Source organism: Lethenteron reissneri, chromosome 26, assembly GCF_015708825.2.
Source record: "Lethenteron reissneri isolate LAM-NWPU_2019-01 chromosome 26, ASM1570882v1, whole genome shotgun sequence".
NCBI classification, from domain to species: domain Eukaryota; kingdom Metazoa; phylum Chordata; class Hyperoartia; order Petromyzontiformes; family Petromyzontidae; genus Lethenteron; species Lethenteron reissneri.
The window spans coordinates 19,989,650-20,061,738 of NC_083804.1; the positions used below are offsets into that span (position 1 = coordinate 19,989,650).

The window sequence follows — 72,089 nt, forward strand, 5'->3', positions numbered from 1 at the left end:
CTCAAAGATCTTCTCCATCCTGGTAGCACCATGGTCCCTCACCTTAGCGATCCCCTTGCCTCACTGAAACTTTCCACCTCTTTTAATACTTACTTCAACAACAAGCTAATTGCCGTCGCAAACTCGTGCACGTCTACTGACACATTGCACCATTGTACCCCGCTCATGGTACCTAAAATTGTAAGCACTAACCCAGACACTCTTCTAACTATGCTAAAGCCTGTGTCTACAAAAGACGTTTTCGCTTTAATTGAATCACTTCCTTTGAAGTCATCTCCACTCGACATGCTCCCAGGTTCCTTGTTCAAGCAATGTGCTCCGGAACTCGCCATCATGATCAGGAACATCGCAAATGCCTCCTTCTCTTCGGGGTGTTTTCCATCCAACCTCAAATCTGGCCTGGTTTCTCCCTTGTTAAAGAAACCAAATCTAGATCTGGATGACCCATCTAGTTATCGTCCCATCACTAACCTCTCGAACCTCTCTAAACTCCTTGAACGACTAGCCCTCGCCCAGCTACAACCACACGTCACCTCCTCCGCAAACTACTGCAACTTCCAGTCAGCTTACCGTCAAAACTATTCCACAGAAACAGCACTCACTAGGGTGCTCGATGACATTTTAACGATCGTTGATTCCGGCTCAACTGTTGCACTTGTAAGTCTGGACATTTCGTCAGCCTTCGACACCATCAACCATTCGCTCCTTACTTCCCTCCTGAAATCCGACTTCGGTATATGCGGCTCAGCACTCAAGTGGATAGCTTCGTACCTTTCTGACCGGCAATCCTCAGTCAGGGTGGGCATGTCCACATCGCCTGAAACAAGAGCATTATGCGGGGTTCCCCAGGGCTCTGTTCTAGGTCCCCTGCTCTTCACAGCCTACACTTCCCCGATCGGCCGACTCATTGCAAGCTTCGGTGTTAAGCATCACTCATACGCGGATGACACGATTCTATTCACCGCCATCGATTCTAGCAATGCATCTGGATTCGAGAGGCTCTCGGAATGTACCACCGCCGTGCAACAATGGTTCACTGCACACAACCTAGCCCTTAATCCGAAAAAGTCAGTGGCCATCATGTTAGGTACCAAGCAACGTCTCAATTCAGCAGCACTCCCCACACACATAGACATCTTCGGTCATAGCATCAAGTTCACCAACCACTTCAGCTACCTCGGTGTCATCCTAGATTCAACTTTATCCTTCGACCGTCAAACCAACCATATCATCAGCTCATGTAACTTTCACCTGAAGGCTCTTAGACACATACGTCCTCTCATCTCTACTGAAATTGCCAACACTTTGGCATGTTGCATAGTTGGGTCTCGCCTTGACTATTGTAACTCCGTCCTTGTCCGGACCTCCGCTGGCAACCGAAGGAAGCTTCAAAGACTACAAAATAACCTAGCACGCGTCGTCATTGCCCACACTCATCCCCGCCTCGACTCACTAGCTCGTCTCCGCGCTCTCAACTGGCTCTTCATTGCCAGTAGGGTCACATACAAGACCGCCTGCCTCTGCCACAATGCCTTCATATCCGCCTGCCCGCCGTATCTTTCTTCATTACTGACAACTTGCAGCTCAACACACGGCAGATGCCTGCGCAGCGCGACTCACGACCTCCTCTCAATACCAAGATCCAGGATGGTCATGTCTACGCGCCGCTTCTCGGTGGCAGCCCCAACAGTCTGGAACGATATCCCTCTGCACATTCGCAGCATCACCTCAATCGCCTCCTTCAAGAGACACTTAAAAACTCACCTCTACAATCATGCTTTTGAGCGACTCTGAGCTTGGCTCCGCGCCTCTGAGTTGCGGCCACTACGTCTGCAAATTTGCGCGCGTTACAAATTGTATTATTATTATTATTAAATATATTATCGCGTCGCCTCAACCTATTGCGAAATTTTGTAAAGAAATAAGTATAACCCGTAAAAACAAAGTTTTTCACGCTAAATCCTTTAAATGCGTGGCGGCTAGAGTCCTCTCGTCCTCTGGCTTGAGATGGCTGCCACCTATGGGTCAGATGATTGTCTGCAGTATTAAACAATTGGTAATTAAATATTTATTTATTTTCCCTAAACAGTGTAAAATTTTGGATTTTTTTTTCACGAACATTAATTGTCTCGCACAACGAGTCTGTGTGCAAAATGTCAGCTCGATTGGATCACGGGAAGTGGGTTAAAAAACGACCGAAAGGTTTGCACGGTCGTAAGCAAGCAAGCAAGCAAGCACGCAAGCACGCAAGCAAGCAAGCAAGTGAACTTAATATAAAGGATTTAATAAAAAAGTAATGTACATGGCATGAATAAGGTTTTCTAAACAACAGACATTTTGTCAAGTCTGTAATCAACGTTATCGTTGTCCTAAAACATTGCGTTTATCACCGATGAATGCAATTAATAGAGCCAGATTATGCCATCTTTGAGATTTTTGGCATTATTTAGCAGTGCTTGATGTTCAGACGGCAAGACTGCAACAATGTGAAGCCAAATTCATTCACATCGGAGCTCAGGTTTTGATGAACGACTTTCAAATATAGAGCTCGAGATAAATTGCATGTTCCTTGGATCTAAAAACTCGAATTCCCGATATCATGAGATCTCAGAAGTCAAACAGGGTCAAGCCTGGATCATGCTTTGGGTGGTGACCAACGTGCAAAATAGATTGTTATAGGCGAGGTCCTTATCCACCAGTTGATTGAAGAAGTTATAACTCGTCATCTGGTGCTTCCCCGAGTTTATGGTGTGCATGTGCCTTGTGATTATCTTTCATGCTACGTATGTAACTATGTTACTCGTTTTGGAAAAAACATTTATTTTTCCTATACTATGAAACTGTATAAATGTGAAGCTGGATACTGATTTTCTAAGAATCATGATTACAATTACCTTATTGATATCCCTTGACCCTCTGAGTAAACGGCTGAAATCAAATGGAAATGTACATGTCAGGCTGTCCATATTTAGAACGTGTAATGAATGATAAATATTTGCTGGATTCAATTTCAAAGCCATTAAATCGTGAATTAAATTCGGTAGTGATCCCCGGACTGTCACATGGAAAAAGAAATGTAAAAATAGAGAAACCAAAAAAACAAGCCTTGATTCCACTTACGGCGTGGAGGGGGGGATTAACACCACCGACGTGCTATAAAGACTTTATGAATCAAAGTCATTCAAGAAGCGAAAGAGTGGTAGCGTCGTTGGGTTGGGGGGGGGGGGTTAGGTTGAAGCCTGTGCTTTATCCATGTGTGCGTGCATAAAGCATGTCTACGTGTGTATCTAAGGATGTAAATGTTTGTATAAGGTCTTTGTTAACAGCACTTTCGCCCATCAGTATGCCAAGTGTACACGGGTGAGCATTGTCTTTGTGTGTTAACTTAAATGCTCGCGTTTTCCCAAGATTATGTCGCCTCCTCAGTTTTGTTGTAATTTCCCAATTCTAACATGCTTTCTCTTTCATTTTCATTTCCTCACCCAGTTCAGAAAAAAATCACACAAAGGAAACAAAACATTAACTGGACCAAAACAGGAAGGGAAACAAACTCCACAGAGAACTTACCGGCAACCATTATCCGAAAGGGACTTTCAAAACTTAGTCAATCACAAATGGAGGCCAGATACAAACTCTAAATAGTGCCTAATAAGTGCAATTTATTATTAAGAATTTAAAAAAACTCATCCATAATACAGGGTTTTTTTGGGGTTAGAGCGCGTAAATATATAAAGGTGTCGTTAAACACATCACCACTCGACACAGCCAATTAGTAAGGTTTGTCACATAAACAGAACGTGCCAATTCATAACTAGTACAGCACACCGGTGTGTGGGAGAGAAAAGCCACAACATTTACAATCTTGAGTACGACGTTTCGCCAGTAATTACAACTAGCTTCATCAGGCGACAGTTAGATTTGTGGAAAAATCACCCTGTTTTTTACATGGAAGATGTTGAAACAAAAGTAATAGCTTCAAGCACACTAAACCCTCTGCTTGGTGTTGATATGTCGACGACACATCGGTGGTTTGGCCACACGGCAAAGATACACTTAACGAATTTCTAAATCATCTCAACTCGCAAAACCTGTCTATCCAGTTCACCATGGAAGTAGAAGCTGACAGAACTCTCCCATTTCTGGATATTCTGCTCGGGCACAGTCGAAATGGTAAAATAACACAGTGTTTACCGAAATAAAAAAACACACTGACGCCAATCTGAATGTAGAGTCACACCATTACCCCGCACAGAAATCCTCTCTCATCAAGACACTCATACATCGGGCTAGGAAAATGTCAGATGGTAATAGACTGAGAATTGAAATGAAGTATGTTAAAGAAGCGCTGCTATTGAATGGTTACAATGATGCGCAAATCAACTGGCAACTGAATGCCAAAACCAAATCAAATAACACGAGCCTTGAAACTGAACAAGTAATTAAACTATTAAAATACCGTACATTGTGGTAGTAATTGATACACTAGCCAAATGTTTGTATAAACAAGACATCCGAGTCAGATTTGGCACGGTACATAAAATACAGAAATTATTATCTGGTACAAAAGATGTATTACCGAAGCAATCAACAGAAAGTGTGTACCGGATTAATTGCACTTGTGGCAAATGCTATATTGGGAAAATAGGACGAATGATCAGCACGAGACTAAAAGAACACCAAATAAATATTAAATACAGTACTCCCAAATACAACTGTCGGCAGTTGCAGAACATGTGTGCCAACAAGGACACTCAATTGATTTTGATAATATTAAAGTTCTGTGCAAAACTAGTTACTACTGGTCAAGACTAATTAGAGAATCTATTGAAATTGAGAGATTTTTTTTTACCGTTCGGATAGCTACAGACTTAGTGCAGCTTGGAAGTGAATAATCAAATAATACATTGTTTAAATGTATGCCTATACAGGTCACCATACTTCAATGGGGATTACCGTTGAACAGACAATAACAGTTACATCATTAGACCTCCTTTGCCAGTACCAAAATATAATAATAGGGTTTTCCCGGTTTTTTCTGGCAATACGACTGAAACCTTTTAACAAGGATTCATGTCTGCATTAACCACAATACTTGTAGTCAAAATGCAAACAAAAACACACTCTGATAATATATGAGCTTCATCTCGATTGGTCTCTATTGGATGCAAGAATAGAGGACGCCAAAAGGCGCTAGACCAGAGGACGCCTTTTGGTAATCGAGACGAGGCTCAAAAGAAAGCCGTCTCTGGTGTGGACCAATCAGTTTCAAGGACAATGCAGATATTATCAGAGTGTGTTTTTTGTTTGCATTTTGACGACAAGTATTGTGGTTAATGCAGACATGAATCCTTGTAAAAAGGTTTAAGTTTTATTGCCAGAAAAAAGGGGAAAACCCCTATTATTATTAGACAATAACAGGTACTGATATTTTAGTACACACAATCGACAGGATGTACTAAAACAATGGGCATACATAATGCACATGCATAATGTACATTGATTACCATATAACTAACCCAACCGGAAATGGATACCCATTGTCATTTATATGCATTCACTAACCCCCCCCCCCCCGACTTCGCTCAAGAAGAGCTCACATCATCTACTCCTCTATTTAAGGAACGAAACAGGAGGATTACTCCACACATTTGGCTGTCGCCTGATGAAGCTAGTTGTAATTATTGGCAAAACGTCGTACTCAGATTGTAAATGTTGCTGTGGCTTTGCTCTTCAACACACCGGTGTGTTGTACTAGTAACGAATTGGCATGTTCTGTTTACGTGACAATCCTTACTAATTGGCTGTGTCAGGAGTTGGTGGGTTTAACAACACTATTTGTGGCATGCACTGTAGTTTCCAAGTTATGCAATCCAGTTCTGGTTATAAACTGCTTGAATTGAATCGATGATGTGTGACTTATTTAGGCTTAAAACTCATTCACTGCATCTTCGTCTGTGTCCTGCATGTGTAGAGGTGGCTCACCTCTAAAAGGATAAACTCAGACTGGAAGGATATTTTGACAATCAGACAATCATGTGCAATCACAGACAGAGCACGCACATGCACCGTAAATGTTCCATACATGTGTAATGACAGGGTGACGTCTGCTGGCTGGAAAGGGAATCATGGGTACGGGCATGGTTAAGTACCAACCAATCAGAGAGGGAGGTGTATCTGCGGCAAAGGTAACAGGTGGGGCTAGCCGAGATACTCCGGGAACCTGCTTGAAGGTTCCACGAGAGGGCGTGGCCAGAGGCAGGGCCTAGTCACGCCTGGGGGGATATAAGGGGGAGTAGACCCAGGGCTTGGGCTCGTGTGTGGGGTCCTGGCTGCGTCGCTGCTCACCGACATCTCTCTTCGTCATCCACATGGATCTGCTGCGTGGTTTCCATCGCCGTCATCGTCACGCCGCCAGCCAGCGGCGTAGCCGAGTGAGGGCGATGGGACCACGCCGAGTGATCGGCTGTGTGTGTATCCAGTAGAGGTGTTATTACCTAGAGTTATACTCAGTTTGAGGAAGAATACGTTCTTGGCCTGTGTTGTGTCCAGTGTGAGTAATAAAGAAGTACCCTCTACACGACGTGTTGTGGTAGTCGCTCATTACATTGGAGTCAGAAGTGGTTGAAATCATAACTTAGAGCTAGACAGCGAAGAAGGAAGTATTTCTACGCATCAGAAGAAACGAAACCCACCTGTGGCGTCTTCCAAAGACGATGAAAACATGACCCAAGACTTTTTACCAGCCCCAGGAACCGTTGTCCTGGTTATTGAAGCCGTGGCGAGTGAGTTGGCTGCGCCAGAGACGGTGGAACCGGTAGCAGCTACTCCACACCTGCAGCCTGAAGACGGCTGGCAGATGGTGTCAGTGCAGCTGGACCTGTTGTGGGCGGGTTTCGTGCAGTTGGTGACACTCGTGACAGAGACTACGATAGCCGGTCGCGCTGCACTGACATCGCCGGGAAGGAGCGACGTTCTGGCAGGAACGTCCGCAAGCACGACGGCCGATGTTACACGTAGCGGCGAGGATGCGCAGCCGGAGGCCGCCATTACGGGCGGCACGGTAGAGGCACGGACGGAGTCTGCCATTTTATGAAACAAGCGTGATACGCAAGACGCGGCGCTCGCCGCTAGAAAAGAGAAAAGAGGAACCAAACATGCTCGCAGATTACCTCAGGTTAAAGAGTTCGTCGTGGCAGGAGGCGATTGGAGTGCCTTCACTTGGCGATTTGAAGCGGCTTTCCGATCAGTACATTGGACAGAAGATGAGGCGCTGATGGCTCTGCCGACCGTTTTGGACGACGACGTTCTTGCTGTTTTCAGGGCTATTCCCGCTGCTATGAAGGCTCCACTTCAATGTGCTTATCCTGAGATAGCGGACGTGTATGAGCCGCCTTCCGACATGTGCAGGAAGTTTCTTCAGTGTAGGCTAGGGGAGGCTGAGACGCCTTTCACCTACCGCAGCGCGCAATTGGCGTTGGCCGGAGCAGCTTACCCCAGTGTGGATCCGAAAGCCCTTGACTCGCTCGTCATGGAAAGGATGTTGGGACCGACACAAGAGATGGGAATTGTCTTACCTGTGTGTGAAGAAGACGAACAGACGTCCCGATGGGCCGCCAGGTGTCTTCAGGCCCACAAGAACTTGCATCGATGGGCTCAAATGGCGACGTGGACAGGGGACCCCAGCCGAGATGGGGAGCCAAAGGGGTGGTCACCACGGAACGTCGTGGTGCAGCCGGCTGAGGATGCAACTTCGGAGGAGGATATCGCTGCTACGCTCCCGGTGTGGAGTCAGAAGAGGGGATGCCGTGCAGCATCAGAGGAGCTGGAGACTGCACGAGCAAGAAGATCGGACGCTGCAGAGTCCCTCGCTTACCTGTGTTGAGTAGTTCCGACGGACGTACTCGGAGACGGAGGTAAGTTAGGGGCTTCCGCCAGGGTTTATTAACACATATCACTATCCCAGGTTCCCTCTTACCCCTTCTACTATCCCCGTTCCTCCAGTGACCCCGCTTACGTCACGGGGTCTCCCTTAAATACCCTAGGAGGGGTGACGTCACGTGCACTGCCCAGCGCGTGCGACCCCACGTCCCGTGATGTCACCGCACCGGACAGCGCACACGACGTTACCACTCTCCTCTACTCCTCTACACCTGCTTACGGGGCACTTTACGCAAGGATGTCAGAACCATCCTTGGACTGCGACCACGACTCCGGCGCACACAGCTCCACCGACGGTTACATCTCAACCCCAACAGGCGAGTCGAGACACACCAGACACCCAGCCCATATTGCAATCTCAGACATCTAAGGGTTCGAGGGTCATCTCCACCCAGCATGACATTGACACCAGGCAGCAGAATTTTGTTAAGTATGGGTGGCCTTGTTCGTGGACGCAGTGGAGGAAATTGGTGCATTGAGGGATCGAGGCAGCTGCGGGTTCCTCAGTGGTATCTGACTCTATTCAGGGAATTGGGGTTCTTGTCTTGGTAGACACGGGAGCCTCGGCCACCATTATTTCCTATGTCATTTTTCAATTGTCTCCGATGTCTGAATGAAGAATGTGACCTGTTGTAAATGCTTGTGTCGTGGCGAACGGTGGGAGCATGGGTATCATTGGGCAAGTGGAGGCCCGCATCTAAATTGTCGAAGTTGCTGTGGTCAGGCCTGAGTTAATCTCGAGGACGCTGGTGGTGACCTGCCTTTTGGGTACTAATTTTCTAAGAAAAATGCCTGTTAAGATCTTGGTTGATCAGTTGGCATATGAGTACGGCAGCGTGCGTCATGGTCCAAGCCCTTGCTAGGGACTCGGAGATTCCACCGGGTTCGCAGATGCTTGTAGCGTTACGCTATCGCAAGCGGTTGGGTAAGGTTGATCCCAAGTCGGGCGTTCTTCTGACTCCGTCTAATACAACGACCCATGGATTGGCACTAGTAGGCGCAAAGATGGTCCTACGCCTCGACAAGAACCGTTCTTACAGGTGCTTAATGTGGGTCCGGGAATGGTTTCAGTCCAGGCAGGTACAGTATTGGCTCATGCGACGACCGCATTTTGTGAGAATAATGCCGATGCGATCGGTGGTGTGGTTGGTGCAGTGGAACAGACTGGATTTGTGGATGGGATGTGAGCAGAAGCGCTATGTCAGGAGAATTCGGAGTTTTCTTCAGTGCAGCGAGGGGAATTGCGATTGCTGTTGTGTGAATTTAGCAAAAGTGAATTTGATATTGGCCGTACATCCTTATTGCAACATCGTATCGACACGGGGGAGGCCGGCCCGATTCGTCAACTTGTATCAATTGAGTCCACTAGAAAAGGAACATGTGCTACATGCGGTCGACGAGATGTTGGCCGCCGATATTATTTCTCCATCTACCAGCCCTATTGGAGCGCCCATCATGCTTGTTAAGAAAAAGGACGGAAGTCTTAGGTTTTGCGTTTACTTCCGTAAGTTGAATAGGGTTTCCGTAGCCGATGCATACCCGCTCCCACGCATGGACGACTCTCTGGATGCTTTGTCCAGTGCATGTTTTTTTTTCTACGCTCGACTTGTCATTGGGGTTTTGGCAGCTTTCCCTTGATAAGTCGTCGAAGCCTAAAACTGCGTTCCGCAAACACCCCAAGGACTTTTACAATTTAATTGTCTTCCGATGGGCTTGAAGTCGGCTCTGGCCACCTTTCAATGGCTTTTGGAACTCGTTTTGACTGGCCTGCAGTGGGAATCATGTCTCATTTATTTGGATGATATAATTGTGTTCAGCCGCACTTTTGACGAACATCTCCAGTGGCTGCGATCTGTTTTTGTTCGAATGCGATCAGCCAATTTGAAACTGAAACCAGTGAAATGTCATTTGCTGCAGAATTATATACGCTATGTGGGTCACATTGTTAGCGTGAATGGCATCGCCACGGATCCCGAGAAAACGGCTTGTCCGTGGGAGATGTGCGCAGCTTCGTCGGGTTTGCGTCATACTACCGCAGGTTCGTGCCGCAAATTGCCACCGTTGCTAAGCCCTTGCACGCCTTGACCGCTAAAAACCAGAGATTCCAGTGGGGAGTGGAAGAAGAGGCTGTATTTTTAGCTCTCCGTGAGCAGTTGTCCGATGCATCCACACTCGAGTACCCTGATTTCTCCCTGCCATTTATTCTTGACACAGCCGCTAGCGATACGGTCATAGGCGCCGTCCTGTCCCAAGTTAAGAACGGGCTGGAAAAAGTAGTCGCGTATCGTAGCCGCGTCCTGTCCCCCGCAGAACGGCGTTATTGTGTTACTCGCAGAGAGCTGTTGGCCATGGTTTATTCCATTCAACAGTACGGATAACGCGGCCCTTCGGTACTCCTCGAAGGTTGATCAACCTTCTGGTCAACTTTCGCGTTGGCTTGGAATTTTGCAGGAATACTCATTCCGTGTGATATATCGAAAAGGGGCTTGGCATTGCAACACTGACGTGTTGTCCCTGTTGCCTGAAACGTTATTTGTGCATGTTCGTCTGGTGCAGGCCATTGTAAACCTCTAACGGCGAGTTCAGCTACTGTCATGGCGGCGTTCGAGGACGCTGAGGCCGCCAAGGTGTTTGCACCTGCGGATAGCGTTTTGCTTCTTCCGCACTCTGAATGGGTTCGAGAGCAATTGGATGAATTCGCGTTTAACGGGAGTAATTTTCCCAAAAGGAATTATGGTAAAGGTGGGGGTGCCGTTTGAGCCTGTCATTTAATTATAATTTTATTTGAAAGTACACTTTTATATGTTTCTTTTTAAATTCGGTGTGACAGTAAGTTATTTAAATTGAAAGTACGTGAGAAATATGGCGAGAAAAAAAGATATGCGCGCAAATATGCTAGAGCAAATTTTGAGGAAGAGGAAGGTACGCCGTGTATCATAGCACACGTGCAGTACAGTAAACGCTCTCCATTCACGAGGGTTACGTTCTTGAAAACACTCGCGAAAGCAAAATTGACGAATGCAGAAACAGTTTAACATGTAGGCTTTTGTGACCAATATCATCCATAATAGATCGTGTAAAATTCTCGCCATATTTCTCGTAAATTTATGCGATCTAACCCAAAAATATTTATCATATATCGCGTAAATGTACGCGATCTAACCCAAAAACTTCTATGAATGCAGAAACCTTGTTACAATGAGAAAAATGGAGTTACGTTCCTGGTACGAGTAAACATAGGGGAAAAAAGGTAAATGTTTACCAACATTGACTACAATAAATACATTATAAAGAACAATGTGTTTTTAAAATTACTTTTGATGGTGATTTGGCGATAATGTAGCTGGTGGTGATGGTAAGGAATTCAGGAGGTTAACTCGAGAAATGCTGGTGTTTGATAACATCGCAAAGTCGTTATCATATTTGTACTCTGGGGAGCACGGTCCACAACACTTTCCCTGATTTGCGTTTGAGTTCTTTTTAACAGCCCTCACAGTCGACTCGTTTATACCAAAATGTATAAATGAGTCGACTGTAAGTATGTGTAGTGCACTGATTTCGGAGACGATATTTGAAGAGGCACCTTTTATGAACACACACAATCTCGACTGCACAGACTCTGTACTCGCTAGCCTATGACACTACACTAGCTGTCTAGCATCAGCAGCGCTGACTGAGACAGTTACCAGGCTATCTAGCAGCGCAATGTCGAGCGAAGAAGGCAGTGACGATGGCGACCAGACGACAGCAACGACGAGACAATCTAATTCCCAAACCGACAGCCTCGAGCTCCCGCTCTCGGCCCCTTTTATCCTACCAGAGTGACCTGGCTCCACCCTGGCCACGCCTCCCTTTTCGAACCGACTAGCAGGTTCCAGGGGCTTTCAGATGGGGCCCTCCATGACCCTTGCCCCAGTTCTTCTGCACTGCCGACACATCTGTTGTATATGCTCACTGGCATGTGTACTGTTTGTACACTCCAGTTGCCGCTGCTGGTCACCAGCCGGCGCTATTACACTACATATGTGTAAAGTAAAAATGCACAATAGCGAGTTCACAGCGGGATTACTATCAGGTGGAGGAATACTTGGAGGTTGCAAATAGGGAATTAGTATACATTTAGTAACTCGTGAACATGTGAAAACTCGCTTATTCATAACTCGACCATAGGGAGGGTTTAGTATATTAGCTCGCAGCATCACCGAACATCACTGCCAACACCCACGCCACACAGAAAAGTAGCCCCGTCATGCGCTAGACTCACGTTATAGTGGGCGCAGTGTGCATTAAAAGAAAAGCGTTCAATAAAAGAAAAAACATGTTAAAGATTTACTGTATTCTAGATTTGAAGTTTTCGTGACTGCAAGGATTCATATGGTGGGGACAACTTAGCGAAAGCACACCACTTAAGTGTGTCACACAACTTAAAAAAAGCACCTGAAGAAGGATGCTTGTGTTGCACCCGAAACGTCGTGATTTAATTTATATACATTTTTTGCCTACGTGACTTTACCAAAAAAAACAAAGAGATTTACTGTATGCACAGACACAAGGCACTCGGGACATAGGACATGTGGTGATTGATGAGGAAGTGGTGAACTCTCCGCGACGATCAATATTCTTAGCAACACCACTTTCTATTCTCAGAAACAATGCGCGTCACTTATCCAGAAGGAAATAACAATGCTGGTGCCATTCCAGTGGGTCTCTCGACGAGGGTAATTAATGGGGTCATTGGTGGCTTTTCATCTGACTAGGGTAGTTATATTCTCTTTGTTTTTTCATAACCGGTAACCCGATGAAAATAAACAATGCGATAAAAAACGGATTTCTACACATATAGGCATGTCCAGTAACAAATCTGTATTTTTTACTGTTTTAACTGAGAAACGAAGGGAGCTGCCATGGCAGAAGAGTGCACTTGGCTTGCAATCCAAAGATTGCCGGTGAGATTTAATCTCCAGGCGTGGCACAGCAGCTGAATAAATGGCCAAGTTTTGTAACCCCCCCTCTGCCTCCCAGCAATATAAATGGGTACAAAAGAGGTCATGTGTAGTAGAATTAAGTGCGGGTATGCTCGCCTCTTTGGAGACGTGGAAGATTAGACCAAATACGCTCAAAGGCTCCCTTTGCACTTGTTGCACATTCACCTTTTAACTGAGGGCAATCGGTGCAATCAAAACGTTTACTGCTTTCATAGATTCTGAATGGGGAAAAGATTCTGAAAATGTTTAGCGGTTTTCGTTTACCAACCCTATTCTAGACGACCCATTACACCTCAAAACCGCCCAGCGATACCTCTAGATAACCCCGCCGCTACCTCTAGTCTACTATCCAGCACTACCTGTCGTCTATCTAGCCCTACCACGAGATCTCCCAGCACTACCTCTAAACTACTCACCACTACCTCTAGGCCACAAAGCGCTACCTGTAGACAAAATGTTCAACAACATATAGCCATGCCTATGTAGCCATTGACAGTCTCCAGGTATGTCTTGTCTGTGGACTCACGTTAGCTTAATCACATGACCGGGTTAAATGTCATGTGATTGGCAAATACAAAAGGGTGGCAAGTTTTCGTTATGAAGTTAAATGAAACAGCAGAAGATTTTGGAATGAAAATTAACATTTCTGGTAGACGATGTTCCAAATAAAATCATAACCAGAATTGGAATGGCCAAGGAAGCCTTCAGAAAGATAAAGGTGGTTCTAATAAATATCATGAGCAAATACAAGATCTAGGTTCTATTCAACACAGTACATAAAATTCGTGATCTGATCCCATCTGTGAAGGATGTGATCCCTGACATGCAATACCCCCGTATCTACAAACTAAGCTGTGTCTGCGGCAATAGTTACATTAGGGAAACTAAGCGACATGTCTCGGACCGTGTTTGGGAACATGAGACAGATCTTAAACACGGTAGGACCAATACCGTGGCTGATCATTGTTTAATGCTGTGGGCACACACGAAATTGATTTTTCCTAGACGAAGGTACTCTGCAAACCCACTGGCTATCAGCAAAGATTCGTTCATGAAGCCATCCAGATATATAAACACAGACACAATTTCAACTGAGAAGATGGGTACAAACTGAGCAATCATTGGAAGGACGTTATTAACCAGTTTAAGTCATAACTGGCTGTGATGTTTCCATCCTACCTGCCGATATTAGCAATTATTTTCGACTATCTGAGTTACATTCCCAGGTTAAATGTCTTTACATTAACAGGCTAAATGTCTCACTAACACAGCCACCGTTGCTCGTTTTCCTCGATGTGGTTTTGTGTTGTTCGTTTTTATTACACAATACAATGGCCACCTCCACTGCTTCGACGTGATGGAGGTCGCCCAGCTCTCCGATCTTACATTGACATGCAAATTTAAGCCCCGCCCACTTCGCTTTTGACCCTTGGGCTACACCCATCTCAAACCTTTATAACATCCTGCTTCAGCAGGTCTCCCGCTATATTTTTTCCTGCCTCAGCAGCTCTCCTGCTATATTTTTCACCTTATGACGATTGCTTGTGTTGCGATCGAAACGTCGTGATATTTTTATCTTGTTGTTATTATTATTTTTCTATGTACGTGGCTTTACCGAAAGACCCAACGAATATCTAACAAAACTCTTTGATTGAAAATGTAAGAAAATAATAATGAAAAAAACTGCATCAGGAGTGTGGCAATGTGTGCCTGAAAGACGTGGACCAATACAAAAGACAGAGATTGGAAGGTTTTAAATGTTAATTTGGAGAATTCTGAAAATAAGCTGGGCATTAAAAACAAATATGCATTGGGTCAGATAGAATAAAAACGTGAACTCATTCAATCAATGAGAAAGAGCAAGACAATTAGGATTTGGCAGGTAATAGATGGAACAGCTTGATAAAGTAAGTGATTGAGGGAATATTCTTGAGAAAAAAACCAAGAGGAAGGAAAAGCACGACGCTTGATAAAGTTGAACAAGGAATGACATATGGAACAGATCCGCGAAATATACTTCAACATGGAGGTGATCATTGTACTTATAACCTGTCTACGAACAGAATATTTAATTATGGTGATGATGAGAATAAGAGTTGCGAAAACAAGACTTCAGCCCAGCTCCGATAAGGATGAGCGTGCAAGCATAGGGGTCATGAGCACAACGGGATGGGAAAGGAACCCAGAACCCGGGCCAAAACCCCGATTCCAGCTCCACAGTCACCACTCCTCTCAGCAGCAGAAATAAGTGAAAACAGATATTGTGCCAACAAGGCGAAACGAATTGCCATCGTCCGGTCATTGTCTACACATCCTTCTTGTAACACATAATCACAGGGACTTCCTTGAGGCGGATGCATTATATAAATATAGAAATATCTCATAAATTTGAAGCATATGTATCGGGCAGTCCTCGTGTTATGAACGGGTTCCGTTCCTGAGACCCATTGGTCAGTCTAGACATCTGTGAAATACTGGACATCTCTGAAACATAGCTTAATATCTCATCGGATTTCTCCAGGATGAATAAAGATTCTTATTCTAAAGTCAAACGGTTGCTAAGTCGGAACACAAAACTGTATGGTATTTAAATTAACATGCGGTCAGCGTTATAAGATCTGTTACACTTCAACAAAAACGGGAACCATTGTTAAACTCATAAATAAGAGTAAATATTGTACATTCGCATGTAATACTGGAATAAGAATGCATACAATGAAGAAAATTGTGTTCAATAACTATTTATTTTACTAGGGAAGGAACACTGAGCTATATAGCTCTGATTCAGAAGTGACCTGGCCACAAATGACTTCTTTACGAAGTGGCTTATAATGTGGACATTTACAGCAGCCAAATACTCTAAACGCATGTCTCGAATAAATATTGTATCGTATATAAACATGAATGAAAGTAACATTAATAGAAAATAATCCTGCTGCTGGCTTGCTTGTTGGAAGGGGCATAATGAGTCCCCACAATTGCACAAACACACAAGTACGTGTACTCATGCACAATAACAACAACCGCCATTCGCCACTAAGTGGCGGTGATGTCACCACGACGCTTGTGCCAGGCCATGTGCACCTTGAGGCCACGTGAAGTGTCGAACGCCCGCTGGCAGGTCACGGGGCAAACCCAGGTGCCACGGGTCGACTGACTGAGATGACCAAGATGACTGGCTGATGCACCACCTGTGCCCCCTACTGTGCTAACTTGCTGTGCTTTAGCCACCCGGCGCTCCGCTCGTTGTTGTGAGCGTCGCTCCTCCGCCCTCCGTTGTTGTTGGAGGGCGACTGCCTCAAACTGCCTAGTAGCGTCCTTCACGAGCCTCCCCCACAGAGGCTGATCTTGACATCGCTGGTACCAGTCATCGGCCAGTCGACTCAGCTCCACGTCCTCCTGTACCACATCACTCCATCTCTTCTCTAGCCTGTGCCGCGCCCGTTTATCCCTCTCGATCCCGCCGAATAAAAGCTATTTAGGCATGCGGTGGCTGGGCATGCGGGCTACATGACCCAGCCAACGCAGCCTTGCCTGCCGGAGGAGCTCACCGATGGGACTTTGCCCAGATCTTTCAAGGATGTGTGAGCTCCTCACACAATCCAGCCTGGTTAAACCCAGGATGGATCGTAGCTAATGTGACATACCGACAGCAGCATTGAAGCCGTGAGAGACAACTGTGGACTGGTAGTATGTCACTGTTGCCAAATATATTTGTAAAATAAAATCTATTGTATTGTATGACCTTCATCCAGCAGTGCACAGACAATGAATGGGCCGGTGGTGGTAATAGCCCCCACCCTCCCATCCTCTGGGGGCATGAACTGGCCACCTTGGCTTGTTATTTGCTGTTTTTGTTTACGTTGTTTTTGTTCATTTTGTGGAAGAGTGTATAGGAAAGGAGTACAGGTATTATGAAGAGGCAATTTCTGTGCATTTTATCACTCAGGTTTTTCATTTCCACAAAACAAAACAGTAAACATTTTCTACCATTAACTCTCCCTTTGGGAGTTGGGTAAGTTTTTCCATTCTAGGATGGTTAGAAGGGTTTCTTTGGTAGGGGTGAACCTAATATTTTTTTGAATCAACTTTCTTTATCCACCTCTTCAACAGTTTAAAGATCTGGCAAAAATCTTAAGGGAAGGGCGGTGTTCACTCACGCACTGTGGGCCCAAAGCAGAAGTTACCCCCCTCCCCCCCGCACCTTGGATTAGCACAGTTGGCTACGTACGGTGCAAAATAAGTTCAACATAACCCCACTACTGAAATGCACTCTTCATATTTATAAACTCCTCGTGAGATAAAGAGCATCGAGAATACAGAACAATTAAACGGTACGGAAAAAAGCTAGGGCAGCAGGGACATTTATGGAAAAGATACATAAAAGATGTAGACGTATTTGGTTTAGATATGTCAAAACGTATGAAGGCGAACATATGACCATCATTGCACTGCCACGTGGAAGAAGCAAGAAGTGAAGGTGGACTTTCGGCATCAAGGAAGACATATAAGAGCAATACACGTAGGCCTACAGGAAGCAATTGCCATGACCAAGAGATGTCACGTGATGAATGATGGAAGAGTGACAAAAGAAGAGTTGCGTAGACAATTATGGGACACCATTTTTTTATTTACTTCATTGCTGTACTTTTTCGTTTTGCTTTCATATTTTTTGTGATCTAGATTGCTCTTGCAAATGAGACTGTCCTGGTCTCTTGAGTTCTCACCTTGCTAAACAAATGCAATTGACAGAGATGTAGTAAGATCAGAAGAGAGATGCAAGTTAGAAGAATGTAGCGAGAAAACAAACAACAGAGAAACTGAGACGAGAGTGATGTAGATTAAACATATTTAGGAAGATGAAAGAAATGTGTACGCAAGACATGGCGATATCATACAATAAGAGTGATGCAGACTGCTGTCGGCTAAGATGCTGTAAAATCATAAAAGAGCAAGGTCGACACAACAAAGATATATAATGCGATTAGAGAGGAGCTAATGAGATTAGAGATAAGAGAAATGTTTGATAGAATGTACAGGATTTATAAAACATGATATAACATAAATACAGATGCTCATCTGAGATATAAAATGAGAGATTAGTTTCGATGAAATGTATTGAAATGCAATTGTAATGATAATAGAGTCTACATGCGGTGTGAGTGGACTAGTGGCCACGGGAGGTAATGACAGGGGAGTCAGTTGTGAGTGCGAAGGGACTGATGGCTACGGGGATGTTCGAGAAGGGAGCGTAGTCAGGTGACAGAAGAGGACAGTGCCATCTCAAGAGACGTGTGTCAAGTCATCATTACACAATATATAGGTTATATATACATTCAGAATTCTAAAATAATTCATACGATATCTAAGATAGGAGAGAGATTACTCCTATAATCGCCAAGAAATGTGTGTAACGCGTGTGACGTCACTCCACATGCTGCACCCCTCCCCCCCGTCATTAATAATAAAATAATCACGAGCGTGTGCATTTTTACACTCACGCGGAAGAAGGTCGAGTGGAAAGATATTTTTTTTCGCAGTCGCTTCAAATATGACGTTTCTTTACAGAAAGTGACAGTAAAAAAGTTAATATACGCAGCACAGTGCTACATCCGTACGTGACTTCACTGCAAAGAGCCCCCCCCCCCCCACTGCCATTACTATCATAAACAGGACATTTTTTAAACGCAAATTCGCTTTCAATTTGACGTTTATTTATTGAAAGTTAATCAAATAAATAATTCTGCGCAGCAACAAAATGTATTTCGTGTCTTTATTTATTTCTTCAGCACTTGAAACAAAAGGTAAGTCTAATTTTGTGCTTCTCAATTATGATAAAACTAGCTTTACTACCCGGCTTCGCCCGGGACTTGGATTCACCACACCCGGCCGCCTTTGTCTCCCCAGTGGCGATGTTCACACCACAACAGTTACTCGTTTGAGGCTGAGTCGACCTAGGGGAGGCCCAGGACCGTCACTGGTGGTGGCCGTGAGCGGGAATCGAACTCGGGTGGCCGGGTTCGTAGCGCAGCGAGCTACCCGCTACACTACAATGCGTTACACTTCCACATGTGCGGGTCACTCGCCGTGCAAAAAATATATGCATTATTGAACTCCCCCCCCCCCCCCCCAAAAAGGTGTATTTTTATAATTTTTGCATGGTGTACAGTCTGGAAAGTACCCACATGGCAAATTTGCAGTTTGTTGCATGTCGGGAAGTACGCTAAACATTTTGAACAGACACGTAATCACACTTTTGCCTTTTATATATATGGAGATATATATACATTTCAACGTGATTTTCCAGACATTGTATTCAATTCAAATTGATTACAACCCTAGCGAGCTAAAGCAGAAGAAAATAAAGTATCAGAGCAGTGATTTTGAACTAATTGAAGGTGAGTTAAATGCAGTGCTACAGTGACATGTAGCGAGGTGTTTAATGACATAGTTTTGTGCAAGAATCACTCCCATTAATACAGTACAAGAGATTCACACACAATATCGTATACCGAGGTTTCATTTTTTAAGTTAAGAAATTTTTATTTAAGTGCAACAATTCCTAAAAAAAAAATTTAAATCACAAGAAAACGTAAATATACATCTTTAATATTACAGCTTCCGTCCTAGGATGGCCAAAAGGCTAATTGAAGGTCATTTAAATACAGTGCTACAGTGACATGAAGTGAGGTGTTTTTGACATAGTTTGTGCAAGAATCACGGCCATTAATACAGTACTACAGTGAATTTCAGTGAAGTGTTTGATGACATCGTTTTGTGCAAGATGCACTTCCATTAATACAGTGCTACAGTGAAATGCAGTGTAGTGTTTGATTACATTATTTCGTGCAAGATTCACTGCCATTAAATTTACACCAGATACAATTATACTCCGCTCAATTATTTCGTAAATATTACAGCTTCCATCCTAGGACGGGCAAAAGGCTAGTATAGTAATAATAGACAGAAACAACAGCTGATAGAAGAGACACGTTCAATAGAAAAATATGCATGCACAAGTGATATGAGATAGAGATATTCAGTAGCGATTGATTTGAATGTAGATTTTATTATTCGCACAAAAAAGATAATTGAAAGACAAACCGTGTCAATAAAAAAGTAAAAAGGTGGGCAGGTGAGGTTGGAAACCAAAGAGGGCTTATATGAAAAAAAAACACCAAAAAATAACAATCTATATACAAAACAGATTGTTTAATCAATTAAGCAAAGCATACTAATTACAATTAAACATGTTAAACTTACTTTTTGGTTCCTTCGGTAAAGTCACGAAGATTTTTTTTTACTATTAGAATACGACGTTTCGATTGCAACACAAGCAATCATCATCAGATACGAATGAATGAGAAAACAAACCTAGTAAATTTATAAATATAATGCAATACAACACAGAGAGTCGGCTAACATAACAGTCAACATTCATTCATTCGTACCTGATGATGATTGCTTGTGTTGCAATCGAAACGTCGTATTATATTATTTAATTTATTTGCTTTCTACGTGACTTTACCGAAAGAACCAAAAAGTAATTCTTGCAGTCACGAAAGCTCCAAATCATGTTCAACTTAGTGTTCGACAAAAAAATATGTTTGTTTGTGTGTGCACATATGTGCTGAAATGTGTGTATAAAAGTTAGGCTCATTAGGCTGACACGTAGTCTGTGCTTGAAGTTATTGAGGGATGGTGATATGTTGGCAATGTAAAGATAGGAATGCCAGAGTATGGAACCTCTGTATCTGATAGAGAATTGATTATGTGTGGTGCGGCAGTGGGGAGGGTGACGGTTATTGGAGTGTCATGTGTTGTATTAACCTAGAAGAGTACTTTGAGGGGTTTTGGTATGATGCCTCAGAGGTACGTGTGTTTATAGATAAAGGTGCATATTTGGCGTATATTAATTTTGTATATTGCCATGACATTGAGTTTCTTGTACATGGGCCGATCAGGTGAGTACAGCGATAGAGATGTATAAAACAGGAGAGGAGTGTATTTATTAAAGAGAGGCAGGTGAGCGAGGCAGGGGAGAGGTCTAAGAAAACGATTTGAAGCCACAGGACCGAGAGATATTTCGTTGAAACATAAGTAATTTTGAAAATATATAGAAAAAAATCACATGGATGATGTACTCACCTGATCTGGTGTTTGAAGCCTTGCAGACTATGACAATTCTCAATAAATCTAAATGTGGGAGGGATTTTTGAGGAAAAGTTGTTAAACCACTTTTAAACAAAGGATGTTGGTATGCTGGAACAAAAAAAATGTGTTTGGTACGTTCGATTTTGGATGTTTTACGACCGAAATAAGCAAAACACTAAATGGGCCCCATGAAAAACATTAAAGGCACGTAACTTCTTAATGGTGGGAGATAAAGTCATGATCTTCGTGTCTCATACCATGTTTATAATACCTAAAAACACACTGAACACATCAGAATAGGGCTATCTTCAATTTATATGAGTGGAAACTGATTGCTGGCTTTCTACTGTGCTCATCCTATTCATGGTGCTAATGATGGCCTGTGACAATATTTGAGCATCCAATTCAATTATAAACAGCTCATATGCATGTTCAAATGTGATTTATTTTTCAGCCAGTGGAATTTCTGGAAATTATCAAGTTTTGTGAAGAATTGGGTCAGGTTTCCCAAAACTCCCCCCAGGAAAACCAGATGCAAAACAAGACGTGGATCACACTTCCTTTGGGAATGGATTGGGGGATATTTAAATGAAGATGATAAGGTGTCTCACGCAGTCCCGTTCAGACGTCGTGTGTCCTCGTGACTCTACTCAACTCATCAGCGTGAGTGTCTCCCTTTGTTTTCCCGTGTCCTCAGTCTCCTCGTGTCCCATTCACACAGGGGCCATGCATCTTTTTGTCAAAATTTTCTTGATGCTGTCTCCACATGCCTTCCCGTATTTATCTATGTCCCTTTAATATTGCCCGTGGTTTACATGCATCGTTGTGTCTCTCCTGTCTCCCCGTGTATTATAGGTCTCCTATCACTGTGTCTCCTCGTGCGTCTGCCACCCCCTGCGTCTTTTTGTCTCTTCACACATGTATCCTTGTTGTCTTTCCTCTCTCCCTGTATCACTATAGTTTCTGCTTATCTCCTTGTGTCTCTTAGTGTATCTCTGTATCTCCCCGTGTCTTGTTCACAGAGGGACCATGCATCTCCTCGCTAGGATCGCCTTGCTCCTCTCTCTCATGTTCACCATGACCAGCGTCGTCGCTAACGTGGCCAAAAACAACAGCAGCGTCGCACAGCCCAAGAGGAAACGTGCGTACATACACGACACCGGGGAGGCCCTCCCCTAGATCGATTCAGTCTGAAAAATATCAACGCCTTGCTTGGCCACTGTGGATCTCTGTGTGCTGGTATTAATGCTTATTTATATACATGTATATAAATATATACTCTGAACCAGTGGTGGGATTTGGAATCATGTCTGCATTAACCACAATACTTGTGGTCAGAATGCAAAAAAACATACTCTGATAATATATGCATTGTCGTTGAAGCTTTGTTGCCAGAAAAAAGGGGAAAAAATCTATTCTCATATTTTGGTAGTGATATTTTTTTAGGTTTGATGGTGATGTATTGTTAGTGTTTACCACGAGCCTTGACGCAATGTAGACCTTAAGGCTGACCATGCCCTATGAGTGAAACCTCTCTTCCATAGGTTTAGGGGACTTAAATTATACTATATAAATTTCTAGATTTTTCAAATAATCCAGACTTCATTTGTGAGAAATAATATTTTTATTCCCTTAAAAAAACATTTTTAGAACGTATATCAACCCGGTCCCCATTGTCTTTGATCAACTCTTGCTTTTAGGACAAGACCCGAATAGCCACAGAAGTTAATACAAACTTGCGTAGGCAATGAATATATTGATATTTTGGTCAGATTGCATGAGTAAAATGCCATTGTGTGTCGTACACCCTCCTCCGCTCGACCCAGCCAAGTAAGTAAAGTTGTCTCCTGAACTAATGTGCCAATTTATATTTTCTTCATCACACCGGTATGTTGGAGAACAATCAAAATTGTAATCGATGTGGATTGCTCTTTAATATTATAATTCATAATTGAAAATCGTTGTGTATGTATTTTTTATTTCATTTGTATTGTTTCTTGTTATTTTAAGTCTTAATTGCGGTTTTTATAGTGTTGGTATATCGTTGGCATGTAATTCACATCAATGACAAATAATTAATTATTATAATAAATATTTTTTTGCATGTATCATAGGCATAACAATCGATTTAAATCGATTAAAGCCTATGCATGTATATATGTCGAACTTATTTAGCACTGTATGTAGCCAACCATGCTAATGTATCAAATAAGTAAAGATGATCGTGACCGTTGCAAATTCTAATAGTGTTCTGGAAGGGCTAGTAAACTGAAATGTATCACAATTATAGTGGTCTTTGTCTGGTAGGATGGGGATGGTTTAGTTTAATTTGTGTTTGGGTGATTTGTTTACCTTTTACTTTGCACTCCTATCATATTTGTTGTATTGTTTATTGTTGTAATGTTCTTACCTGCCCCTACTGGACATCTGTGAACAAGTAAACTCGTAAAAACAAAGTTTTTCACTCTAAATCCTTTATATGCGTGGCGGCTAGAGTCCTCTCGTCCTCTGGCTTGAGATAGCTGCCATCTATGGGTCAGATGATTGTCTGCCAGTATTAAGCAATTGGTAATTAAATATTTAATTTGTTTTCCCTAAACAGTGTAAAATTTTGTAAAAAAATTTGCACGAAAATCAATTGTCACACACAACGAGTCTGTGTGGAAAATGTCAGCTCGATTGGATCACGGGAAGTGGGTAAAAAATCGACCGAAAGATTTGCACGGTCGTAAGCAAGCAAGCACGCACGCAAGCAAGCAAGCAAGCGAACTTAATATAAAGGATTTAAAAAGAGCTTTATATCTCATACTAGCTTTACCGGCTTCGCCCGAGACTTGGATTCTTGTCTTGGATTAATAAACGGCCTTCGCGGAGGGTGGGGTGATGCGTGACGTCAGCAGGCACACTGCGTAACGCTGCCGCATGCGGGTGACATCACAGATGTAACGTCATCAATCACTTGCCGTGCAAAATATATCCATTATTGCGCCCCCCCCCCCCCTCCAAAATACAAAAGTTTATTTTTATACTTTTTGCATTGTGTCCAGTATGGAAAGTACCCACATGGCAATACCCGACTAATCTGCAGAAAAGCTCCCCTTTTAAAAATTCGTGATTCTTTTTTGACACGGCGTGATCTGACATGGAGAACGGGCAAAATCGTCAAATAATAAGTATAACCAGTAAAAACAAAGTTTTTCACTACAAATCCTTTATATGCGTGGCGGCTTGAGTCCTCTCGTCCTCTGGCTTGAGATGGCTGCCACCTATGGGTCAGATTATTGCATTGCACCATTAAGCATTTGGTAATTAAATATAATATTTTTGTCCTAAAAAGTGTAAAATTTACAAAAAAAAAATTCACGAACATTAATTGTCACGCACAACGAGTCTGTGTGGAAAATGTCAGCTCGATTGGATCACGGGAAGTGGGTTAAAAAACGACCGAAAGGTTTGCACGGTCGTAAGCAAGCAAGCAAGCACGCAAGCAAGCAAGCGAACTTAATATAAAGGATTTAAAAAGAACCGTTAAGCGAGCACTACCTCCAAAATAATACTATATTCTGAGTGAATACAAGAGTTAATGGTTGGGCATATGGCAAATGGAAAGAGGAGGAATTGCATATCATGCATCGCCTATTCGTTGTGGTGAATGTACAATTGCAGAGCGTGGGCGGCAAGACAATGCTAGTTTATGGTTATATTAATCATACCATAATTATTCTTGTATACAGTGCGACCAGAGCGACCTCCAGATGACATCATGAAGGCAAAATGTGGATTCACATTGAATGAAATTCACGGTAAGCTTATTCACTCATTCATTAAAACATTGCATCTTTCTACCATTCATTCATTTGGTCGTTAAGACTCTAACTAATTGTCTATTTAATCATTCGGCAATTCTTAAATTTACACGTTCTCGCATTCACCATGTACATTAGTTGCATTCACTCACAGGTTCATTTATTTTCTCCTATTCAAACATTACTCGAAATATGTATTAATTACCTCTTGGGTAGATTCACTTCATCCCTCATGAATTCACGACCTCATTCACCAATTCCTTCATTCGTTATTTCTCAGATTTAGTGTAAACTCAAATATCCCAAATCAACAAATAACCAAACAATGTATTGTAAATTTCTAAATTCATGGAAGTAAACTAAAGCCTGCTCTGGGTTTTGTAAAAGCCCAAGTCTCATAATGCGAAGCTAAGGATGTCTTAGGATTCCATCCAAAATGCTAAACACTCAAAAGTGATGTATATACACTCAAGCGTATTTGGATTGTTAGGATTAACTGGAATAGTCAAATATTCAATGAGACCAACTAAGGAATATTCAGAATTCTTAGCTCGCAGTGGAAACGCCAAATATTTGGAAATCCAGGAGCAATCATATCTATAATGCTTAAAGGAGTGGGAGAGACACCAAAAGTGAGTCAAATATTGCTCCCTTGCTTGAGGTTTTAGTTGCAAGGGGATTGCATTGAGGATGTTTAGAAATCACTTTAATGAGTGTTTTTTTTCATGTGGGAGGAAACTAGAGTATCTGGAGAAACTTCACAATAGCAAGCGAATACAACTCAATTGTTCGCACAGATGAGATCACCAATCCACTTTATGCACTGTCATCTCGTAGACACGTGGTGTGGCTCTCTCTGTCGTGACACGTCGCTCCATGTTCTCCTGTTACAGAGTGCAAGATTAAGGGATGCAACGCCGCGACATCAGAGTGCTCCAATGCCAACGTCAGTTTCTCCGGTGAGTCAAGGGAGAGAAGGAGTTACAAAGGTTGGGCTCTAGAGGAAGTGTCGTGATTGAGTGGGGTTAAGTTACAGGATTAGCCGTCAACGCACATTTAATGGTAATCTATTGATTAATTTTTAAACCTGACTCTCCAGATACGTACATAGAATAATGCATCTATGAATCAATCATGTTTTTTATAGCATGTACATTATAGGTAAATTTGTTTTATAGGTGTAAGTTATTCTTAGAAAGAACATGCAAGACAATGCAGAGAAAATGTAGAGTACAGACGAGATGGACAGCACGTAGAAGACAATGCACAGAAGTCATGGAAATGTTATGATTTGTATGAAGAAATTACGAATTGTCATTGTATTATCTCCCCACTTCAACCTTGTGCTTCAGACTGCCTCTTTGATAAATGTCACGATGCGAGGATTGAGTGTGAGAAGCCACTCAACAATCACCTGAGTCCTGAAGAAAGTAAGTGTGGCCATAAGGTGCCTTAGTTTGGCTCACTGAGCCTCCTGAATTAACTACGCACCATAAAATAGCATTATTGAATGACAATATTTGTTGTTTGTTATTGTAAAATTGATTATGTTCTTCTACTTTACTTGTGATGAAGTCTGTGAAGGGGATGGCTTCACAAAAGTCGACAACGAATGCCTCAAAACAAAAAGTGCTTCGAAGGATCTGCTCGAAGGTGAATTGCACTCTGAGTGGTCTACAATTTGAGGCGTGTGCTTTAGCCGTACAACTGGGTCATCTAGACACAGCTCTAGGTGGTCTTGAGCAAATTTTTTTTTTTATCGTTTTGAGATCAGGCTGTGTGGCCTAGAAGCAGTAATGTTTGTCGGACGCAGCTTTGCCATTGCCGACCCACATGCCTGGAACAGTCCTTGCCACTGCACTAACTAAAACAAAACTGCATTCGTGTCCATGTCTACATATACGTGTGCATGTATGTATGTATGGGTGATTGTAATTTTACCACCAAGATTCGAAATGAGAGGATAATCAAATTAATCCTGCCATTTTAACCATTTTATTTAATGCGATTAATCGTAACACAAATAAATCATTAAACAATCCAATTTAACGATGACAAATAAGACCCGGAGGCCCCGAGCTGCCAGCTATCTATGATGTCTGCTGGTCAAACCCCATATTGTGGTATGTGAATGTGACTATATGGAATGTCTACATAAATGCTTGCTAAGGAAGAAATGCTGTAAGAAGCTGGACTTTTATGGAATACAGAAGGTCTGGAGGCATGGTTCCAGCTCTTATCACCATGATGGGTAGGTAGATAGTGCTCTACTTGGGGCAGAATAACATAGAATAAGGGGTGTGGCTCTCTTATGAGTAAGATTATGAAGATGATCTATGAGCGTAGGGGTGGAGTATGTAGAAAGTTCCAGTCTGTTATGGGTTCACACCTTTTTGAACAGGAGGCAAGTACAGTAATGGTGGTAGTATTTGCCTTTACCTTCACAGAAGACAAACGCCTATAAAGGGCATGAACAAAGTAGATGAGTTAGATGTTTTATTTGAACTCTTGTATCCCTTGCACGAACATCATAATCTTTGTCCATCTGTTGCAGATGTGTCAAAATTTGTAATAAGACAGATACCCGAACTCAATAATAATGTGGTCAAGGATCGTAATACCATCAATAACATAATTAGGTTGTTCTTTATATTGGTGTGGTTCTTAACCATCTGTTCATGATCATTGAGTTCCTTAATGATAGTGGAAAGGCCCCAGGTAAAGCTGCGTGGTCAGCCCTTCCCTCTTCACCTTGGAATGTGATCGGGATGAGCCAGTTCCTGTTCATCTTTGGTATGACGATGACTTACTCTGTCTCCTACACTCGTCAACGTCTTTATTTGCCTATACGTTTGGGAAGCCTTTTGTATTTGTATGGGCGTAATTTCTATATGGTGCAATGACAAACTATTCCTTGCAGTCAAGGATAATGTATATGTGATTGTGAAAGTGATCATGTGCATGTACTTACATATCTGTTTATGTTTGCATGCATGTATGTACACGAATGTTGTACCTATGTATATGGTTGCATGTGAATGTGTGTACGTTACTGCACTTTTATCAATCTACTGCTGGATGACCATACTTCACCACACTAGTCAGTGCGGGTTGAAAGCAGGGAGTGTAGTTATTGTAAAATAACAGCACAATTATGGTTGTTGCTGCAATGACTTCTGCTTAGCTTCCAATATCTGACGGGATCAGGCATATTATGGATAATTTGGTCGGAGGCAAGCATTTGTTGCATCACAATATTGGGGAGATGTGCCACTCCTGACTCGTAAAGCTGGTGGCCTTAAAGTAGCACTGTGTAGTCGAAGACTTAACAATGGGTGGTGTAGAGCTATAACTGGGTAGCATAGTAGTAATGTTACAAGGTTTAGTTGTAACAGTGGTGAAATGGAACGGTAATGATTATATTCCAATCTTATATGAATGTTTGTTTTGTTTATCATGACATGTAAAGCGTTACTCTTGAATACAGTTATGACATTATAATCGAGTTGGTGTCATGGACTTCCACATGGACGAGAATTTGTGTAAACGTGTTATTAATTGTGGGGCCTTGATGTGTGCAGCTTGTAAGGCAGAGAAGTACGTCAAGGTGCGTCGTGAGTGCTTTGAGCCCGTGTGGAAGAAGCGAATCCATGACGTGGGTGAGTATGTGCCTTCAACAAACAATACTGAAATAAGAAAATTACACTCGTACAAATACATTGTGGTGAAAATTTCGCCTAAAGTTTGGAACGTCTCTCAATAGAATCACTGCTGACATCCAATAAAGTGATACTCATTTTATGGACCTCAGAGCTGATATGTAGGCATATAAGATGTACAAGACCCGATGGTCAAGGCATACAAGTGAATAGTGTATATATAGTCATATAATTTACATTTGACAGTGGGATAGTCATTTATAAGAGATTTTGCAATGAAGAGCAGGTGTTCTTGTATCATTCTACGTTTTCTTTTGAACTGGATGTCCCAGCTGAAAGTGTTCATTCACACTAGACAGGTCATCTTGGCATGAGTCTGCAAAAGCCAATTCCAGTCTACTGAAATGTCCGTGCTTACAAATAAACTCCCATATTTTTTCAATCAGCAGTTTAATGAGTGATGCTGCAAATTAATGTGCGTGCATGCATGCACAATTATCATCTTTCTGTTTCAGGAATGAACAATTTCAATGTCCTCTACATGACAAACGAGTTCATCGGTAAGGCTGCTCTTATCCATGGTTGAAATCTGCAATTGAATCAAAACGTTAGATGACTCAGTAGGCTCAAGAGAAAAAAAATACAGCAGCTAAATCAGATTATTGTAGGTTGGAGAGACACCTTCATCCGGCAGTGGATGAGTCATGGCTGATGATGATTATCGTAAATGCAGGTAGACCTCGCTTAGCGGGACCCCGTAGAATGCCGATTTGTTATTGCGCTCCTTGTCCTGGAGATTTATTTTTTATTAAATCAAAATATCTCCAAAGTGCTTACGAGCGAGATCACGCAGCAGTGCTGGCCGAGGAAACATAACCACCCTCATCATTCGTTTGCCAATGAGTGATTCCGGCTGAGCAACCCAGGACTTGGTTAATTGGTAACTGCCAACCTACCACCATCATCTTACATATCGGTTATTCATATTCTTGGGTTTTTCGGTAAAGTCACGTAGATAGGTTCGATCGCAACACAAGCGATCGTCATCAGGAGGAAAAAAGGAGGGGGAAAGCTGCTGAGGCAGTCTGTTTTAAAGCTTCGAAATGGATGTAGCCCAAGGATCATAAACGAAGTGGGCGGGGCTAGTGATGTTAAAGTGAGACTACTATCGGAAGGTAGGATGGAAACATCACAGCCAGTTATGACTTAAACTGGTTAATAACGTCCTTCCAATGATTGCTCAGTTTGTACCCATCTTCTCGGTTGAAATTGTGTCTGAGTCTATAAATATGGATGGCTTCATGAACGAATTCCTTGCAAAGGTTTCAGTTTGGTGTTTTAGCATCTTAACACCTGTTTTATTGCCAGAAAGGGGAAAAGCCTATTATCAAAACTATATTATGAGAAAATGGTAAATTGAGATTGTATGAAAAGAGCATTAAAGTACAAATCATAAGAGGAGTGAATAAATAATATAATGCTGTAACCAGGTTACTTGGAGGAACATTAAAATATATCTTCTGAAACTTGATTGAAGAATAAAAAGGCTTATGTATAAATGGAGAATATTTTAGCCATCTCAAATTTGCTGATGGCATTGTTAATTTAATGAATGAAAATAAGTCATGCGATAAATCCGGGTATTACATGGTCATGCGTTTTTATAAGAACGAAATGGCATAAATCTGCAATATGGGTCTATATTTAAGATTCATATTTCAGAAAGGTTTTGTTTTATTCACATATTCTAGACCTCATATCCAAGTTTTAAAAACTTGCTTCATGGATAGCTCTCCTTGGAGCGTTTTAATCCACCGCGGTGTTCCGAGGATTCCGGTAATCATCGTAAAGTGACAATAATCTGTAAATTATAAGTATTTTCAGATTGGATTTCTAAGTGTTTGATGTCTACTGTGATGTGCAGTCAATAAAAGGTGCATAACTGGTATAAAAATTGAATATTAATCATTAAATGCATTACTGCATTTAAATGCCTTGCTGCCATTTTTATGACTGTTACTAAGGACTGTTGTTGTTTACAGACTGTGCATACATTAAGTGTTTTGAAAATACAGAGGAATGCATTAAGAAACACCATGAGGAAATGGCCAAGAATCCACGTAAGTAAAAAAAGAGTGAGCACTAAAACCGAGATGAGTTTAAACACTCAAGTAAGCTAAAACATTTAAGCGAGTTATAAAACCCAGGTAAACGAAAGACCGTTTGAATTCGAAAACCCAGGTTAGCTACACAAGCACCGAAAATCCTAAATCCTGATGAATACAAAACCCCTAGATGTCATGGCAACAATTCTCTATGAGGTGTGTTTTTGGTAGTATTTATGTATCTCTTATATTTCTGTCTGTCAGCCCAAAAGCGACAATGGAGGTTAATGAAGTGTTCCTACATTTCCTTTATTGTACCAGATTTATTATTTTACTGAAAATGTTTTCTTGTTGATGTATATTTTATTATTTTATGTATGGATCAGTACATTCAATGTTTAACTTTTTACAGTTTTGCTGCTATTGTGTTATACGAATTTGTTAATTCAATGTTACTGATTTCTAAATATTCTGGTCTTGCCCCCAGGTATATATACGGAATTTAGTTTGGAGCACTGTGCATACGTGAGTAACGTCTACCCCAGAGGTGAGGGCTATACTCTACTTTGTCCATGTGATATTTACATACCGAGCGATAAACAGGCACAGTGTGTTCATCAGCATCCATACTGGAGAGACAAGGCAGTGCCTGGCGTACAACCCCACCTGTGTCCTGTGACAGCCTGAGCAGGAGCTTACTAACAGGGCTTGGGTTCACAGCCTGTAACGTTTAATTAGAGGTTTTTTGGAGATTCTGAGTATATACTGCTTTTTGTACATAAATGTGTGTGGAGAGCAGTAGTGTAGCAGTTAGCGTGCTGCACTAACCACTGCGCTCTGAACTTGATACCAAAGTTCGATTCCCGCTCACAGCCAACACCTGTGACGATTATCTGAAATGGTGCTGGGCCTCTGCGAGGTCGACTAAGTCTCAAATTAGTATCTGGTACAGTGTGTAAACATCGCCACTTGGGAGACAACGATGGCCGGGCGTGCTGCTGGCTACTCACTCTCTCGTGTACCGTTCTGGCCTTCATATGTGCTCGCTAATAGCACTTGCTTTAACAGTCTGTTAAAGGCTACATGGGGGATATTGTTTTTTGTGTGTGGTGTGTGCATGTAGATTGCGAGACGCCAAATTGTACTACCACGATGGAGGAATGCTACGGGCTCTATCCGACTCCAAAATCTATGAGTATGTCTTTCCCCTTTTTATGATTTTGGTTGAAAACTTAAAGTTGGACTTTTTGATTACCCTTTATTAGATCTCCAAAAAGTTATATTTGAAAAATAATTATTATAGTTTCAGTGATGCCAAAACTCTCCCGAACACACGATGTGGCGAGTCTAGTCGTTTGAGTCAAATGGTTACAATGATGATACTTAGAAAGTGTATTTAGGGTCGGCATGAATATGACCATAAAATTGGATCAATAAAAAACAAATGCTAAAATAATACATCCATCCAGTTGCAGAGAATATTCAAATGAAAGTTTCTCAGTATAACTGGTTAATTAAAGCAATCATTCGCCGATTTTGATTCACCATGTCTGAACAGCAAGGGTTCGCCTCATAAACCAATGCCATTGTAAGAATATAGTGACGGGTCTTAATTAATTTGCTTTAAAATTACCAAATTTCTGAGAGGCTCATATGGGAAACATGGTGGACTAGAAACCCCTTCTCCTACCAGTCCCTGTATTATTATATAGTCACGCCCAATCAAAAGCTGGCGCCAATTAATCAGTCTCTTACCCCACCAGAGTGACATAATTATTTCTGAAATTGGCCCCATCTACTCACTCATCTATCAACTATACCCAAATTGCCCTGTCCTTAGCCCGTATCAAGAGTCGATCTTCAGACTCGGGACAAATTTCACATTTTCACAAACGCTTCGATACACTGAAACAGCGTTTAGAAAACTGATACTTGTCCTAGGCAAACCAAGATGTTGGATAACTTTTATGTTGTTTATTGGTTATTCACGACTGTAGTTATGCCGGTGTTAAATCTCTTATGTTAATGCATGTTTTTTTTTGCCAGCGTGTCTTCACAGGGTAATGTATTCACATACATTTACATATTCCCACGAGTGTGTGTTTGTGTGTCCCCTGTGCAGTCCCGATATTCGCCGTTGCTGGAGTTGCTGGTCTGTTGGTCATTGGCCTGACCATCTTCACCATCCTCAAATTGAGACGGCGCAAAGATGAAGGTCCACCCTCAACACTACTACTACCACTACACCGACAAAAACCACTACCTAACTACTTAAACGACCACCACTGCTGAGCTTCCACCAGCACATGCTAAAACCGTCATTCCTACCATTATACCACTCACATTTACTCCACCACAACTGCCAAAATTACCTAAACCTTGACTACTAAAACCACCACTAGCAAACCACCACCACAATCGCTCCCACCACGACTAAAACCACTCTCTCAATCATCACAATACTCCACCGCAACTACCAAAACTACCATCACAATTTCCAAAATCATCATCATCACCACCATGACCAATGCCAGCATCACTATCAACACTCAAAATAACTCAACCACCACCTTAATGAAAACACTTTAGCACCAGTATTACTTCCCACACTCTCTCTCTGACCACGAATATTTAACCAATATCCTCACCGCATCCAAACCACCAGGCCTGGCTCAGTGCCTTGAGACCAAAAACCAATCAGCTCCTGCATTTAAACCTGGGATTACAGCGGTGTTATTTGGTGCATAGACATGGCCTTTACGTGCCTTCTGTTAGGGACAACCAGTCCATGGTCTTTAACTGCAATGCTCTGCGTCACCTCCATTGACACACATCTTTGGTCTCCCTGTAGGGTTTGTACCTGTTGCCAAGTGTTGAGAAGACAGCAGCAGCTGTTTTTGATGGAGGGAAGAAAAACACGCGAGGCTTTACTGACAGCGGAGGGTCTCCCCGCGTCTGTGCAGGTCGTGGGGGTCATTTGATTATTCGACATTGGTCAGTTCGGGTTGGTGAAGGCTAGGGGCATAGACATACGGCTAAAACAATGCACTTTGATGTACTGCCCTCTGCTGTGCACCACGTTGACACGCAATTACCTTTAATCCGTTTTATGCATGGTGGTTTCCTATCCAAGCAATATCCAGGCTCAAATTTGCTTTGCTTCCAAGATCCAATGAGAGTGGGTGCATTCTCAGTGACTTGGTCATAGCTTTACTTGATATGCACTATTAATAATAAAGACAATACTCAATATTTAGGAGCCTAACACTAATATACCGTATGCACGAATAAAATGCTTCATTTTTCCAACATAGTTTACTGTATTGAAATATAATTAGTTTTGCCGAATGAATGTGTGGATATTTTAGAGTAACATTTTAAATCTTCAAGCAATGCGGTATGACTTTGCATAACGATACGTGTTGCTTGATTTAAATTAGCTTCAAACAATTGTGTTAATATACTGTATGTTTGAAAACATTAGACACTGTATTCTGTACATAACTTACACTTAAGGTCGAAGTTGCAGTGGTTGTTGTTTGACAGGGTTCTTGGGACACCGTTCATTGCCAAGCATCCACCTTCCTTGTCACCCACTCTCCTCCTTAACAATAAAAACCCCAACAACTTCAGTTGACTTGCAGGCGCGCTGTTGTAACGATGCATAAGCAAACACTTTAAAGTCTTTTTTAGATTTGAAGCTTTCGTGACTGCAAGGATTCATACTCTTAGGTTTTTTCGGTAAAGTCACGTAGGTAGAAAATAAAAAACAATAAAAGTAATAATATAAATAAAATAATTATTATTAATAATAGAATTACAATAATAATGATTATTTTATCTATATTATTACTTCTATTATTTTTTCTTCTAATTATTATTAATAATAGAAATACAATAATAATAATTTTTAGTTCTATTTTTACTTCTATTATTTTTTATTTTAATTTTTCTACCTACGTGACTTTACCGAAAAAAACCTAAGAGCACTTTAAAGTCTTCTCATGAAGCAAGCTTGAAGCCCATTTGTCGTCATCCCATTCACACAATCTGCGCTGACTGAGGCAAACGAGGTCTCGTGAGGGCGATGGAGTAAAGATTCTACCAAGTCTCATGCAGAGAGGTGCATTGCCAAGTGCAATTCAGGCAATGGGGACTGAACCATCTGCCTTGTATACATAAGGGTCCTTAAACGGCGTCAATTGTTCCGACGCGAGACTGGATTTCAAATTAAAGTAAGAATAGGAAAATATACCACGTACAAATCAAACTTTTTCCCGTTCACTGCGGCCTTCATTATGGTGCATTGACACATCAGGGTGTGTGTGTATAGTTCTACTGATCTCCGTAGATTTATTTTCAAAAGGAGCTATAACGCCTGTGAGAAATTAAAAGCGTATTGTGTAAAATGCCGACTCGAAGTTCCCTACACACAATACGCACTCGCCCTCTGGTGGTAATTCCGAGAATCGTTGAATGTTGAGTCCCCGCACCCTCTGTAGTAAAGGTGCAGGCTGTGTAATGACATGCTCGCGCCACTGCAAGCGGAAGGGCTTCCTCGTGCTGTATTATTCATTTATTGGGCCCGATTCACGCGTCTGGTCCAATGTTGTTAAAAACGCAGCAGCAATGATGCACAATTCATCTTGGTTCTTTCGGTAAAGTCACTTTACCGAAAGAACCCAGAAGATGAATCCCTGCAGTCACGAAAGCTTTAAATCGAGAGGCACAATTCATCAAGGCGTGAACCTGGCCCATGCTTCACATTGGTGTATACAGAATCATTTATTCTGGAGGAACCCGATGAGCTATGAAGCTGTTTTTTTTACAGATGTCCAGTCGTGGCTGGTCAGAACGTTAACACAAAACAAACAATGCAAAGCACGATATGAGTGTAAGGTAAAGAAAAGGTAAATACATCACTTAGAAATACATACAAATAACACTAAACAATTAGTTTTTTTTTCTTACCAGGTAAACCTCACTTAGCTATTAGCTTCTATACTATTTGCTTATTTTTCAGAAGTGACCTGACCATAAATGATAGTTCACCGAAGTGGTTTGATAAAAAAGAGTGTGCGTTCTGGTACCCCCAGCTGACCTGAGATTACTTATTCACTTAAAAACTGGATGAATAGTAGACAACACTGTGACTAATCGCTGTCGGTAGTTCAAGGTTGCTGTTCAGCTGCCCAAGCCTCAACATGTAGCATTAATAACACGTGACGTGTGACGCGCAAATATAAAACGTATTGCCTTTAAAACAAAGCCATAATAAAGTGACGTTTTTGTAAATGCTGACTTTCAGTCTCACTTTACTTTATCGTGCTAGTAAGACCCTGATCAACTTGAACAAGTATTCAATGGTGGAGGCCATTTGTACCTGTCATAGCCAATTCGCGTTTTTAATGGCAACTAAACACACTCGCCCACAACCTACCGATGTAATTTGAGAGCCTACGCTAATTTGCCACCTGATAGGATTTGTGGAGTTGTCTGAGCGCCAGGGTGAGTCTCAATAATGTCCTTGAGTAGCAGCAATTCCCCTCTCCCCGTGCCTTAATTTAAATGTGACCGGTCCACCTGTATTTTAACTCCCCTCTGCACGCATATCTTATATTACGTTTATTTTTGCACATCCTTCTACTCTATACCCGCCTGCACGGATCTTTTTTGTTTATCTTTTGTTATAAACTCTCGTTACTTTTACCCCATCAAAAATAGGTCGCTACATAAATGTGAGTACAAAAAAAATGTCAAAACTCTGTGCTGAAACATGATTTTACACTTAAGGGTGTAGTGTTGTGGTGGTAATTTTTTCACGAAAGACTTGGGCTACCGTTCGCCTCCGTAAAAAAAAAAAAACTTTAAATAAAATTTGCATCCGCAGCTTCGCCAGGGAAACCGAGTCTACCCGTATGCTAATGAGCTCATTGCGTCACAGGGCCGGGGTTCTGCGGACTCAGCTGAAGCCGAGCGAACCGAAGCGTCGCTCCAAAACGAAGTGGGAGACGGTCCTTGCGACTCCATAATTCCGATACACACGAAGGCACCGCTGCAATAACGCCGAAAGGAACACTTTAAAGGATTCTCTATGGAGCTTCAGCACCGTTTTGGGAAATCCCGATCCACGCAATCTCAGCTGACGGGGCGAAGCAAGTCCCGCTAGAGCGATGGGTTAACGAATCGACCAAGTGTCACGTAAAGAGGGTAATTTCTCAGTGGAGACTCAACCATGTGTCTTGGATACAGAGGGGTCCCTTAAACGAAAGCAACGTCAACTACGGGAGATTGAGTTTCAAATAAAAAGTTGGAGATATTACTGCATACAAATTAAACATATTTCCTGTTAACTGCGGCCTTAATAACAGTGCATTCAAAATACGTGTGCATATAGTTTTACTAATTTCAGGAATTTGTTTTCAAAAGAATATACTGTATACGTAATGCGCTGGTAATTTTTTTTTAAACGTATTGGTGCAAAATGCCAACTGGAAGTTCCCAACACCGTACACACTCGCCCTCTGGTGGTCATTCAGAGAGTTGTGTCCCCCCTCCCCTTGCAGTAAAACGTGTTCAAATAGTTCGTATGAAGACAAACTAACAAATAGGTTAGGAAAAGTTTGCTGGAGCAACGAGGGGAGGGCAGGTGGGATGGACGTCAAAAGGAAATGCGGTCTGCTAGCTTGCACAAGAAAACAAAATACGTTTTGATACATGTGTAGTGACATAACAATGACTGTTGTACAGCAGCTGCAACTGCAGGTGGGCACTTCGCGCATCCGCCGCTGAGCATATACGCGGGTGTGCCGGCAGGGCAGAGGAACTGGGCCAAGGGTCACGGTAGACCCCGCGGCTAGGGCGGAGCCACGCCGCGCCGAGGGGAACAAAAGCAGCGGAGAGCGAGAGCTCCGGGCTGCCGGTTCTGGGATTGGACTCCTCTCGTGGTCACTGCCGCTTTCGCCCAATCATTGCGCGGCCAGTTGTTGGGTGTCCCGGTCGACGCCGTCGGTGCAACGCAGATAGGGTCGTGTCTGAGACGGGTCGTGGGGGCAGCGTGGTGGTCGTGTGAGAGGGGGCTCCAGTGGTGGCGTAACCCAACAATAAAAGGGGAGGATGGTGCCTCCTGTGCCTACCTCGTCTCCGACGGAGTGTGTGTGCGACGCACGCCACCGCACACACAGAAGACACTACACAAGGATACCGGATGCTTGCATAAGAGAACGTTGATATTTTTGGAAACCGATATGCTGCATGTGCCCGATCCCATCAAAACAAGAGGCATGATGCTGTACATTTGGGACGTTTAATGCCGAGAACATGCTCAATTACCGACAAGGGTGCCAAACATTGATGTAACGGTTACCACTTGCCATGGATCCACAAAAGCAGATCATAAATTAATCTTAAATGATTTTCAGATGAGAAAATGCATTGCAATTACCATTATCCCACATATAAAATGTGGGCATGTTCTTTTATTTACTGAATATACAATTCAGATATATGCGATGTTTGATGCTACTTTTGTTGCACGATTGAGAAAAAATGCCATCCTGTAAGGTTTCACCTTTACAAGAAATGGCCATGCATTACCCATGACCTATATTTGTATTACAATGATTCCAACTAGAATGAATTGGAGCCAGTGTTGAGACCAGATTTATTCATTCATCTTGCGGTTGACAGAAAAATATCCTGTGGAAGCTTGTGTAACTGCCCCCAGGTGAACGAAACATGGAAGGGCATTCGTTGTTAAAAACAGAAACCACGCAACGATTAAGACTTTCAACAACTTTTAATGTTCGTATTTGCAAAATTTGTTCAGGGGAACACTCTTTGCATTTACTCGTGTCACAATGCAAAACTGTTCTTTTGCGTAAATATTAGTGCGTTCAGTTTGCTCATTTGTGTATATTAATGTACGGTGTTTGTGGGCATGTTTGCATGTCAGTATATTACAGAGTGCAAGTATTCGAGGGTGTAATCACGTGTTTAAGAGTACAAGTTTAATTTCAGGCGTATATGCATGTGTGCATAAGGTGTTTGTGCGTTTCTGTTAGTGTTGTAATACACTGCTCCAATAATAAACTTATCACAAAGCATACATCACAGCTCACGGAAACAGACTTCACCACACCCACCCAGGGGCCCCAACGTGCTCTGCCAGGGGTTGGCCTTAGGCAACCTATTGTTCACAAACTCGGAGAACTCACTATGAAGAGCAATCGTCCAGAAGGACTAACGGACGACACAGCACCAAGCCTAATCTATACGACACCGTGCTTCCACAATCAGCTTGGGAATTTCATAGTATACAAGCAGATATGCCACATTTATTACGATCAATAATTATCACTATTTAGGAATGGGACAGAGTGGCAAAATAGTATAAGTTAATCTAGGAATGCCCGAGTCTCAAGAATTATGTTTAGGAGGACCTTTGCTTTGGGAAGTTTGATCAATATAACGTATTTTATTATTGTGTTTTTTAGGAAGTTAGAGCGTCTGGAGAAAATAGCATCTGCAATTGTATAACAAACTCTGTCCTGATGATGAAGGGGACATTGGGTCTTACATGAGGGATGTCACAAATAAGAACCTTCAAACGATCCACAGGCCGTGTATGCCTCTATACTGTTGATTTGCATCATATGCACCACGCTGCATTGGACCATTCTAATGTGGACCTCATCAAGGATCATGACGAAGAGCCCGGTTTTACACAGCACAATGAACTCAAGTCAGTACAGGGTTCATCGCAACTCTGAAGTAGTCACAGTTGAGTTTTTCTGAAGTCTTCATCCAAATTTCCTGCCAATCCTTTGGAATGAATGGTAAATGGCGAATACATGTATATTTGTATCCTAGCATGTATGAATAACATGGTATGGATATAATGGTGATGGATAAGCATTATACAATGCTTATTACAAAACATGGTTATCATGGGAGAAATATTAAATGACTGAAATATTATTTACTTTTCACTTTAACTACTTAACTCAATATTAATCACATTCGACCTAGTTAGTAAGATATGGAGACGGGATTCGAGGCTGTTGAATAGCCACATTTTGAACAAACCCATTCTGATGATTACAGGTCTTTATCTTTAAAAACATTCACACCAAATCCATATATATTTTTTTTATCTATTATGTTCTTTTTCAATTATGTGTGGAATGCAACCAGACATTTCACATTTGCCGATTTGATTGGCTGCTGCCTGCTGGGTCATGCAACCCCTATGTAATCTGGCTTGGAACTTTCTGAAATTGTACAGTATCTAAACTATGAAACAGATCCATTTCACTTGACAACAAATAACTTCACATTCAACACCACGAACTGTTTCAGTTTTAAACAGTTTTTATATACAAACATTGACTTCAGCTTCTTTTCCGACGTCATAAACCTTTCCAATTTAAGCGAATGGATCTTGTTAATATTTCCTATTGTGCTAATTATAATTTAACGCATTGCTAATAACACTGATTTTATTTCAGTGAAAATGAATTGTAATTTTGGAAACCATAACTAAAAACTCCACTGGTGAAGCCTCTTCATCTGGGGCCTTAGTCAAGGCTCCTTGGTCAAGCCCTCACTGTTTGAAACAAGTGTTAAGAGGCCTTGCTCTAGTACTTTGGGCAAGGCCTAGTATTACAAGCATGGCCCAGTAGTAGGTGACAAACTAGTTTTGGAGACACTGATCTAGTATTAGATTATTTTTTCTGACACTGCAGTGTGCAGCATGGTACTCGAATCTGCATTCTCTACAATGAAACTTGGTATGGTATGAGAAATGTTTAATAAGCCTTGTCCTAGTACTATTATCCATGGGGCATGGCCTAGTCCTAGAACTTAGAAGCCTTGGTCTAACACTCGAGGTTTTAGTGTGGGCCCTGTGTTAAACACAAAGTATTATGGCCTGAGCATTGAGACCTGGGATCCACTCCCAGGCCCTTATAATCAAGGCCTACTCATCAGGCTTGCGTTTTGGTTTCTTGGGGTTGCGGGAGCGGCTCTTAGCTTTGCAGAGTGGGCAGATGGGCGCGTTGCGGTGGATTTGCTGGTGGCACGAGAGGCAGGCCTGCAATGAGAGAGTGTGCACCATCGTTCATGATGCCTGCCAACTATTGGAGACATGGAACATCGACAGACATCCCAGGGACGAATCACTTTCACAATCCATATACTCTTTGGGTACTCTTTGGTTCTTTCGGTAAAGTAACGTAGGTATAAAATAAAATAAATCACGACGTTTCGATCGCAACACTAGCGACCATCATCAAGTGGAACAGATACAGCAGGAGAACTGCTGACATACATTCACAATACATGTGTGATGTGTCCAAACTACCATGGTAGCCTCTTGGGGGAGGGGTAATCCAGAAGTAGATTATCACAAATGCTAATCATTAAAATTACATGAAAATTGCATGTTATATTAAGGCTAACTGAACAAAAAAGTTAAAACAAAACATACAAACAAGTGTAGAAGCAAGACAAATAAAAAAATATATGCTTCTTGAATTAAATAGCAAACCTGAATTGCAACAATTCATTCAATCACTAGGAGATGACGAGTCATAACATGCATAATTATTACGGAAGCGTTAACTGAGCATTTGATAAAATCTACATTCACTAACAGCCTAGTTACACCACCTGCAGTCTCTCAACTTGTTATACCATAACTCGCTATTGTTTTGACCCCATGTCCCCAGCACCTTCATGGGGGGTGGCTGCTGTCGGAAGGAGGCCCCCCCACGAGCGTCGGGTTTGCGCGAGGCCTGCAGTTGTTGGGCGGCAGCAGCAGCAGCTGCGAGGGACTCGGGGATGGGGGGCTCTGGAGGGTCTGTGTGCCAGTCAGCCTTCTGCTTCTCAAAGTACCTATATGCAGCAAAAGGAACAGCACCAAGGGTCATTCATTCACTCACCAATACATACAAAGTATTCCCTTCTGCTTTTAAAGTACTTGCAAGGCGAGCCTAACGTTTACTCATTCACTTACTCTTATACAATATCATGCATTTAAAATTTACTCATCAATGCAGGTTGTTGTGATTAGTGATGGAATCTTTATGGTGGGGCCAATCTAGCAACAGCTTGTCTTCCTAGTCGGATGGAATCGTAAGTGCGGTGTCGTTGTTGGTATTTCATCCTGGTCAATGTGATGCCCATTCAGGGTTATTCTCATTGGTGTTACAAGTGCAGTGTTGTTATGAGTGCAGTGCCCATACTAGTGAAAGCTTATGGCTATTTGGGCAGATCTACAGTGTCAGAAATCCTATTTCATCTTCAGTGTCGTATCATCATTGGCACAGTATCCGTTATAGAAGTGCTCGTTGGGGAGAGGTCTGTGTTGTCATAGGTCTAGTGTCATAATTGTGGTGTTACCTTAAGTGTGGTGTTGTCACAAGTATGGTTTCATAAGTTCGGTGTTGTCTTAAGTGTAGTGTAGTACCTATAGTGTTGTCATAAGCATATTATCACGTGTGGTGTTTTAGCTGTGGTGTTGTTCTAAGTGTAGTGTTGTTATAACTATGGCGTTGTACATGTGGTGCCGTCACACGTGGTGTTGTTGTAAGCGTACTGTCTGGATTATGTGGCGCTCACTCTAGTGACAGCTTGTCATCCTGGTCCGGGAGGTCCGGGAGTCGCTCGGCCCCAATCGCCGCTCTCAAAGCATCCATGCTCTCGCGGAGCGGCCTATATTCCTCGTGGAGACGCCGGGTTGAGTCCAGTAGCCGCGACAGCTCGCTTTCCGACTGCTTGATGGTGCTCTCCATCTGAGAACCACCAGCATGGGAAGAACACCACCAATATACCAACCATGAAACCACATCCACAATGGCATCACGAATGCAAGCAAAATCGTTCATCTTTTCTCATAGCAGGAAGGCTGATTTGTCATTAATATTTGGAAAACCACTTGAGGAAAAATATTTATAACGTAAAGGCAACCAAGCTGCTTAATTTGAATAGCCATTTATTTGTAACTAGCCTTTTGCCTGTCCAAGGACTGGTGTATTGCAGTAAATCTGAAACTTGCAAGCAAAAAGCAGACCGCAACGAGATATTCATTGCATTAATGCGTGTGCAATTTGTAAGGGCGCAGTGACACAGACCTATTTCATTTTAAGGTTATAATCCCTTGTTCATCAGGACGTACTTTTTACTTTGATGTCTCAATAGCATTATGGAGATCACGTGACGTGAGGGTTCTGCCTTTATCGTGAGGGTTGTAAGTTGACGCCCTGGAAGGGGGAGGAGGCGCCTCGGCCCCCCATGTGGAGTGACGTCAGCCGATAATTATTATGAATGGGGGGGGGGGGGGGGGGGTGTCCATTTGGAGGACGTCACCTTATAATGATTATTAATGAGGGGGCTCCATGTGGAGGACTTAACCTGTTCATGATTATTAATGGAGGCTGGTCGACGTGTAGTGACGTCACGAGCGTTGCACACAGACATTCTTGGCTCATTATAGTAGGTAATAATGAGAGGGGGGATGTCCATTTGGAGGATGTCACCTGCTCATGATTATTTATGAGGGGGGCTGTTCGATGTGGAGTGACGTCACTTGCGCATGATTATTAATGAGTGGTGGGGGGTGTGTCCATTTAGAGGACGTCACCTGATAATGAATATTAATGAGGGGGGCTGGTCGATGTGGAGTGACATCACGAGTGTTAAGGACAGACATTCCTGGGTGATTATAGTAGGTATAGCAACAAAACCGCTTTTTAAAGCAATGTTTCCTTCACATTTCCATCTCTCCACATTAACGATTTAAGTATTTCTAACAAAAACCGTAAACTTCACAGCAGTATTATTTCAAGACAAGCAAATTCTAAAACAGTTTCAACATAAGAGTATTTAACCTGCAGTCTTGAATTCAAATGAAGCGTTCCTAAATTTGAATCGATGTTCTCTACTCATTCTTCATTTAAATGACTCCTCTTTACATCACATGGGACGTGTTTCCAATCAAAAATCATGCATGTGCAGTGTGTAAAAATATAATTTGCATTTAAACGAACACTGATAAACATGGAGATATGGACTGTAGTAGACTGTAAAGACTGCAATTTAATAAATAGTTTATATAAGAGAGAGCAACCCTTAATGACCTTCTATAAAAAACGAGTGAACAGAGTGCAAGTGAGCGTTTAGTGAGATGAATAAGCATTGTGGAAATTTCAAATTGTTTCCAAGTAAATATTGTTCAAAGTTATTTAAAAAGGGGGCCATTGCATGAGTGAATACACATTTATCGAAACAAGGAAGCCAAGCAAGTATTGTGTATGTGTGTTATGAGCAAGTACTTAAGTAGTGTGGCATTCCACGTATGAGCATGTTGTGCAAACGTTGAACGAGAGCGTGTTGTGTTAGCAATCTCACGGTATAAATGTGATATTGGTATGGATGAATGTTGTGAGTACACCAAGTAGAGGATTGTTGTGTGCTTTGTGCAAGTGAACATATTTTGTGGGTGAGCATGTTGAGTAAGCCCTGAACGAATGGGTGCATGTTGTGTAAACGAGTGATTGTGTCTGGTGTGAATGAGGGAGCGAGTCCTGTGTGAATGAGTCATTTGAAAATGAGCAATCAGGTTCTGTTTAAACGAGTACACGGGTGTTTGTGTAAATAAGCAAATAGTGTATGATGTTATTGACAAGCGAGCCTACCGTGTCAACGGATGAGCATGCATTGTGTAAAAATGAACACGCAGATTGTGTAAATGGCTAAGCATGTGTGCAAATGGACAAGCAGATGTTGTGTGGGTGAGCAAACTGCACCAGGTTGATGTCAGCGTGAATTAAACGGAGTTCCTCCACGTGTGCCATCTTCTCCTGGAGGAGCAGCTCCAGCTCCTGCCGAAAGTCGCGCAGGCGCCGTTCCTCTCCCTCCAGTGCCGAGAACTCGCCTCGCAGGCGCGCCTTCACACTCTCCATCTGTACCAGCTTCCCCCTGCCCCATCACCACCACCACCACCAACAATGTGATCCGCCGTCACCGCCATCAATACAAACGTCAACACTATCACCTCACCATAAAGGTTCGCGTTCACGTCTCTAAATCTGCATCAACTTGCCCCTGCCCCCATTTTCAACACCCCCATCACTGCCATCAACACCACTAAGATCATCATTAAAACCATCACCATCTGCCCCAGGAGGCATGCCTTCACACGCTGTATTACCACCAACTCCCCTCTGCATCATCTCCATTTACACCATCAAAACTACACCAGCACCTCACCCCAAGAAAATCGTTACTACCCAATTACAGCGATACCTCGACTTTCGTCCACTTGACTTTCGTCGCTTCGCTCTTTCGTCCGATTTCATCCCAAACCTTTCACGACGTTCGCGCCACGTGCCATCTTTTTCGTTCAGTCTTTGAATAGAAGTCGTTCAGTGAACATCTCTTATATTTGTGTTTATTCATATATTAATACTGTACTTATTTCCGTGATTAGACTGTCAACAATTCAAATAAAGGCTCTGCTTCGTCCATTTTTACATTCGCCCATGCTCTGGTCCCTAACCAGACGGAAGTGCAAGGTATTCTGTACTCAAAATTACCCGCAAAATTACGAAACGTAGCAAACATCGCCCCCTATTGGCACACTAATGCGCGAGGTGGCTCTTGCAAATGAGACCATCCTGGGCAGTGCTGGCCTGGTTAAAAAAACGAATTGAACTAATGTTTTCCACGAAAAGCGATCTCTCCACACACACACTGCCAAATTAAAAACATATACACATCACCACACTCACACAGAAAAGCACGTACACACATATACACACGCATGTCAACCCAGCACACGAGATGACATGTATACAGTCCGCAAAACCAGCAGCCACAAACATGCACGTAAATATACACCAATACACACTACCCACACACCACAACACATGCACCACCACCACTCGCCTGATCTCCTTGATGCTCTCGAGTTTACACAGAACCTCCTGCTCCTCGTCCATGTCTTAGCTGTGGCACAAACACAGGCAACGCGCCGGGGGTCAGGGTTCTCGCAGAGTAAGGTCACCGAAGTCCAAGTAAAAGGGCTCGGGTAAGGCTTAAGGGATAAGGTTCGGTTTAGGGTGGAATTCGGGTTATAACGGAATGAAGTCTAATAGTGGGGGCGATGGCTTAGCCTATGGTTGTGGGATGGGGCTTATATTGAACCAAAATATGTATTTCTACGGGAGGAATCCGATGAGCTATTAAGCTCTTTTTCACACGATAGCGGGTCGGGATGGGATTGAGGTCAAGGTTACCGCTACGTTGAAGGTTAGAAGAGATTTAGGCCATCGTTTTTTTTTTTTTGCGCGAACAGTTTTACCGTCTAGGCCAGGCTTAGCAGGGTCACCGCGCGCTGTCGTCCAATAGCGCTTACGAGCGCTATGCTAAGGTTTGCCGCTGTGGCTATGATGAGGCTGGGGTTTACCCCTGTGGCGCAAGGCTCGGGGTGTATGTCCAGGCTGTAGTAACGCCGCTCTGCTGGGGTGACCGCCGAGCTTATGAGCCCAAGCGAGCAGCTCCAACTCCTTACGCGAGTCCCTTTGTTAGCGGCGGCGGCGACGCGCGGTTTGCGCATGCGCGTGATGACCCCCCCCCCCATCACCCCCACCCCACCACCAGACACAGCAACGGAAGTGCGTGGGAATTGAGGGGAAGGGAGCGGAAGTTGGCGGAGATTGGAGGGGTTGAAGGGGGGGGTAGAATAGGGAGGGGTTGAGGGGAGGGGGGGGAGAAGTTGAGGGGAGGGGGGGTAGAACGGGGAGGGGTTGAGGGGAGGGGGGGAGGGGTTGAGGGGAGGGGGGGAGGGGTTGAGGGGAGGGTGAGCGGGGGGGGTTTAGGGGATGGTGAGCCGGGGGGGAGGGTGAGCCGGGGGGTTTAGGGGAAGGTCAGCGGGGGAGGGGGAGTTGAGGGGAGGGAGAGCGGGGGGGTTGAGGGGATGGTGAGCCGGGGGGGGGGGTTGACGGGAGGGTTCAGGGGAGGGTTCAGGGGAGGGAGAGCTGGGAGGATGAGGGGAGGGAGAGCGGAGTGGGGGGTTGAGGGGAGAGTGAGGGGATTGAGGGGAGGGAGAGCTGGGGGTGTGGGAGGGGGGTTGAGGGGAGGGAGAGTGGGGGGGTTGAGGGGATGGTGAGCCGGGGGGGGGGGGTTGACGGGAGGGTTCAGGGGAGGTTTCAGGGGAGGGAGAGCTGGGAGGATGAGGGGAGGGAGAGCGGGGTGGGGGGTTGAGGGGAGAGTGAGGGGATTGAGGGGAGGGAGAGCTGGGGATGTGGGAGGGGGGTTGAGGGGAGGGAGAGCGGGGGGGTTGAGGGGATGGTGAGCCGGGGGGGGGGGTTGACGGGAGGGTTCAGGGTAGGGTTCAGGGGAGGGAGAGCTGGGAGGATGAGGGGAGGGAGAGCGGGGTGGGGGGTTGAGGGGAGAGTGAGGGGATTGAGGGGAGGGAGAGCTGGGGATGTGGGAGGGGGGTTGAGGGGAGGGAGAGCGGGGGGGTTGAGGGGATGGTGAGCCGGGGGGGGGGTTGACGGGAGGGTTCAGGGTAGGGTTCAGGGGAGGGAGAGCTGGGAGGATGAGGGGGTTGAGGGGAGAGTGAGGGGATTGAGGGAGGGAGAGCTGGGGGTGTGGGAGGGGGGTTGAGGGGAGGGAGAGCGGGGGGGGGTGTGGGGGGGTTGAGGGGAGGGAGAGCGGGGGGGGTGTGGGGGGGTTGAGGGGAGGGAGAGCGGGGGGGGGTGTGGGGGGGGTGAGGGGAGGGAGAGCGGGGAGGGGGGGTTGAGGGGAGGGAGAGCGGGGGAGGGAGGGGGTTCAGGAGAGCTGTGTGGGTGGTGGGGTTTGGGTGAGCGGGCGGGATTGAGAAGAGCTTAGAGACACGAGGAGCAGGAGCGAAAGAACATCAGGAAGGCAGTCCTCTCTCTCTTTATATATGATGAAGGTGTTATGGGTAAATTGTTGAGTGTTTCACGTGGGAGAAAACGAGAGCACCCGGAGAAAACCCACGCGTGCGAGGGGGGAAAACTCTATCCCATGCAGACGGACCAGGTCGCTGCCATGCAGGACTGCCTGTTGCCTGTTAAGGCTCCTCAATGCCTACGAGACGGAAGTTTTGCAAACATTTTTACGACCCAACAACCCTTGCCTCCAGTGCTGGGATTACAGGCATGCGCCACCACCAACGCCCAGTGTTTTAATACCCTAACAGCGTATACTGTACAATGTTAGGTAATGTTAATGCACACCTGATATATTTTCTAAATATATCAGGCGAGCATTATTTAATTATAACTTGCTATTAAAACTAAGATTGTTGCCTGTATTCTGTGAACTGTATTTTTCCTGAGCATGCACCAGATGTCATGCCGCCTCAATGGGTTCTCACATTGTCGACGGTCCAGTGGTTTGCACGTTCACTGCTTGTTACAGAGATTCACGGTTGGATTCCGGCAGGACGCTCTGGTTATTACCTGTGTGGTGGTGGTGGTGTTGGTGCACACACACGCCAATCCGGCCGTCTTACAATACTTACTGGTGCGGGTGATCGTGTCATCTCTCGCCAGGCTTCCTGAGGGGAGGGGGCTGGGGGGCCTGTGTGATCCCACAGAAACCCGCCCCTCGGTGGGAAATCGTATAAAAGGTGGGACCCGGAGAGCAGAGGGGCAGTTCGACCAAGCCAAGACGAATAACCAGTGAAGACTGAAGGCCAGCTAGCTAGACCCTGGAACGCCTCTGACCCGCTGCTCTTTTGAGGGCCGGGCAGAGCAAGCCAGTGGTGCGACCCCAGAGCCCCGAGGGCCGATGTCCTTCTAAGGGCCGGACTCGTGTGACTGGTGGTCGGAACCTGTGCCGAAGTTGGGCCAGGTTAGCTAGCCTCCTCGGGAGGGAGGTCTGAAATAGGGGGAAGTAGGGAGTTAACATGGGGCGTTAGCTGGGGAACACTTCCCCCGATAGAATGGGTGAGGAGGCCGTTACCTCTTCGAGTGTCATAGTCGCTACTCTGCTGTAATTGGAGTTATCTGTAATAAATACGTGTTGCCTCCATCAACCTTCTCCGTCGTCATATAAGCCACTACACCTGCGAAAAAAGATCTTCATAGCTAATCGGATTTCTCCAGTCTAAAACAAGATTGTGATTACTGCGGATGTATTAACCATAAGATACGCACCATCTGCTTTGCGGTGTTATTGTACGCTAACGATCCCCTGATGTCATTCTAGAAGAGTCGGCCATTGTGTGCCGAAGTCACGGTCAAAATTGCCACAGTTAGAAACATTACCCACAAATTACTCAATTGCGATTACAGGTGATGCTTGCTAATTTAGATTCCACATGCCGCGCACCGGCAGACGAATGTGCACTTGCAGGCCAGTGATGAGTCACCTTGTGTCGCACAGGGATAGCTGCCACTGGCGGGGTGCCCTTGGAATGTTTGACATGATGTGGGATGTAAGGCACTTTGAGTTGCTGAGGCATTTAATCACACTATAAAAACTACATATCAAGATTAAAACATACTTTCTATGCGATATTTCAAAATATTTTCGGTGGAAGTGTATGTCGTTGTTGCTGATTTATTTCCACGAGTTGCTAAATCCCTAATTATATTTGTAATGTGCGCAAGATTAGTTGTTCCACACTTATTGCAATAACTACATTTTCCTTATTTCTATATTTCATTTCTGGTAACTCTACTTTGTGGATTTATGACGCTTTCGTTAATATATTAACCTTATGGCGGTACTCCGGGGTACCATAGAAGCCCGGCTCTCGCATAATGTCCGTGATGCAGTCACTTTTAGTCTGTTGATCGTCGGCGATGCAGCAATCGACTCATGTCGACGAGCTGTGCACGATGCACCACTACGGTGCGGACGAGCGTTCAGGGTCTCAGCGCAATCGTCCTCGCTGCGTTTCGACATCGCGGAGTAGCACTGATTTCGGATTGATTGGTACCCGAGTCATGGAGTTAAGTACACCCCTGGAAAAAATAGTGTCCCAGAAATAAAATATTTAGTTGCCTCGGCCATTTTGTATTATTTGGTACCCCGGGGTATTGCCATAAGGATCATGTGATCAATACTATCTGCTACCCATCGTAAATTTGGCAGTCCTGGAGCCATTGGTAAACTAATTGCATGGAATTTTGCATATTCTTCTAAACTTACAATTATGGTCTCGATTTCATTGCAAATCCAGCCATGGGAATGCCATATTTGCTCAACATGCTAATTTATTTCTAATCGTAGAGATAGATTCATAATCTGCCCTCCTTTTTCCATAGAATTCGAATTTATTTCGATGCTGTTGTCGATGTTCTGTAGTGTAAGCTCATTTCATGCAATGCGGATGTTAATGTATTTCTCTTGTCTTCTGCAATCAATAAGATTTATGTTCATGAATCGTCACCCAAATACATTGGTAACTCTCTCAATGCCTTTTACTCTTTCCCGGTCTATTTTGACACTGCCATATATTGGAGATACCCGAGATGGCCTTGGGAGCTGGCGTCAATGGGCAGACATCGCTTCTTCCTCGTCACTCAATCCTCTCCTTTCCTCCTCCATGTCTCTGATGGATGTATCTGTGCCTCTTCTAGTTCATAGCATGACTTGTAGGTTCATAAAAATTGCTGCCACCAAATGTAATGTTGCCTTAGTTGTACGATATATAAACGGTAAAAAAATACTTCAAGTGTACGCTTGAACCCAAATGGGTAAAACGATTCCACACTTGGAACAATCGGTCGTGTGTCTATTTCCAATGTGACATCTATTATTAGATGTAGAGCTCTCATAAACCAGCCGCTCTGATCTCTTCTTCTCCAAGCTTAACTCCCTTAAATGCTCTAAACCAGGGGTCCTCAAACTTTTTAAACAGGGGGCCAGTTCACTGTCCCTCAGACCGTTGGAGGGCCGGACTATAGTTAAAAAAAAACTATGAACTAATTCCTATGCACACTGCATATATCTTATTTTGAAGTGAAGAAACAAAACGGGAAAAATACAATATTTAAAATGAAGAACAAGTAAAGTTAAATCAACAAACTTGCCAGTACTGTATTTCAATGGGAACTATGGGCCTGCTTTTGGCTAATGAGATGGTCAATGTCCAGTTCCATATTTGTCACTGCTAGTCGTAACAAGTGATGCAAGTGTGCATCCGTTAGTCTAGATCTGGTTGGAGATTTCAAATGTTTCATTCTGGAAAAAGTCTGTTCACAGATATAAGTGCTGCCAAAGATGGTTGCCATTTTGAGTGCATGGTTCCTGAGATGAGGATATGTCTCAGAGGGGAGAGATGCATAGAAATTATGAAGGCTGCTTGACTTGAATGCGTCTTTCACAATTCTGCAGTTCAGCCAGTTCCATTTGGTAAATTGTATCCACATTTTCAATGTCAATGGAAAATGGGTTACGGAAAAGCTGTATGTCCTGTTCATGGAGATGAAGCTCTTTAAATCTAAATTGGAACTCCTTTTGCAATTTTTCCAGTGAATCCACACATGTTTTGTTTGGGAATGCAACCAATGTTTTTTTCCGCTAATAGATTTTGAGTTGTGGGGAGATGGCAGAAGTTTTCCTCCTTCACTTGTTTGATGAGGAGGCCTAATTTTACTTCAAATGCTTTGACATGTGATTGCATATCACAGATGAGCTTCCCCTTTCCTTGAAGTTGCACATTGAAACTGTTGAGTAAGCTCTGTTACATCTGTCAGAAAGGCAAGGTGCCATTTCCATTCTGCATCATTGAGCTCTGGTACTTCTTTGTTTTTTGAAAGCAGAAAAGCTGTAATCTGTGGAAGTAACTCATAGAAACGTTTCAAAACTCTCCCTCGACTCAGCTAACGGACTTCTGTGTGGTACAGAACATCTTCATAGTCAACATTTAGCTCAGACAGAAATTCCTGAAATTGTCTGTGGTTTAGTGCATGAGCTCTAATGAAGTTAACACAAGATACCACAATTTTCATAACAGAGTCCCACTTCAGTGATTTACTACACAGCGCTTGTTGGTGGATGAGGCAGTGTATGGCTATTGGATGAGAATGGTTATGTTTGTCCATCTCTTGGTTAATGCGAGCAATTACTCCTTTCTTAGACCCCACCATGCGAGGAGCACCATCAGTTGTCACGCTGGCTAGTTTAGCCCAGTTCAGCTCTAAACCATTCACAGTTTGGCAAACCTTTTCATAGATATCCTCTCCTGTAGTTGTTCCTTTGATGCTTTGCAGTGCAGCAAGCTCTTCTGTGACTTTGAAATAGTCATTCGTCCCACGAATAAAAATTAGAAGTTGTGCAGAATCACGAACATCATTGCTTTCGTCGAGTGCCAAGGAAAAATAGGAAAGTTTTTTTGTGGAGTTTTGCAAATGCTGATCCAAATTGTCTCCCATTTCTTCAATCCTCCGTGTAATTGTAGGTCCTGAAAGACTCACTCTACTAAATAAATCGGCCTTCTCTGGACATATCTCTTTGGCAACAGAAAGAAGGCATTCTTTAACAAATTCTCCCTCCACGAATGGTCTGCCAGTGCACGCTATTAGCTTGGCAACTTGAAAACTTGCTCGCAGTGATGAAATATTTATCTGCTTCTGCTTCACAAAAGTATTTTGCTGAGTTGTTAATGTATTTTTCAGTTTTAATATTTTATCTTTTCTCACTTCTCCGACCAAACAATCATATTTATCTTTATGTTGAGTTTCATAGTGTCGACGTAAATTGTATTCTTTGAACACAGACACTATATTCTGGCATATCAGACACACTGCTCTTTCCTTGTACTGCACGAAAAAGTAATCATAAGTCCACTGTTATTTGAATATCCTACACTCCGAGTAAATTTTTCTCTTTCTTGACATCATTGTTTCCTAGGGAGTCAAAAATTGATATTAGTAAAATACCAATATATATACAGCGCTACAAAAACAATATACCAGCAATAACTTTGCCCACACAGAGACATACAGACTGCACTGCCCATCAATGCAGTCTGATTGGGGGAACTCCGCTTTTACCCCAGGCTCACACTGGTGCAGGTGCCATTAAAAAGTTAATTACACCTGCAGTTTTGTTCACAGATCGCAGTGCGGTGGGCACAATGAGTGCCCACCGCCTCAGCTCAATCAGTGCCCACCGCCGCAGCTCAATGAGTGCTCACCAGCGCAGCGTAATTAGTGCTCACCAGCGCAGCCCAATTAGTGCTCACAAGCGCAGCCCAATTAGTGACCATGGGCCGGATAAATGTCCTCAGCGGGCCGCATGTGGCCCGCGGGCCGTAGTTTGAGGACCCCTGCTCTAAACTGACAGCATCTTGGCTGTCCGCTGATCACACTCCACGTGAAAACTACGAGCTGTATGGGGCTGGGCTCAATCCACTCATTACCGTAGTGCTGTTAATATTCAAATACAGCATCATGAATCACAACCTTTAGCATATATCCTTTACCATATATCCCCTATATCCCTTATACATGAGGCAATATCTTCATAAAGATTGTGTTGCTATCACACACTTATGCCGGGGAAGGGCCGGAGCAAGAAAGCTACCTGACTGTCAACGCCAATCGCACACATAATAAATCACAGTCAATTCCCTGATCCAGTAAGGGATGTGATTTAGTATTCATTTAACCTACCTGATTCCATCATCGTGGAGAGGTGTGGTACATGGTGAGAGCATTGGGTTATATATACTACTTCAGTCAGTAGATACTACTGTAGACTCGGTAGCTACTACTGTAGTCACTAGATACTACTACTGTCAGTAGATACTACGACGATTAGTAGATACTACTACTGTCAGTGAATACTTCTGTAATGACAGGGTGACACCTGTCGGCCGGTCACAGCTGCATTACATAATGTCTTATTATAAGAGCAGCGTATCTGGGGTAAAGGTGAAAGGCGGAGTTAGTCGAGAAGCTCTGGAAATCAGCTCGAAGGTTCTGGAAAGGGGGGAGGGTGGCCAGAGGTGGAGCTTGGCTGCGCCGGGACAGATATAAGGGGGACAGAACCAAAGGTTCATGGCTATTACGGGTCCTGGCTGCATCGTTGTTCGTGGTCATCTCTTCGTTTCCGACCACGTGGCTGATCTTCTGAAGACTCTCTCCATCGCTGCGCTGGTCGAACAGCTTGCGTAGAGAAGCCGAAGATGGGGCTACGTGTTAGGATCGCCTATGTGTAGCTGCGTTACACAATGTATCGCCCAATGTGCTCTTAATATATAAGAAGCCTTCTACTCGGCCTGCGACCGCTCGTAAGGGACGGTCTTCTAATGATGGACGAGAATGGTTCACGCTGTCACCGTGTTATAGTTCCCACTGCCCTCCGAGGCGAGCTGACTCGGAGGGTGCATGAGGTCAAATTGTTTCACTTTGGGGTACGGAAAACGTTGGTAACGTTGCAACGCAATTATTATGGGCCGGGAATGTCGAGTGACGTGCAATATTTCATTCAGGGTTGCAGGGAATGCGCGTAGGAAACTGCCGTTGAGAAAGTCACAGCCTCCATTGCAATCTATCTCGGTTTCGCGCATCAATGAGTTGGTTGCACTCGACATACTCGGGCCATTTCCTGCCACGTAAGTTTCTCTTGGTAGGGGTTGAATATTTTTCGCGATGGCCAATGGCCTGGCCGCTGCCCAACCAGTCGGCAGCCTCTATTGCGGATGCGTTTTTGCATTGATACATGTTGGACAAAGGTGCCCCCGAGCAGCTTCTCACGGATCAGGGGCGGAATATTTTCTCTAAGCTGTTATGAGAAGTTTGCGATGTGCTAGGAACTAAGAAAAATTCGAACATCCCTGTACCATCCCCAGGCGGACGGAATGGTAGAATGGCTGCATAGAACCCTGACGTCTATGCTCAGTCAGGCAGTCAGCACATCCCACACCGATTGGGATCTGCATGTTCTGGGAGTGTTGGTTGTGTACAGAATGGCTCTCCATGCTTCCACTAGATTTTCGCCTTTTTTCCTCATGTATGGGAGGAAGAGTAAACCTGAAAAAAAGTGAAAAGCTAAATTGCCTGCGTCCTTGGAAATTACTCTGGAACGTGTCTCAGCAGCTTGAGAAGCAGCGAAGTTAAACACCGCCAAAGCTAAGGCGGCCAACGAATGGAATTCGGGGCAAAGAGACCATGCGTTGCATTGGGCTGTGGGGGATCGGGCATGATTGCATTGCCCGCAAGTGCCATTGGGAACGTCCCCTAAACTGTATCGGCCATGGCAGGGTCCTGTAGAAGCGGTGGAAGTTAAATGGCCGCAGTGCATGCGCATACGAGTTGGCCGTCGCCGTTGGTTTGTTCATCCATTGCAGTTGAAGCCTTATATTCCTCCTCGGACTTACACCTCATCTACAAATTGTGTATGGCCGGTGTCTGTTGTGTCTGACGAGCCGCGGGAGATGCCAATGGAGAGTGTGTGTCAGGACTGTATTGTGCCGTCCACAGCTTCCGCACCACTAACTGACGTGGCCCGTGATCTCGCCGAATGCGCGGAGTAGCTGACCGTGACAGAAGCCGTGACACCTGGGAAGCCGGGAGTGAAACCACCTTTGTTGGGGTTCCAGGCAGAGCCCATGTCTTCTGTCATGGATGCGAAGATTGTCCCTATGGACGGACCGGCGTCGAAGTCTCGGTCCAAATGTTTTAAATTTCGATAACACCGTTGGTTGCGTGTGTATGTGGGGATTGAGGGGGTTGCGCTCGCGTGTTTTATAGAACGAAATTATTTTTCTTCTCTTCTTCCCCTCTCTGTTCCTATTGTTGTTCTCTTACCTCCCTGGTTGCTGGTTGAATCCTTCCGTTTTATTGCAGATCGTTGAGAAACGAATTTTGTTATATTGTTCCAGTTATGGCGGGGGTGATATGACAGGGTGTCGCCTGTCAGCCGGGATTGGTAATTACGGTCATAGCTGAATTACACAATGCCTTATTATAAGGAGGTATATCTGGGGTAAAGGTGAAAGGTGGAATTAGTCAAGAAGCTCCGGGAACCAGCTCGAAGGTTCTGGAAAGGGGGCGTGGCGATGCATCATAGATGCATGCCGGGTCCAAGCAAGAACATCTGCTGGACTACATAGTGATGGAACAGCGGATGCGGGCCCATGATATTGACACCAGGACCTACCGTGGAGCTGATCTGCCCATTGACCATCGACTTGTCATCTGTAAGATGCGCCTGCCATTCTTCCACTCTGGTAGTGGGTGTACACCCAGGACGCCATTCAAACCCTTAGTGGCATGGTCTCAGCTAGCTGATGAAAGCTGCAAGTGAGAATTTCATCATCGCTTGCGGCTGGGGTTGGCATCGTCCCCCACTCCTCCTGATGTCGAGGGGAAATGGGCGAGGTTTAGGACTGTGGCTCATGCAGCTACAATGGCTGCTTTGGGTACACGATACAGACCTCCCCAGAGACCCTGGCTGACAGAGGTGTTCAAGCTGGTTGAGAAAAAGCGACAGGCCCATTCTCATCGGCTACAGCATCCCACTTTGGAGAATGAGGAGGCTTATCGCTCGGAGATCCGGCGAGCTGTGAGGCGCTGCACGGATGGGTGGTGGTCGCGGGTTGCTGAGGAGATGGAGTCTGCCTCAGTGGCCCGCGATCACAAATCACTATTTAACTCCATCAAAAAAGTAACCTGCAGCGCCACACCGATTACTATCATTAGGGGAAAGAATGGTGATCCAATCTCTGACCCCCAGGAACAAGTTTGCAGATTTGCTGAGCATTTCTGTGAGGTCCTGGGGGAGGGGACATCCCTCAGCCTGGATAATAACGTGGGACAAAGTGGGGATGACCCTGCTGAGGCTGTGGTGCCTCAAATATTGGAAGAAGTCACCCCCTGTGAGTGCCTGGCTGAGGTGCCATCTGTTGAGGAAGTACTGAAGGAGATCCAGAGTCTGAGACCAGGAAAGGCACCGGGCAGAGATGATCTCCCAAGCGAAATGCTAAGGGAGGGTGGTGTTTGTGCACAGATTGACCTACATGACATCATAACAACAGTCTGGACCACTGGACGGGTTCCGCAGGACTGGAAGGATGCCCTGGTGGTCTCCCTCTTTAAGAAGGGGGACTGCACAGACTGTAACAACTACAGAGGCATCTCACTCCTCAGTGTGCCGGGAAAGGTCCTGGCAAGCATTATTCAACATCGCCTTGCTAGGCATGCTGAGGAGAGGCTTGCAGAGCCCCAATGCGATTACAGGAAAGGGCAGTCCTGCATAGATGCCATATTTTCTATCCATCTGCTACAGCAGAGGTGTAGGGAATTCCCACAAGACCTACATCTCTGCTTTATTGACCTGGTAAAGGCCTATGATACCATCAGTAGGCCTGGGCTCTGGGTTGCTCTTCGCGCTTTCGGAGTCCCTGACCCTCTGCTCATGATCATTAAGGACCTTCATGATGGTGAGTGGGCCCGGGTAAAACTACATGGCCGGGAGTCGGAGCCATTCCCTGTACACCATGGGGTGCAACAGGGATGTCCTCTGGCTCCCACATTATTTCACATCTATTTCGACCACGTAGTTCGTGTAACCTTCAATAGCTGTACCGGAGGAATTTCCATTTGGTACAGATGTAGTAAGTTGCAGGAGGCTTGGACGACGTGGTTGGAGGCACACTTATTTATTAACACCAACTTGTGTACAGTAACGGGAATACACAGCACTTGAAGGGGTATCGTACCCTTCACTCGTCTAACAGGGAGACACCACGTCTAACCCCACTAACCTACGCCCGAGTCCTCCACTACGGAGCTAGGGGAGGCTACCTATCCCAGCCCTGGTCAAGCTGGGATCCCGGCACCCTGAGTCTCCAGACTGGCTCTTATAAGAACGTCAGTCTGGGCTCTCGGGGCCACGCCACCGGCTTGCCCTGGTCGGTCCTGACAAGGACAGCGAGCCAGGGGAGCTCCGGGGCCTATTCTAGCTGGTCTTCACTCTTCGCTGGTTTAAGCTAACACTCGACCTCGAGCCCTCCGGCTCATCACCTTTTATAGCACTCGGCCCCCGGGAGGGGCCCGTGGGGGATGCAGGTGCGGACGTCGGTGTGAGCACCTCCTCTGTGTATGGCCCTAACCACGCCCCTTGTGTTTGTTACCCATCCGTGCCCATACATCTTTACAATTACACCTCTACATCACCCCCCCCCCCTGTACAGCCCGCAGCCGTCCCCGGCTGCAACAAAATCACAATAAAGGTGCATCCCCCCCAAAACCGTGTGTGCCTCGCATAATTTTAACAAGAACAACAACAATAACAACAGGAAAAAAAGAAAAATAACCCGACGCACCCCCCCTGAATAAATACCCCATTCCGTAAAACCAAAATATATACACATACCCCGGACGCCCCCCCCCTCCTTCCGCAAGGGCCCCCCAACGGCCGACCTCACAAAAGTCTGCGCGTTTTGGCGCGCGTTCTCGCGGCGGGCCCGTCACAAGGGGCCGCCCCGGCTCGCCCAGTGGCGGGTGTCGACAGTCCGGGTGTGAGAGTGTCCGGCTTCGCTGCTGAGTGACCCCCGACCCCCCCCGGGAGGGGTTGGCGGTCGTGGGCACGTCACTCCTGGTGCACCTGGAGATGGAACAGTCGGTGTCAGGTTAGGTGAAAGCAGCGAAGCCGGGGAGTCGGCGGACCCCTCACACGTTTGGCCACGCATGTGTGTGTGAGGAACACGGGACGGCGCAACGAACGGTTTCAACCTGGACGGGTGCACGTACCACCGATGCTTCCCCCGCAAGACCTGAATGACCTCTACGGGCCCCCGCCACAGCCGCACCAGCTTCGACGAGGTTGCCAGTGGCACCTGGGGACAGTGCAACCATGCCCTGTCCCCCGGTTTCCATTGGAACACATGTGCCCGCCCCAGCCTAAGCCTCTCATTCGCCCTTTGGCGGAGTTCCGAATTTTGCACGGCCGCTTTCCGCGCCTCTGTTAATTTCCCGATGTTAAATTTAACGTGGTCGGACAATTTAGAATTTGCCTGAGGCGCCGGGAGCTTCAGCTGAGTCGTCACAGGCGGGTTAGCCTCGCGGCCATACATTAAGAAGGTGAAAATCCGGTGGCCGCATGGGGAGCCATCCTGTAGGCTTGCAACACCCCCGCAATGTGAAGGTCCTAATCGGTCTGGGATTCCGATACCTGCTGGGACAGCATGGACGTGATAGTCCGATGCAGCCGTTCCACCATCCCGTCAGTTTGCGGGTGATATGGGGAGGTCCGAATTTTCTCCGTACCCAAGAGGTCGCACACCTCGCAGAGGAGTTTCCCCGAATTTTTTTTACCCTGGTCAGTCAGAAGCCGTTCCGGAGCACCCTTGTCGAGGACGTAGCCCTGGACAAAGGCCTCCGCGACGGTTGCTGCCGACTGGTTGGCCAGGGGCCAGGCCATGGGCCATCTTGTGAAATATTCGACCCCTGTCAACAAGTACCTATTTCCCCTGGGTGTAGCGGGAAATGGGCCGAGAATATCCAGAGCAACGAGCCCGTTAATCCTGGAAACCTTTATCGACTGCAGCGGAGGGTTGGACCCCCTCGCTGGTGGCTTCCACTGCGCGCATTGAGTGCACGACCCCAGGAGATCTCCCATGTCCTTTGCCATGCCCGGCCAGAAGAAATCGAGCTGGAGCATGGCAAGGGTCTTGTGAGTCCCCAAGTGCAGGAGCCGCTCATGCGCAGCCCACACCACTTTACCCCTCAATGCTGAAGGCACCACCAGCCGTTGGCGGCGGGATTTCCCGTCCCAGTGCATTAAAAGCCCCTGGAACAACCCCCACGAGTCAACGTTTGCCGCCCCCTGACCAACCCCCCCACTGCGATGGTGCAAAGCGAGGAGGGAGGTGTCCTCCATTTGGAGGCGTCCCCACTCCGCAATGGACAACTCCAGCAAGGACTCCCTCCCTTCTTGCTCGATAGGACCCGACGTAGAAGGCGCATCGGCGGCGGCCACAAGGACCGAATCCGTGGTCACGTTCGGAGGCCTACAACGCCCCGAACCCAAGAGGCAAGCGCACTCTGAAGTGGGCGGCAACCGTGATAGAGCATCAGCGTTCGTGTGGCGGACGCCCTTACGATATGTGGTGACAAAATCGTCTTCTTGGAGAATCTCCATCCATCGAGACAACTGTCCCGATGGTCGTTGAATCCGCAAGGCGTACTGCAGCGCCGCATGATCTGTACCGATGGTGAAACGCCGACCGTACAGATACGGGCGGTACTGCTGAATGAAATAAACGATCGCCAATAGTTCACGACGGGTAACGCAGTACCATTGTTCCGCCGGAGACAACACCTGACTACCGTAAGCCACCACATGCTCTACGCCACCAATGAGCTGCGACAGCACGCCCCCAATGCCTGTGTTACTTGCGTCTGTATCGAGCAAGAAGGGTTGTGAGAAATCGAGATAATTCAATGGCGGAGCCCCCACCAGGGCATCCCGGAGGGAGCGAAAAGCAGCCTCCTCCTCCGGTCCCCAACGAAACCTGACTCCTTTGGACGTCAAGGCATGCAAGGGTTTCGCGATCGTAGCGAAGTCAGCCACAAACCGTCGGTAGTACGACGCGAACCCAATGAAACTCCTGACCTCCCCCACCGAGGTGGCAGTCGGCCAGGAGCTGACGCATTTCGTTTTGGCGGGATCAGTGTATATCCCTGAGCGTCCAATAATATGACCCAAATACCGCACCAATTCGCGGAGCAAATGGCACTTCTGCGGTTTAAATTTCAAATTGGCAGCCCGCATTTTGAGAAAAACAGCACGCAACTTCTGGAGGTGTTCATCGAATGTTTTGCTAAAGACGATGACATCGTCCAAGTAAATTAAACACGAATCCCATTGCAAGCCCGCCAAGACCAGTTCCATTAACAGCTGAAAAGTTGCTGGCGCGGAATGTAAGCCCATCGGCAAGCGGTTAAATTGGAAAAGGCCGTGCGGTGTACGGAAAGCAGTCTTAGGTTTAGATTCGTCATCCAGAGGAAGCTGCCAGAATCCAGAAAGTAAATCCAGGGTGGAAAAGAATCGCGCCCCCGCCAAGGCATCAAGCGACTCATCCATTCGAGGAAGCGGGTACGCGTCGGCTACTGAAATTTTGTTCAACCGCCGAAAGTCGACACAAAACCGCAGTGAGCCATCGTGTTTTTTCACCAAAACGATCGGTGCGCCCCACGGGCTGTTGGAAGGGGATATGATATCGGCGGCTAGCATGTCGTCAACGGCCGATTTGACATGATCCTTTTCGGCGGGACTCAACCGAAAGGGATTTTGGCGGATTGGCGCGCTGTCACCCGTGTCAATGTGGTGTCGCAGCAATTTAGTACAACCAATATCAAATTTGTGTTGACTAAAAACGTCGGCAAACTCTTTCAGGAGAACTCGCAGCCTCTCACGCTGTGAGTCGGACAGGTCCACTGATCCCGCGCAAAGTGCATCCAGCCATCCGTCATCACAGTCCGAATGCGGTCGCGACAGAGGATCGGTGCTCACCTGACCCACGAGCGGTTCCTCATAGGGTGCCGGCGTTGCGTGTGCAAGCACGGTCCCTTGAGGAACCACGGCCGTTCGCGATCCCACATTAAGGACTGCAATGAAGGGGTCCCCATCTCCTTTCACCATAGTCTGAGCCGCTAGCAAATCGGGTCCATTGACCCCGGCTCGAGATGGTCCCAACAAGACCCCCCGATCAGCAACCCCCTCAGCAAACGCCGACGCAACCTAAGAGGGACGAGCATCTGAGCTCCCGGGGGTACGCGTACAGTCCTTGCCACGAGCGCCTGCACGGTCGCAAATGCCCGACGCTCCGTGGCGGGGGAAGACAAAAACGTTACACGTCGGCCCGACGGGAGTTCGATGCACCCCTGGTCGATCAATATACGGATAGGCATTTTGGCCAAGAAATCCGTCCCCAACAGGCACGGAACCGCCAGCAAGGAGGAAACCAATACCGGGCCGGATAATTTGATATCCCCAAGGCAAATTTTGGCGCGGATCTGCCCAATGATGCCCAGCGAGCCCCCGTTAGCAGCATAGCATGGCACGTCAACGGGGAGCAAAGGACGGCTTTGAACGGGAAGGATGTTATAAACCAAATCAGATATAATGGTCGCCGATGCTCCCGTGTCAATTAAAATCCACACCTCAACCCCATCAATGTGACCGACCATGACCGACGACCCCACCGACGCTGCAACGACACGATGGGCGAGCTCCGACCACTGGCCCGGTTGGAGCGCTCGCTGCATTTCAGAACATTCCGACGAAACGCCCGGCGATTTTCGAGCCCTGTTTGTTTCAGCGAGTGAGTGTGTGACAGATGTGTGCACGGGCCAAACGTGTGAGGTGCCACGACTCGCCGTATTTCTCTGCTGGAGCTTGGGTGGAGGCGGCGCGGCGTCCTGACGAGGTGTCGTCCCGCGCTGATGAGGAGCCCGGCATTCTGAAGCCACGTGGCCTTGAAGGCCACAGTTGTAGCAGCGTGTGAGTGCCCCAGATGGCCTGGGCTGCTCCTGGCGGCTCGGTCCGTTCCGAGCCTGTGGTCCCGCAGATCTCCATTCCCCCCGCCGCTCCACCCCGCAGACCTCCTCCGATGGGCGGGTGGGAGCCGCCATGGCATGGCCGGCCACCTCCTTGGCGGCCTTGCAACGCAGGGACCGCAAGCCCCCGTGGATGTGGCGAACGACCAGCACGGAAGACATCTCTGTGTCGTCTTGAGCCAATACGGCGACGTCCAGCTCATCCGCGAGGAGTAACAGCTTTTCCGCCACCATAGCGTCCACTCCCTCCTCGTCCATCCTTGGAAAAGCTGCCTTCGCCAGGGCCAGGAGAGCCGTCCGGAAAACCAGAGGCGATTTGTTGGCACCCCGATGGCGATCGTGGAACATCTGCCTGCAGTCCGAAGGCGGGCCGTAGACAGCGGACAGCAGCTGCAGTGCCAAGTGCAGCGTGGCGCGCTTTTCCTTAGGCGCCGAGGTGAGGGTAGCCAGGGCGTCGTTGTCCAGCATCGCCGGCAGCGCGCGTAGTGCTTCGCCGTCTGTCCAGTTCGCCATCTCCTGATGAGCAAGGAACCGTCTCTTGAAGCCACCCCAGTCCCCGTCCGCGCCCACGAACTCTTTGAGAGGCGGCAGTCGCTGCTGTAACGCGAAGTCCGTGATTGTGGATCGCGCTCTGTCGTTCCCGGCACTCGGTACAGTGGGGGCGGGCTGCGCGTATGGCATCGCCGGTCGCTCCGGTGTCGACGCACTGGCCAGTGTTGATGATGTCACGGCTTCTGCTTGGCCCTCGGCGGTCACCTGACGCGGGCTGGCCCCGCCCTCTGCTCCCACTGTAGCGATGGCGGGAAATTTGACTGCGAGCCGCGTCGGGGTGGCGGGAAACGGCAGCTGCCGTCGTCGTCAGCTGCCGTCGTCGTCCCGCGCAGTCTCTCCAGCCCCCAGCCGCGTGATCTCCTCCAACGTGGCGGCCGCTGCATAGAGCAGCTCCGCCAGGCGGGAGTGAGCCAGCCGAAGTCCCTCGGCCGACGCACCCCACCCTTCCTGTCGTAGCGGCGTGGGTGTACTCGGCCCCGGCTGCTTGGATCCGACCTCGGCCATCTCTGGTGCCGAGTCGGCCGAGGTGTCCTCCATCTCCGGCTCCCTGGTACGTGTCGTCCCTCGTGTGTCCATTGTTGCACGATCACTTCTGACCCCAGATGTAGTAAGTTGCAGGAGGCTTGGACGACGTGGTTGGAGGCACACTTATTTATCAACACCAACTTGTGTACAGTAACGGGAATACACAGCACTTGAAGGGGTATCGTCCCCTTCGCTCGTCTAACAGGGAGACACCACGTCTAACCCCGCTAACCTACGCCCGAGTCCTCCACTACGGAGCTAGGGGAGGCTACCTATCCCAGCCCTGGTCAAGCTGGGATCCCGGCACCCTGAGTCTCCAGACCGGCTCTTATAAGAACGTCAGTCTGGGCTCTCGGGGCCACGCCACCGGCTTGCCCTGGTCGGTCCTGACAAGGACAGCGAGCCAGGGGAGCTCCGGGGCCTATTCTAGCTGGTCTTCACTCTTCACTGGTTTAAGCTAACACTCGACCTCGAACCCTCCGGCTCACCACCTTTTATAGCACTCGGCCCCCGGGAGGGGCCCGTGGGGGATGCAGGTGCGGACGTCGGTGTGAGCACCTCCTCTGTGTACGGCCCTAACCACGCCCCTTGTGTTTGTTACTCATCCGTGCCCATACATCTTTACAATTACACCTCTAAACAGATACAATGGGAGGCTGATCAATGCCCGGGTGTGGTCAAGGGATGGCTCCCAATTGCTCAACCACGTGATTGATCTGGTAATTGCTGCTCACTCAGAGGAGGAGTTGGAGGCACTGTTGCTGAACCTGGAGCTTGCCACTATGAGGTGGGGCCTTACCATCAGCCCCACCAAAACTAAGCACCTGCCTGGGTATTTTGCACCTTCGGACACTCCATCTCCACAACTCCCAAATGGTGATGGGGCAGTTGTGGAGAGAGTGGAGAGTTTCCCATACCTGGGCAGTGTGCTCATGTCCGGCTCCGGTTTAACAGCAGAGGTCTCACTCCGAATCAGTTGAGTGGCATTATCTTTTCATCGGTTGTTTAACGCTGTGTGGAAGCTACCTGGTCTGTCGCTCCGCACGAAGCTTCAGGTCTTCTCAGCCACAGTCATTCCCTCCCTTCTCTACACTTGCGAAACGTGGACCCCCTTAATGGAACATCTTCGCCGGTTAGAAATATTTAGGCTGGCCTGCCTACAATCTATCCTCAGTTTAACCAGGTTGGATTGTGTGAGGAGCTCACAAATTCTTGAAAGATCTGGACAAAGTCCCCTCGGTGAGCTCCTCTTACAGGTGTAAAGTAGTAACTCGGCGGGAGACGTCTTCACGGGTAGCACACTCTTTTTATTGACACCAAACTGTTACACGGGTGACTAACACTCACCCAGCCCCTTGGGTGACTAACACCCACTCAGCTCCACGGGTGACTAGCACCCACTTAGCTACTCGGGTGACTAACACCCACTCAGCTACTCGGGTGACTAACACCCACTCAGCTACACGGGTGACTAACACCCACTTAGCTACTCGGGTGACTAACACCCACTCAGCTACTCGGGTGACTAACACCCACTCAGCTACACGGGTGACTAACACCCACTTAGCTACTCGGGTGACTAACACCCACTCAGCTATACTGACACGGGCTCTTACGCCCCGTAGCCTTCCGGAACACACCCGGCTGGGGTGTCCGTCTCGGCTCTGGGTACCACCGTCCCGACCCACGCGGGCGTCGGACTACGGGTTCCCCAGTCTCGGCTCCGAGCCACACAGGGCCCCGGTCCCGACAAGGACGGCGGGACTAGGGGTCTCGGGCCACTACCTCCTCCACTCCGTCTTCGGTCTTCAACTGGTTAACACTGACCACGAGTGCTCTCGCGCGTCTCCCTTTATACCCCTCCTGCGGACGTCGCTGAGAGCACCCATCTTATTGACCAATCACTGCGCGCGCTGGCTACGATCCTCTTTTCCCCGATTGTATCAGCGCGCCTCACCACCGGCGTGCGCGTTCATACCACGCCCACATCGCGTGCCCAACCCCGCGCCCCGTGATCCATCACTGTCGGCGCACGTCAACACCACCACTACATCACCCCCTACCACATAGCTCGCAGCCGACCCGGCTGCTAACAAAATATACAACACCCCCTCCCCCTTATGTGTGCCCCGTAACATAACAACAAAAACATAACAACACAACATGAACACCCTATCCGCAAAAAAAACAGCAACCGCCACACCCACAGCAAGAACAATATGTACAATCCGGCGAGTGGCAACGATAATGTGTATGCAGAAGGAGTAATAAAAAAAAATTCTTTATTCTTTTTCTCTTCCTTTCTCTCCGACTCGTGCAGCGTCCCAATATGTCCGAGCGTCCCTTGAACGGGACATTTCCCCGGCAGAGGGGGGGACACGGCGGCAAGGTCGGGTTTTGAACAAAAAAATAATTTTTTTTTTTTTCTCATGAAAAGTGTTGCGTCCTAGCCCGAGTCCGCCTTGCCGGTCCGTCGTACGGCACCAGACGCGGTTGGCCATCCGGTGACGCCGGCAGTTCAGGAAGGCATGGGCCAGGCCTCGGGGCTCTGCGCGAGCCGCGGGGTTCCGCTTCCCAACGGTCAACAGCCGTCAGGTCCGAGACACCTGGGGGTGGGTCAGGTGGAGACACGTGAGGATCAGCCTGCGACACATCCCTCCCCGAGTCGACGGACACATCACACGCCCGGTCGTCACGGCACGAAACGGGGTCACGCGGCGCCGCGTAGGGTTTCAGTCGGGAGGGGTGCACGTACCAACGGCGTCTTCCCCATTTAATCTGTATACTCTGGGGTCGTGCAACCCGCACAATTTCCACCGGTCCCCTCCATGGTCTCAACAGTTTGGGGGACGTAGCCAACGGTGCGTGTGGACAATGCAGCCAGGCCTTATCGCCCGGTTCCCAATCGTGCGTATGCACCTTCCGTCCATGCAATCGCTCGTTCGCGATCTGCCGAGACCGCGAATTCAATCTCGCAGCCTCTCGCGCTTCAGCCAATCTGGCGATATTAAACTTGATATGGTCTGCCAATTTAGATTTTGCACGTGGCTGGGAAATCCCCAGTTGGACGTCCATGGCCGGATCAGCCTCCCGCCCATACATCAGAAAAAATGGAGAAAACCCCGTCGCCGCATGAGGGGCCATTCGATAGGCCGCTAGTACCCCCGGTACCTGTAAGTCCCAATCCACCTGGTCGTCGCATACCTGTTGGCACAGCATAGACGTAATCGTCCTGTTCAGACGTTCAACCATACCGTCAGTCTGCGGGTGGTACGGGGAGGTACGTACTTTCTTTGTACCCAACAGGTCGCACACCTCGCGCAACAAAATGCTCGAAAAATGTTTTCCTTGATCCGTCAGCAAGCGTTCGGGGGCGCCTTTGTCCAAAACATAACCTTGGACAAAGGCGTCCGCCACTGCCGCAGCCGACTGGTTGGCGAGTGGCCATGCCATGGGCCAGCGGGTGAAGTACTCTACGCCAACCAGCAGGAACTTATTTCCCCGAGGTGTAACGGGAAAGGGCCCCAAGATGTCTAGCGCGACCAATTCGTTCGTGCGCGAAACCTGAATGGATTGCAGCGGTGGATTAGCTGCTATTGGTGGTGGTTTTCTTTGGGCGCACCCTACACATCCCTTAAGAATGTTCGCCACGTCGTTGCCAATCCCCGGCCAATAGTAGTCTCGCTGAATGAGGGCGAGCGTTTTGTGAAACCCCAGGTGCATGAGTCGTTCATGGGCAGCCAGGACGACCCTACCCCGCATAGCAAACGGCACCACGAGCACGTGACGCCGGGACATGTTGTCCCACCTCATCAAAAGGCCCTGTCTGCACACCCAGGAACCGACCCGCGTTTCTCCTCCCTCGGGATCGTCAACCTTCCGACGTAGAGTGAGTAGGGAGCTGTCGGTCATTTGCAGACGGCCCCACTCGATGAGAGGCAACGCTAACAGCGAGTCCCTCCCCGTGGGAGCGTCGACCCCCGTAGTATCCGTGGCGGCGAGCACAACTTCCGCGGGGACAGCGACAGAGGGTTTACACCGCGCCGATCCTAACAGACATGCGCATTCCGTACGCGGCGGCAACCGCGACAATGCATCCGCATTCGAGTGGCGCAACCCCTTGCGGTAAATCGTCGTGAATTGGTAGTCCTGAAGGACCTCCAACCATCGGGACAATTGGCCGGATGGCTGCGCCACCCGCATAGCGTATTGGAGAGCCGCATGGTCCGTGCGAACCGTAAAATGACGGCCATAAAGATACGGCCTGAATTGCTGTATAAAAAACACAATCGCCAGCAATTCACGACGTGTCACGCAGTAGCGTTGTTCCGCGGAGGACAGAACCCTGCTACCGTAGGCGACCACCCGTTCGACCCCCCCGACCACCTGTGAGAGCACTCCCCCGATACCCGTGTTACTGGCATCCGTGTCGAGCACAAACGGTTGCGTGAAATCGGGGTAACACAAGGGGGGAGCCTGCACCAAGGCGTCACGAAGGGAGCAGAACGCGGCCTCCTCTTCCGACCCCCAGTGAAACCGCACCCCTTTAGCCGTCAAAGCGTGCAGGGGCCTGGCTATGGTGGCAAACTGCTTGACAAAACGACGGTAATAGGAGGCGAATCCTATGAAACTGCGGACTTCAGTGACAGAGGTCGGCGTTGGCCATGAGCTGACGCATTTCGTCTTAGCAGGGTCTGTCGAGATCCCTGAACGGCTAACGATATGGCCCAAATACCTGACCGATTCCCGAAGCAGAAAACATTTAGCCGGTTTAAATTTAAGCTTAGCGGAACGCATCCTGAGAAACACCGCTCTCAGTCGCTGGAGGTGCTCCTCAAAAGTCCGGCTGAAAACGATGATATCATCGAGGTAAATCAAACAGGTGTCCCATTGGAGGCCTGACAAAACCAATTCCATGAGCCTCTGGAACGTGGCAGGAGCGGAATGTAAACCCATGGGCAATCGGTTGAATTCAAATAGGCCTCCCGGTGTCCGGAAAGCGGTTTTTGGTTTCGATTCGTCATCGAGGGGTGATTGCCAAAATCCCGAAAGCAAATCGAGCGTCAAAAAAAACTGTGCTCCCGCCAAGGCATCCAGAGACTCATCCATCCTGGGGAGCGGATACGCATCGGCCATTGAGATTTTGTTAAGGCGGCGGAAATCGACACAGAACCGCAAGGACCCATCCTGTTTTTTAACCAAGACGATAGGAGCACCCCACGGACTGGAAGAGGGCGCAATGATGTCGGCCGCCAACATGTCATTAACTGCCGACTGCACATGCTCCTTCTCGGCTGGACTGAGCCGGAAGGGATTCTGTCGAATAGGGGCCGCGTCCCCAGTAGCTATGTGGTGGCGCAACAGGTCTGTGCAGCCAATATCATACTTGTGCCTGCTAAACACGTCAGCGAACTCGAGTAGCAAGCCCCTCAATGCACCCGACTGCACACTGGACAAGTTACTGGACCCGGCACACAACGAGTCCAACCACTCCGTCCCCTCCTCACTTTGAGGATGCGTATCGGCACTCGAATCGGCGTGAGCAACGAGCTGTTCCTCGACGGGTAGTGGCGCGGCGTGAGCCAGCACCGTTCCCTGCGTAATCACGGCCGGCCGCGACCCCGTATTCAGGACCATAACGAACGGCTCACTGTCCCCCCTCACCATGGTCTGGGCCACCGCTAAGTCGAGGCCCCCTTTAGCTCTGTTAGACGGCCCCAACAGAACTCCCTGTGCCCCCGCATCTGCCCCGAGGGGTTTCCTCAACCGAAGGGGTACCAACATTTGCGAACCCGGGGGCACCCGTACAGTCTGGGTTGCCAGCGCCTGCACCGTCGCACAAACCGTGCGTATCTTAGTAGGACTCTTCAAAAACTCAACCCGCCGTCCCGACGGAAGCTCAATGCAGGCCTGGTCTATGAGAATTTTGATGGGCATTTTAGACAGAAAGTCCGTGCCTAGTAAACAAGGAACGGCCAACGAAGATGATACAAAAATAGGACCCGCCAATTTTATATCGCCAATACAAATAGTCGCCCGAATCTGGCCGATGATTCCCAAAGATCCCCCATTCGCCGCGTAAAACGGTACGTCCACCGGCAGAAGGGGTCGACATTGGACGGGAAGAATGTTATAAATAAGGTCCGAAATGATAGTGGCCGACGCACCCGTGTCCACAAGCACCCGGACCTCAACCCCGTCAATGTACCCCGTTACCACGGACGACCCGGCCGACGCAGCCACTATCCTGTGGGCCAATTCGGACCATTCGACTGCTTTCGGGCCGTGTACGGACCCCTCTCGCCGAACCGAACCCCCGGTGCCCATACGCGGTCCCCCCACCGCTAAGCGGCGACCCGAACGTGCCGTGCATGTGGACCGAACGTGTGAGGTGCCGCGACTTGCCGGGTTCAGCTGGGATGTCTTTAGGCCCTGGTCGTCGTCCGGACGTGGTCCCGCGGTACGCTGACGTGGGGCCCGGCACCCGGACGCGACGTGGCCCCGAAGGCCGCAGTTGTAGCAGACGACGAGGGACGTCGTAGGTTTCGGTTGCTCCAGCTTGCGGTGTGAACGTGTGGGCGAACGACCTCCCGTTCTCCACTCCCCCGGTCTTGAAACGGCGAAGGCCTCCTCCCGCGGCACAGCAGGCTGAGGGCCGATGATCGTGGCGGCCGGTGCCCCGTTCCCCGCCGATGCGCAGACGACCGTCGGCTTTCGCTTTAGGACTTCGTAAGCGTGAATACTTGTGGCAATCCCCAGGGAGCAAATGTCCATCTCGTCCGCCGTATTAATGGGAACTCCCAATCCGTGAGCCAACGCCAGCAGCTGCTCCGTCACCATGGCGTCCTTCCCCTCCTTGTCCATGCGGGGAAAAGCTGAGTCTGCCAGGGCGAGCAGCGCCGTGCGATAGGCGAGCGTTGTTTCTCCAACCACCTTCCGCCGATCGTAGAACTGGTGGCGACAGGTCGAGGGTGGCCCGAACACCTTGGCCATCAGGTGTAGCGCGGCCTGGAGCGTTGAGCGGGACGACCTCGGGGCCGATGTGAAGGCTGCAAGCGCGTCGTCGTCGAGCATCGCTGGCAGCGCGCGCAGGGCAGTGGTGTCGGACCACCCCGACATTTCTTGATGCGCGACGAACCGTCGCTGGAAGGCTCCCCAGTCGCCCCCGTCCGCCTTGAACACCGACAGCGCGGGCAATCGTTGCTGGAGGACTCGATCGCCGTCGTCGTCGTTGGAACGATTTTCCCGCGCGCCGCTGTGGTTGTAGAAAATGTCGGCTCCGTCTGCAGGCACATAATGGAGATCTCCGGCACGCGCCGATGACGCGGGCTGCGCTGTGTGGAGATCTCTGGCCACGTGGTGTCCGCGCTTCCCGCCAAGCGGTGGCGGGCCCTCAAAAATGGCGCCAACTCCAAAACTTTTGGCGCGAAACGCCTTCTGGCGGGATCCCTCCAGCCGCGCCGCCTCCTCCAACCCCGCAGCCGTCCCTCCGCCCGCTGGAACGGAGATTTCCGCCAAAATCGCAGCGGCGGCGAGCAGCAACTCCGCCAGGCGGGAGTGTGCGTCCTGCAGGCTGGTGTCGGAGGCAAGCGGAGCATCGGACATTTCCGCGAAGTGCTGCATTGGCGGCAACTCCTCGTCCTCTCCTCCCGAGGTTGGTGTCTCCGGTACGCCGTCGTCTCCCCGATCTTGCACGTGGGTACGCGAAGTCTTCCTTGTGTCCATTCTTCTTGAAGACAGGTTTACTTCTGACGCCAGTTGTAAAGTAGTAACTCGGCGGGAGACGTCTTCACGGGTAGCACACTCTTTTTATTGACACCAAACTGTTACACGGGTGACTAACACTCACCCAGCCCCTTGGGTGACTAACACCCACTCAGCTCCACGGGTGACTAACACCCACTTAGCTACTCGGGTGACTAACACCCACTCAGCTACTCGGGTGACTAACACCCACTCAGCTACACGGGTGACTAACACCCACTTAGCTACTCGGGTGACTAACACCCACTCAGCTACTCGGGTGACTAACACCCACTCAGCTACACGGGTGACTAACACCCACTTAGCTACTCGGGTGACTAACACCCACTCAGCTATACTGACACGGGCTCTTACGCCCCGTAGCCTTCCGGAACACACCCGGCTGGGGTGTCCGTCTCGGCTCTGGGTACCACCGTCCCGACCCACGCGGGCGTCGGACTACGGGTTCCCCAGTCTCGGCTCCGAGCCACACAGGGCCCCGGTCCCGACAAAGACGGCGGGACTAGGGGTCTCGGGCCACTACCTCCTCCACTCCGTCTTCGGTCTTCAACTGGTTAACACTGACCACGAGTGCTCTCGCGCGTCTCCCTTTATACCCCTCCTGCGGACGTCGCTGAGAGCACCCATCTTATTGACCAATCACTGCGCGCGCTGGCTACGATCCTCTTTTCCCCGATTGTATCAGCGCGCCTCACCACCGGCGTGTGCGTTCATTCCACGCCCACATCGCGTGCCCAACCCCGCGCCCCGTGATCCATCACTGTCGGCGCACGTCAACACCACCACTACACAGGCAAGGCTGCGTTGGCTGGGCCATGTAGCCCGCATGCCCATTCACCGCATGCCTAAACAGCTTTTGTTCGGCCGGATCGAGGGGGCTAAATGGGCGCGGCATGGGCTAGAGAAGAGATGGAGTGATGTTGTACATGAGGATGTGGAGCTGAGTGGACTTGCCAATGACTGATACCAGCGGTGTCAAGATCGGCCTCTGTGGAGGAGGCTCATGAAGGACGCTACTGGGCAGTTGGAGGCACAACAACGAGCA

At 46.9% G+C, this 72,089-nt stretch overlaps 2 protein-coding genes across 4 annotated transcripts; one reads left to right on the plus strand and one right to left on the minus strand.

Moving 5' to 3' along the window:
• Positions 1 to 21,606: 21,606 nt before the first annotated feature.
• LOC133347830 (uncharacterized) lies at positions 21,607 to 35,945 on the plus strand. Its single transcript, XM_061560484.1, has 13 exons — positions 21,607 to 21,740; positions 22,100 to 22,218; positions 24,812 to 24,880; positions 25,777 to 25,842; positions 26,236 to 26,313; positions 26,459 to 26,536; positions 28,465 to 28,542; positions 29,058 to 29,102; positions 30,585 to 30,662; positions 31,135 to 31,194; positions 31,771 to 31,842; positions 32,770 to 32,862; positions 33,499 to 35,945. Exons 2-13 carry the CDS (start codon positions 22,107 to 22,109, stop codon positions 33,522 to 33,524), a joined length of 855 nt encoding a protein of 284 aa, XP_061416468.1. The 5' UTR covers positions 21,607 to 21,740; positions 22,100 to 22,106; the 3' UTR covers positions 33,525 to 35,945.
• Positions 35,946 to 38,426: 2,481 nt separating this feature from the next.
• Positions 38,427 to 46,281, minus strand: ZC4H2 (zinc finger C4H2-type containing). 3 transcript variants are annotated; one of them, XM_061560488.1, is made up of 6 exons: positions 46,222 to 46,281; positions 45,597 to 45,656; positions 44,456 to 44,627; positions 42,270 to 42,442; positions 41,381 to 41,543; positions 38,427 to 40,740 (listed from the first exon to the last, which is right to left on the minus strand). In XM_061560488.1, exons 2-6 carry the CDS (start codon positions 45,647 to 45,649, stop codon positions 40,627 to 40,629), a joined length of 675 nt encoding a protein of 224 aa, XP_061416472.1. In that variant the 5' UTR covers positions 45,650 to 45,656; positions 46,222 to 46,281; the 3' UTR covers positions 38,427 to 40,626. The 3 variants fall into 3 exon arrangements, with proteins under 3 accessions (XP_061416472.1, XP_061416470.1, XP_061416471.1); XM_061560486.1 differs by having other exon boundaries at positions 46,117 to 46,267; XM_061560487.1 differs by lacking the exon at positions 46,222 to 46,281 and adding an exon at positions 46,012 to 46,160.
• Between the last annotated feature and the right edge of the window lie 25,808 nt (positions 46,282 to 72,089).

Coding starts and splice junctions, on each gene's coding strand:
- LOC133347830 (XM_061560484.1), top strand. CDS start 22,107: ATGCATCTCCTCGCTAGGATCGCCTTGCTCCTCTCTCTCATGTTCACC. Junction 31,195..31,770: donor GAGTAACGTCTACCCCAGAG/GTGAGGGCTATA, acceptor GTGTGCATGTAG/ATTGCGAGACGCCAAATTGT. Junction 31,843..32,769: donor TCCGACTCCAAAATCTATGA/GTATGTCTTTCC, acceptor TCCCCTGTGCAG/TCCCGATATTCGCCGTTGCT.
- ZC4H2 (XM_061560488.1), bottom strand. CDS start 45,649: ATGGACGAGGAGCAGGAGGTTCTGTGTAAACTCGAGAGCATCAAGGAG. Junction 42,443..44,455: donor TTCACGCTGACATCAACCTG/GTGCAGTTTGCT, acceptor GGTGGTTCTCAG/ATGGAGAGCACCATCAAGCA. Junction 40,741..41,380: donor AGCAGCCACCCCCCATGAAG/GTGCTGGGGACA, acceptor CTCTCATTGCAG/GCCTGCCTCTCGTGCCACCA.